The following is a 72089-nucleotide window of genomic DNA, read 5'->3' as shown; positions in this document are numbered from 1 at the left end:
GATTCCGTCCTACCTGACAGGTCACTCCTACCAGGTGGCGTGGCGAGAATCTGTCTCCGCACCACGTGCTCTCACTACTGGTGTCCCCCAGGGCTCTGTTCTAGGCCCTCTCCTATTCTCACTATACACCAAGTCACTTGGCTCTGTCATATCCTCACATGGTCTCTCCTATCATTGCTATGCAGACGACACACAATTAATCTTCTCCTTTCCCCCTTCTGATAACCAGGTGGCGAATCACATCTCTGCATGTCTGGCAGACATATCAGTGTGGATGACGGATCACCACCTCAAGCTGAACCTCGGCAAGACGGAGCTGCTCTTCCTCCCGGGGAAGGACTGCCCGTTCCATGATCTCGCCATCACGGTTGACAACTCCCTTGTGTCCTCCTCCCAGAGTGCTAAGAACCTTGGCGTGACCCTGGACAACACCCTGTCGTTCTCCACCAACATCAAGGCGGTGACCCGATCCTGTAGGTTCATGCTCTACAACATTTGCAGAGTACGACCCTGCCTCACACAGGAAGCGGCGCTGGTCCTTATCCAGGCACTTGTCATCTCCCGTCTGGATTACTGCAACTTGCTGTTGGCGGGGCTCCCTGCCTGTGCCATTAAACCCCTACAACTCATCCAGAACGCCGCAGCCCGTCTGGTGTTCAACCTTCCCAATTTCTCTCATGTCACCCCGCTCCTCCGCTCTCTCCACTGGCTTCCAGTTGAAGCTCGCATCCGCTACAAGACCATGGTGCTTGCCTACGGAGCTGTGAGGGGAACGGCACCTCCGTACCTTCAGGCTCTGATCAGGCCCTACACCCAAACAAGGGCACTGCGTTCATCCACCTCTGGCCTGCTCGCCTCCCTACCTCTGAGGAAGCACAGTTCCCGCTCAGCCCAGTCAAAACTGTTCGCTGCTCTGGCACCCCAATGGTGGAACAAGCTCCCTCATGACGCCAGGACAGCGGAGTCAATCACCACCTTCCGGAGACACCTGAAACCCCACCTCTTTAAGGAAAACCTGGGATAGGATAAAGTAATCCTTCTAACCCCCCCCCCCCCTTAAAAGATTTAGATGCACTATTGTAAAGTGGTTGTTCCACTGGATATCATAAGGTGAATGCACTTATTTGTAAGTCGCTCTGGATAAGAGCGTCTACTAAATGACTTAAATGTAAATGTAAATGTAGAAAATCAGCAGGGGATCAAATACTTTTTTCCCTCACTGTATGGGCCAACTCTTTTCTCTGTATATATCAATGATGTTGCTCTTGCTGCTGGTGAGTCTCTGATCCACCTCTAAGCAGACGACACCATTCTGTATATTTCTGGCCCTTCTTTGGACACTGTGTTAACTCCCCTCCAGACGAGCTTCAATGCCATACAACTCTCCTTCCGTGGCCTCCAACTGCTCTTAAATACAAGTAAAACTAAATGCATGCTCTTCAATCGATCGCTGCCTGCACCTGCCCGCCCGTCCAGTATCACTACTCTGGACAGTTCTGACTTAGAATATGTGGACAACTACAAATACCTAGGTGTCTGGTTAGACTGTAAACTCTCCTTCCAGACTCACATCAAACATCTCCAATCCAAAGTTAAATCTAGAATTGGCTTCCTATTTCGCAACAAAGCATCTTTCACTCATGCTGCCAAACATACCCTCGCAAAACTGACCATCCTACCGATCCTCGACTTCGACGATGTCATTTACAAAATAGCCTCCAATACCCTACTCAATAAACTGGATGCAGTCTATCACAGTGCCATCCGTTTTGTCACCAAAGCCCCATATACTACCCACCACTGCGACCTGTACGCTCTCGTTGGCTGGCCCTCGCTTCATACTTGTCGCCAAACCCACTGGCTCCAGGTCATCTACAAGACCCTGCTAGGTAAAGTTCCCCCTTATCTCAGCTCGCAGGTCACCATAGCAGCACCCACCTGTAGCACGCGCTCCAGCAGGTATATCTCTCTGGTCACCCCAAAGCCAATTCCTCCTTCGGCCGCTTCTCCTTCCAGTTCTCTGCTCCAATGACTGGAACGAACTACAAAACTCTCTGAAACTGGAAACACTTATCTCACTCACTAGCTTTAAGCACCAGCTGTCAGAGCAGCTCACAGATCACTGCACCTGTACATAGCCCATCTATAATTTAGCCCAAACAACTACCACTTCCCCTACTGTATTTATTTTATTTATTTATTTTGCTCCTTTGCACCCCATTATTTCTATTTCTACTTTGCACTTTCTTCCACTGTAAATCTACCCTTCCAGTGTTTTACTTGCTATATTGTATTTACTTCGCCACCATGGCCTTTTTTGCCATTACCTCCCTTATGTATGTTTGTTTTACTCCATGTGTAACTCTGTGTTGTTTGTATGTGTCAAACTGCTTGCTTTGTCTTGGCCAGGTCGCAATTGTAAATGAGAACTTGTTCTCAACTTGTCTACCTGGTTAAATAAAGGTGAAATAAATAAAATAAATATATATTTACCCCAAAAATATATGGGGGATTGGAAATGATGCAGACAATTACATTGATGGAAGCAACAATCTTTCCGCAATATTAAGCTGATCCACCCCTTAAAAAAAAGTCTAAGCTTTAGGGCCAAACTGTAGGCGCGCCACATGCCAGTCACCAAATGCTTTTTGGGAAAGGACAGAGAAAGTTAATGTAGATCCATGGAGGCAAAAAGGACAAAGTGCTGAGTTTAATTCAATAATACAAAAGCTGCAATTTGGAGAGTTGAAAATAAAGAGAGGGGAGGACCAGAAAATGAATGTTTGTTTGTGATGATTGAGGTACTATACAAATTAGACAGTCACAAGATCGGGACTTCAAATAGGCCTATGGCACGTCAAGGGAACTGTGGCCTACTGTTCAGATGGGTTAAATGGAAACTGAAATCTGGACGCAGACTGTAGATCTATTACCTCTCACATAGCCTCAAAATGAACTGCTGCAAAATGAAGCATTTCTTGCAGTAAAATTATACACTAAATGTAGGTCAAAATTGGACTTGAGAGCAGGAGTGGAGGAGTTCTTCCATCATCTTCAGAGAATGTGAATGCACAGTTGGATACCGTCTGTATAGAGGTGCTATATTTATCAGCATCATAAAAGCTGATAGTATTTCAACCACATAAAATATGTAATAAAATATGTAAGTCAAACTGAAATGTTATCAGAAACATGTTGGGGAATCTTATCAGAAACATGCTTTCTATTTCCTTATAATTGGTCAAAGTGATGGCGTTTGAACAAATTGAAAATTTAGCACAGAGTCTTTCCAGTTTTTTTAGTTATTGCATTTTCTCCCTGGGCCCTAAACATCTTGGCGCCATGAAAGAACCAGAGGTGACAGAGAAAGCTTTACAGATGTCAACTAAATTGAAGAATTCATTCTATCGATTTATGATATTCCGGTGAGCAAGGGTTTATTTAGTCTTCTAGGGCAACATATGACAGAAGAGAAGTATCTAATTATAGACAAGTTGACTAACAAGTAGCCTACCAAAATGTTGGAAATAATAAGCAGAAACATTTTGAAATAGTACAAAAATGTAGTTCGATGTACATGACTCTATGTAATACAGTGCAATTCCCAAATTCTGTTCTGGACTTGGGGACTGTGAAAGGACCCCTGGTGACATGTCTTGTGTGGTATGCATGGGTGTCTGAGCTCTGTGCTAGTCATTTGAACAGACATCTTGGTGCTTTCAACATTTACATTTTGCAGACGCTCTTATCCAGAGCGACTTATAGTAGTGAATGCATACATTTCTTTTTTTTTTTTTCCTGTGCTGGCTCCCGGTGGGAATCAAACCCACAACCCTGGCATTGCAAACACCTTGCTCTACCAACTGAGCTACAGGAAAGTCTTGTAAATATCTCTCACAAAGACAAGTAGTGATGCAGTTAATCTCTCTTCTACTTTGAGCCAGGAGAGATTGACGTTAGCGCTACGTGTACATTTAAGGGCCAGCAGTGCCGCTCTGTTCTGGGCCAACTGTAATTTGCCTATGTCCCTCTTTGTGGCACTACAAATCAAATCAAAGCTAATTATATTAAGCACATGTGCCAAATACAACAGGTTACCGTGAAATACTTACTTACAAGCCCTTAACCTGCTGGGTATAGGGGGCAGTATTTGCACGGCCGGATAAAAAACGTACCCGATATAATCTGGTTACTACTCCTGCCCAGTAACTAGAATATGCATATAATTATTGGCTTTGGATAGAAAACACCCTAAAGTTTCTAAAACTGTTTGAATGGTGTCTGTGAGTATAACAGAACTCATATGGCAGGCAAAAACCTGAGAAGATTCCTTACAGGAAGTGGCCTGTCTGACCATTCCTTGAGCTTCTTGACTGTTTATTGAAGACTGAGGATCTTTGCTGTAACGTGACACTTCCTACGGCTCCCATAGGCTCTCAGAAGGCGGGAAAAAGCTAAATGATGTAATTCCAGCCCCAGGCTGAAACACATTAGCGCTTTTGGCAAGTGCTCTATCAGAGGACAATTGGCTGAGGCGCGTGCCCGAGTCGACCCCATGTTTTTATTTTCTATCATTGTTGAACCTAAACACAGATTCCCGGTCGGAATATTATCGCTTTTTTACGAGAAAAATGGCTTAAAAATTGATTTTAATCAGCGGTTGACATGCTTCGAAGTACGGTAATGGAATATTTAGATTTTTTTTGTCACGAAATGCGTCGTGCTCGTCACCCTTATTTACCCTTTCGGATAGTGTCTTGAACGCACAAACAAAACGCCGCTATTTGGATATAACAATGGATTATTTGGGACCAAACCAACGTTTGTTATTGAAGTAGAAGTCCTGGGAGTGCATTCTGACGAAGAACAGCAAAGGTAATAACATTTTTCTTATAGTAAATCTGACTTTGGTGAGTGCTAAACTTGCTGGGTGTCTAAATATCTAGCCCTGTGATGCCGGGCTATCTACTTAGAATATTGCAAAATGTGCTTTCACCGAAAAGCTATTTTAAAATCGGACATGGCAAGTGCATATAGGAGTTCTGTATCTATAATTCTTAAAATAATTGTTATGTTTTTTGTGAACGTTTATCGTGAGTAATTTAGTAAATTCACCAGAAGTGTTCGGTGGGAATGCTAGTCACATGCTAGTCACCTGCTAATGTAAAAAGCTGGTTTTTGATATAAATATGAACTTGATCGAACAAAACATGCATGTATTGTATAACATAATGTCCTATGATTGTCATCTGATGAAGATCATCAAAGGTTAGTGCTGCATTTAGCTGTGGTTTGGGTTTATGTGACATTATATGCTAGCTTGAAAAATGGGTGTCTGATTATTTCTGGCTGGGTACTCTGCTGACATAATCTAATGTTTTGCTTTCGTTGTAAAGCCTTTTTGAAATCGGACAGTGTGGTTAGATTAACGAGAGTCTTGTCTTTAAAATGCTGTAAAATAGTCATATGTTTGAGAAATTGAAGTAATAGCATTTCTAAGGTATTTGAATATCGCGCCACGGGATTACACTGGCTGTTGAGTAGGCCCATAGAGGTTAAGAGGCTCCTCTGTCCTCCACTCGTTACCTGTATTAATGCCACTTGTTTGAACTTGTTATCAGTATAAAAGACACCTGTCCACAACCTCAAACAGTCACACTCCAAACTCCACTATGGCCAAGACTGTCAAAGGACACCAGACACAAAATTGTAGACCTGCACCAGGCTAGGAAGACTGAATCTGCAATAGGTAAGCAGCTTGGTTTGAAGAAATCAACTGTGGGAGCAATTATTAGGAAATGGAAGACATACAAGACCACTGATAATCTCCCTCGATCTGGGGCTCCATGCAAAATCTCACCCCGTGGGGTCAAAATGATGACAAGAACGGTGAGCAAAAATCCCAGAACCACACGGGGGGACCTAGTGAATGACCTGCAGAGAGCTGGGACCAAAGTAACAAGCCTACCATCAGTAACACACTACGCCGCCAGGGACTCAAATCCTGCATTGCCAGATGTGTCCCCCTGCTTAAGCCAGTACATGTCCAAGCCCGTCTGAAGTTTGCTAGAGAGCATTTGGATGATCCAGAAGAAGATTGGGAGAATGTCATATGGTCAGATGAAACCAAAATATAACTTTTTTGTAAAAACTCAACTCGTCGTGTTTGGAGGACAAAGAATGCTGAGTTGCATCCAAAGAACACCATACCTACTGTGAAGCATGGGGGTGGAAACATCATGCTTTGGGGCTGTTTTTCTGCAAAGGGACCAGGACGACTGATCCGTGTAAAGGAAAGAACCTCCTTCCATCAGCAATGGCATTGAAGATGAAACGTGGCTGGGTCTTTCAGCATGACAATGATCCTAAACACACCGCCTGGGCAACGAAGGAGTGGCTTCGTAAGAAGCATTTCAAGGTCCTGGAGTGGCCTTGCCAGTCTGCAGATCTCAAACCCATAGAAAATCTTTGGAAGGAATTGAAAGTCCGTGTTGCCCAGCGACAGCCCCAAAACATCACTGCTCTAGAGGAGATCTGCATGGAGGAATGGGCCAAAATACCAGCAACAGTGTGTGAAAACCTTGTGAAGACTTACAGAAAACGTTTGACCTCTGTCATTGCCAACAAAGGGTATATAACAAAGTATTGAGATACACTTTTGTTATTGACCAAATACTTATTTTCCACCATAATCGGCAAATAAATTCATAAAAAATCCTACAATGTTATTTTCAGGATTTTGTTTTTCTCATTTTGTCTGTCATAGTTCAAGTGTACCTATGATGAAAATTACAGGCCTCTCTCATCTTTTCAAGTGGGAGAACTTGCACAATTGGTGGCTGGCTAAATACTTTTTTGCCCCACTGTAAAAACTCACATTGCACTGTCAAAAAACGTCAGAATATTCATCTTCAATCGTTTGGCCGCTGGTTCCATTTCATACAATAAACATAAGATCTTTAATCCCAACCCTCAGCCACTCTCAGCCCATCCCACCTATCACCATAGACCACCCTTGTTTGGTTTCCATGTGCCATATATCTTTTAATTGTGCTGTGATGTTTTACAAAATGTTTAAACCTTTCTACTTGTATTTTATCCACAGATTGTGAGCTAAAGATGAAAACCTTTCCTATGAGTATTATTATATTATTTATTGACATTTTACATTTTAGGCATTTAGCAGACGCTCTTATCCAGAGTGACTTACAGCAGTGAATGCATACATTTCATACATTTTCTTTTCTACTGGCCCCCCGTGGTGTTGCAAACACCATGCTCTACCAACTGAGCCACAGGGAAGGCTGACCGACTATGGCTTTCCAAACCGCCCAACACTGCTATTTGTAAGTTTAATTTTAATTGCATGTTGTGATTTTTAACCATTCCTGAACCTGTGACCAGAAACAAGCTACACAGGGGCAATACCAGAATAAATGATCTATTGATTCTGTCTCTTCGCAGCAAAATCCACAGAGCTGAGATTGTTGTATGCCCCATATATATAGCAATCTATTGGTGGCAAGAATTGTATATAATAATTTAAATTGTAAAACTCTAAGTGTTGAATCAAGTGTAGTTTGAATCAATCATAACACTACTTCATCACAGAGGGAAGGGCCAGCAAATCAAAAGATTTATTGGACAAACCTTTCATCTTGAGTTGGATTGACATATTGACTAGCCAACCATTGATTGTAGCTTTGCTGGATCTTCCCTCTGTAAGTAGTGGTAGTGTTATGATTTTGAAGAGGATGAAAAATAGCTTCTGTACATAACTACATTTTGCAGTATTGCAGTCAATGGAAGTGCCATGTTCGATGGTTGGGAGCAGTATTTTCACGTCCGGATGAAAAGCGTGCCCAGAGTAAACTGCTTGATATTCAGGCGCAGAAGCTAGAATATGCATATTATTAGTAGATTTGGATAGAAAACACTCTGAAGTTTCTAAAACAGTTTGAATGATGTCTGTGAGTATAACATAACTCATATGGCAGGTGAAAACCTGAGATAAATCCAACCAGGAAGTGGAAATCTGAGGCTTGTAGTTTTTCAAGTGATTCCCTATCCAATATACAGTGTCTGTGGGGTCATATTGCACTTCCTAAGGCTTCCACTAGATGTCAACAGTCTTTAGAATGTTGTTTCAGGCTTCTAATGTGAATGGGGAGAGAATAAGAGCTGATGGAACTAGGTATCTGAAAAAAAGGTACGAGCTCAGTAATGCGCCCTACCTTGGGAGCGAGCTGGGTTCATCTTCATTCCAAAAGAGAAAGGAATTGTCCGATTGGAATATTATTGAAGATTTATGATAAAAACATCCTAAAGATTGATTCTATACATCGTTTGACATGTTTCTACAAACTGTAGTATAACTTTTTGGACTTTTCGTCTGGACTTAGTAAGCGCGCGCCTTGCATTTGCAATAGTGAACCTAACGCGCTAACAAAATGGGGGTATTTGGACATAAAGATGAACTTTATTGAACAAAACGAACATTTACTGTGTAACTGGGATGCCTGGGAGTGCATTCCGATGAAGATCATCAAAGGTAAGTGTATATTTATAATGCTATTTCTGACTTCTGTTGACTCCACAATATGGCGGGTATCTGTATAGCTTATTTTGGTTTCTGTGCGGTGTACTCAGATTATTGCAAAGTGTGCTTTCGCCGTGAAGCTTTTTTGAAATCTGACACAGCTGTTGCGTTAACCTCTCTGGGCTTGCGTCCCACCTACTCAACAGCCAGTGTAATCCCGTGGCGCGATATTCAAATACCTTAGAGCTATTACTTCAATTTCTCAAACATATGACTATTTTACACCATTTTAAAGACAAGACTCTCGTTAATCTAACCACACTGTCCGATTTCAAAAAGGCTTTACAACGAAAGCAAAACATTAGATTATGTCAGCAGAGTACCCAGTCAGAAATAATCAGACACCCATTTTTCAAGCTAGCATATAATGTCACATAAACCCAAACCACAGCTAAATGCAGCACTAACCTTTGATGATCTTCATCAGATGACAATCATAGGACATTATGTTATACAATACATGCATGTTTTGTTCAATCAAGTTCATATTTATATCAAAAACCAGCTTTTTACATTAGCATGTGACGTTCAGAACTAGCATACCCCCCCGCAAACTTCCGGCGAAATAACTAACAATTTACTAAATTACTCACGATAAACGTTCACTGGAGGCCTGGTCTGGTGGGCCGTAAGAAGGCCCACAATTGCAGGGTGGGCCTTCTTACGGCGGCAGCTCAGGTGCGGGACGTGGCCTCTGCTCCACCCTTGGCGTCGCCCTCTTAGGTGGCTCACCTGGCCGCGCCGAAGGTCTGGTGGGCGACCCTGACTGCTCCCGGCTGGCGGGCGGTGATGGTTGCGCCTGGCTGGCGGGCGACCCTGGTTGCGCCCGGTGAAGGCTGCGCCCGGTTGGCGGGTGGCGATGGCTGCGCCCTGCTGGCGGGTGGCGATGGCTGCGCCCGGCTGGCGGGCGACCCTGGTTGCGCCAGGCTGGAGGGCGGCGATGGCTGCGCCCGGCTGGCGGCGATGGCTGCGCCCGGCTGGCGGCGATGGCTGCGCCCGGCTGGCGGGCGGCGATGGCTTCGCCCGGCTGGCGGGCGGCGATGGCTGCGCCCGGCTGGCGGGCGGCGATGGCTGTGCCCGGCTGGCGGGCGTCCCTGGCGGCTCCGGTGGCACTGACCCAGGATTCACCAGGCTGGGGAGACATGAAGGAGGCCTGGCCCTGGGCGCAGGCACAGGACTCACCAGGCTGGCGGGCAGCTCTGGCGGCTCCGGACAGGCGGGCGGCTCTGGCGTCTCCGGACAGGCTGGCGGCTCCGGACAGGCGGGCGGCTCTGGTTGCTCCTGACTGGCGGGCGGCTCAGGTGGCTCCGGACTGGCGGGCGGCTCTGGCAGCTCCGGACTGGCGGGACCCACTGGAGGCCTAGTCCTGGGAGGTGGCACAGGACGGACCAGGATGGGGAGACCCACTGGAGACCTGGTCCGTGGAGCAGGCACAGGACTGACCAGGATGGGGAGACCCCCTGGAGGCCTAGACCTGGGAGGTGGCACAGGATGGACCAGGATGGGGAGACCCACTGGAGGTCTGGTCCGTGGAAGCGGCACATGAGAGACCAGGATGGGGAGACCCACTGGAGGCCTGGTCCGTGGAGCCGACACAGGCTTGACCATGATGGGGAGACCCACTGGAGGCCTGGTCTGAGGAGGAGGCACAGGCTTAACCAGGATGGGGAGACCCACTGGAGGCCTAGTCCGTGGAAGCGGCACAGGAGAGACCAGGATGGGGAGACCCACTGGAGGCCTGGTCCGTGGAGCCGACACAGGCTTGACCAGGATGGGGAGACCCACTGGAGGCCTGGTCCGTGGAGCAGGCACAGGCTTGACCAGGATGGGGAGACCCACTGGAGGCCTGGTCTGAGGAGGAGGCACAGGCTTAACCAGGATGGGGAGACCCACTGGAGGCCTAGTCCTGGGCGCAGGAACAGGATAGACCGGGTCCTGAAGACGCACTGGAGGTCTAGAGCGCACGGCCTGCACAACCCGTCCTGGCTCGATGCCCAACCTCCCCCAGCAGATGTTAGGAGCTGGGATGTAGCGCACCGGGCTCTCCACGCGTACTGAGGACACCGTGCGCTTTACCGCATAACCCGGTGTCTGACCAGTACTGCGCTGCCTCCTGTAAGCACGGGGAGCTGGCTCAGGTCTCCAACCTGACTCTGCCACACTCCCCGTGTGCCCCCCCCAAAACATTTTGGGGGGCTGCCTCTCGGGCTTCCTTGCCAGCCGTGTTCCCTCATACCATTGGTCCTTCTCTCCTGCTGCCTCCACTCTTCTGAGTGCCTCTACCTGTTCCCATGGGAGGCGATCCCTTCCGACCAGGTTCTCTTCCCAAGTGTAGGATCCCTTGCCATCCAGGATGTCCTCCCATGTCCAGTCCTTTCTTTCCCTGGTCCAGGATCCTTGCTCCTCCTGGCGCTGCTCCTTCCTCCGCTGCTTGGTCCGTTGTTGGTGGGTAATTCTGTAACGACTGTCTGTGGAAGTATCCCAAGGTGCAGCGGAGTTGGTGTTCATCTTGACTTTTAATACAACGAAGAGAACGCTATACAAAAACAAGAAAAACTGACAGCCAAAACAGTCCTGTCAGGTGCAAAACACTAACAGAAACAATTACCCACAAAACCCAAAGGAAAAACATGCTCCTTATGTGTGACTCCCAATCAGCAACAACGAGCTTCAGCTGTGCCTGATTGGGAGCCACACACGGCCCAAAACAAAGAAATACAAAACATAGAGAAATGAACATAGAACGCCCACCCAATGTAACACCCTGGCCTAACCAAAATAAAGAACAAAAAAAAACCTCTCTATGGCCAGGGCGTTACAGGCTATTATAAGAAGAAACTGTGTAACCATAGCATTCATAGCAGTTAAGAAATGCAGTGCCAAAAAAATGGAAGGTTGGTTGTCCTCCCACAATGTCATAATGAATGCCCAAAATGTCAAATAATGAATCACTAGATTTGATTTATTACTAGATTAAGTGTATATTGTGCAACGCTGATAAGGTCTGGGTGCTTTATGGAATACTGTATGACAAAATGGGTCTGTAATGAAAACGTTAGATTTTTTTTTGTCAAGCATATATATTTTTTATGGCACACGAGACACCTGTCTGATTTGCGCCTGTTTTAGTGGACTAATCCATTGAGGAGGCCACAGGGATGCCACAGTCCAAGAATATGGGGATTGTGGCTCAGACGCACAAGGCATGTCTCTCTCCAGAATGAGCTCTCTCCCGCCATTTCATGGGTATTCATTGTTTCATAACTTCATTGTGTGCATTTTTTGCTATGTCTATCAATACCCCATTACAAATATCACCAGTAATAGCCTACATTTACCGTTCATTCCCATCATTTCTAATCTGCAATGTTTATTTGGTTAGGTAATTTCTGATAATTCATTGAATATATTATTATTACAGTCATTTACCATTCTGAATGTTGGAGTGGACATGTCTTTTGCAGAACTCACAAGTTATGCTACACTAGTGAGAAACTTGTATTTGTTTATTTCATTCCATTTACGAGTTTTGTCAGTTTTTTTTGTTTTTTTTAAACTCTGGTCTCAATGTTGAGTAAGGCACCTGATTACCCATATAGAAGTAGGATTAGTCTACCTGTCCTTTGTGCAAATTTAGGCCTATAAATGTGCCCATTTGGGGATGTCTGATAGTATTTCTTAACTCACCACCACTAATGAACTGTGGAGCTTCTCAAAGTAATTTTTCTTAACCTCAAACAGCAAGGAAACAAAGTCTGTTTCAAGAAACAATTGAGAATAACAATAGTTCATCAAAGTATTTGAACAATATTTCTATATCTCTACCTTTCGATAACCACTCAGCAAGAAAGGGAAAAATGTAATGGTCTGATCCAATGGAAACATAAAATACTTGACACAGTTGATAGTTGATACAATGTTTAGAGTTAGTTGCAGACAGGTCATGTGTAGCCAATGTGATTTTATCAGGATATTGTTTTTATCTGTTGGCTTTATGTAGGCTATTTTTACATAGTTGGCAATTGCAATAAACGTTACTTTTAGATTTGTATCATTTTCATTTAGATTAAGATTGTAGATAAACCACAGACAATGATTTTGAGATACAAAGACTATTTTATATTAAAAGAAAATGTTCCACAATAATGTGCCTATGAAAATGATTACTGGTAAGCAGATTGGTAGAAATTGTAAAATAAATTGGTACATAGGTTGGGTGTATATATGGAAAAATATATATTTTAAAATTTATACAAATCCATGTGGCTCAGTTGGTAGAGCATGGTGTTTGCAACGCCAGCATGGGTGTGATTCCCACGGGGGGCCAGTACATAAAAGAAATGCATGAAATGTAAATGAAATGCATTTGGATAAGAGCGTCTGCTAAATGACTAAAATGTAAATGTAAATTAGATTGAAAGAAAAGACTACTCAATGGTTGACTAAGATTTTTTGGGGTCGGGTAGAGTGAAATTTAGGGAGGACCCCCAGACCCCCTGCCAGGTGTTGCCCCCCCCCCCCCCCCCTCCTCTCCACTTCTAAACAAAAGTTGCGCTCTTGGTGACAGGTATCAAGAAATGAGGCGCCATTTAACCTTGCAACAGTTTTGGCAGAATTTTACCTTTATATTTGTTGACTTCTGAAATCAGGAAGTCTCCCTGTTGTGTAAGATCATGTAACTAATGTTTCATGTCCATGATTTTATGTGCATTACACTTTCTAAAAACTGCCCTTCGAATCTGCTGGAGGTTAAGTCCATATATGACAGGGTTAAAGACAGGTGGTATAATAAGGAATTGTACAGCCATTGCATTACGCATATTTAGCGTACTATTTACATTATTCCAACCTTGCAGAGTGTCAAACAGAGTCACTGTGATGAAAATAAATATTGTTATTAAATGTGGCACACACGTCTGTGTGAACTTAATCCTTCCCTTAGCTGACTTTACACAAGTCCTTACAATCTGACAGTAAGAAAATACAATGAATAGTATCTGTAAAACATGAACCAATATTACAAATTTGTTCAAATTCTGATTGATGGTATTGGGTAAACATGCATGTTTCAGTATAGACGGAATGTCACAGAAGATCTTATCAATGCGAGATCCACACAAAGGAATTCTGACGGCTAAACTAACTGCTATGAGTCCTATAAATAAAGGATAACACCAAGAAAATAAGAGTAACTTTCTAACAGTTAAAGATGTCACAATGGTATGGTATAGTAGTGGTCTGCATATTGCCACATACCTGTCGTAAGCCATCACTGTTAGAGTAGACATTTCACACATGATGGATGTGTATATTACATAGGCTTGAGTCAAACATCCACCATAAGATATCACCTGAACATCTGACTGAAGGTCCAGTAACAACTTGGGGTAGAAACCAGTGGTTCCATACAATCCATTGACACATAGACTACACAGAAAGATATACATGGGCTCATGGAGGCCTTTCTCCTGAATGATTGTTATGATCAGAGTCAGATTCACAGTGATGATGAGAAGGTATATGATAAGAGACAAGATAAAATAGACCGATTTGTTGTTAAATGTCTCTTGTAAGCCAAAGAGATAAAAGAACTTGACTTGGGTTGAGTTCTCCATAACTTTTGTTAATTATCTTCCTCTGGTCAATGCAGCAATTCTTATTCCTTACAAGGCTTGAGTGTGTATGGATGTGAATAAATTCAAGTGTGAATCATTTGATTCTGTTTCGGCTCAGACTAAACACAATAGTTTTAACAAAACAAATTCACATCCTCCCTCAAACTCTTTTTTATAAAAAAGATCCCGATATTACCTGTACATTATCAGACTTCGGAGGTGTGAAAGAAATGAAAAAACTTGTGTCCATGAAATGTCTTCTTGTTTGACAGAGGAGACTACTCCAATAACTTGCATTGCTAGCCTCTAAATATACCATAGTGTAAACTCACATGGGATTGCAGTTTCAGTGTCAACATGTAACCACTCCATAGAGATTGATCTATATTGAGTTTATGACAAGCAACTAATTGGATTATATTTACTTTATTTATGTTTTAACCCAGCAAACAGGGGATGTCCAAAGGACATTCGGCAACGTTCCCATTAGGTCCCTTTAAGGCAGCGTTTCCCAAACTGTCCTGGGGACCCCAAGTGGTGCACGTGCATTTTTTTGCCCTAGTACTACATAGCTGATTCAAATAATCAAATCTTAATGATTAGTTGATTATTTGAATCAGCTGTGTAGTGCTAGGGCAAAAACCAAAACGTGCACCCTTTTTGGGTCCCCAGGTCAAAGTTTGGGAAATGTTGTCTTTAAGGGTTTCAGCGAGACGTCATCCCACTGATGACTTTGTTCAATAGTCAGAACTTTGTAGGAACATTAAAACATGACAAGAGGGCTTTCAGTACAGGTACCAGTTTGGACACAGTATAATGTTATTATAAGGTATACTGATCAAAAATGTAAACATAAAATGCAACAATTTAAAAGATTTTACTGAATTACATTTCATATAAAGAAGTCAGTCAATTGAAATAAATAAATTAGGCCATAATCTATGGATTTCACATGACTGGGAATAGACCCTTTAAAAAATGGTAAGGGTGGGGATCAGAAATCCAGTCAGTATCTGGTGATCACCATTTGCCTCATACAGCGCAACACATCTCATTGGCATAGAGTTGATCATGCTGTTGATTGTGGATTGTTGTCCCAGTCCTCTTCAATGGCTGTGCGAAGTTGCTGGATATTGGCGGGAACTGGAACATCCTGTTGTACACGTCGATTCAGATTATCCCAAACACGCTCAATGGGTGACATGTCTGGTGAGTATGCAGACCATGGAAGAACTGGGACATTTTCAGCTTCCAGAAATTGTGTACAGATCCCTGAGACATGGGGCTGTGTATTATCATGCTAAGACTTGAGATGATGGCAGCTGATGAGCGGCACGACAATGGGCCTCAGGATCTCATCATGGTGTGTCTGTGCATTCAAATTGCAATCGACAAAATGCAATTGTGTTCTTTGTCCATAGCTTATGCCTGCCCATACCATAACCCCACCACCCTGTTCACAACGTTGACATCAGCAAACCCACTCGCCCACACCACACCATACACGTAGTCTGCAGATGTGAGGTCGGTTGGACTTACATCAAAATTCTCTATAACAATGTTGGAGGCTGCTTATGGTAGAGAAATTAACGTTAAATTCTTTGGCAACAGCTCTGTTGGACATTCCTGCAGTCAGCATGCCAATTGCACCCTCCCTCAAAACTTGAGACATCTGTGGTATTTTGTTGTGTGACAAAACTGTACATTTTAGAGTGGCCTTTTATTATCCTCAACACAAGATGCACATGTATAATTATCATGCTTTTTAATCAGCTTCTTGATACACCACACCTGTCAGATGGATGGATTATCTTGGCAAATGAGAAATGCACACTAACAGGGATGTAACCAAATTTGTCGACCAAATTTGAGAAAATCTACTTTTTGTGGGTATGGAACATTTCCGGGATCTTTCATTTCCGCTCATGAAACATGGGACCAATAATTTACATGTTGCTTTTATATTTTTGTTCATTGTATTTTGATGTCCGTTAGGGAACATTATGAAAAGGTTCCTATTTGTGTCGAACATTTTCCATGAGACATTCAATGTCCAAAGGGAGACATTTAATTATAGTCAAGGGGATGTCACATGATGGTAGTTTTTAGGCCATTCTAAAATCGACATAAACATGGTGGCATAGCAGAAATATTGGAAAGCTATGAATGAAGAGGTTGTGAGTTCAAATCCCATATGAGGACATGTTTCTAATAATTACTGTATAAATGAACATGCACAATGTAATCATGTACACTATGTCAAATACCTAAGTTGAAAACATTATATGGTAAAAGCACTGGTGGGTGTCCTTAACATTGTCAAAAGACAAAGAGCTGTGAATGGATTAGTGGTTCACAAATCACAGACTTGACTTGTTTGGCAACAGTAGCAAGGGGTGATGTGTAATGAGAAACTAGGGTATGCATGCCCTGGCTATAATTTCTTTTTGGGGGGGGTGAGAACATTTCTTTGCTACCATGTAGTGAAGTCCCTGGGAAAAACTGGGAACTAGACAAAAGATCCAGGGGACCATGACACAATGTCCCAAGAATGTCCTAAAAATGCAGTGGCGAACGGTGACTATTGAACCTAGTCCTTCAGATGGAACAAAGATCTAGCCTACGTTTTATCAAACCCCCAAATTTAGAAAAATAACAGACATCATAGCATCACTTAATGCGCTGAAATCTGAAGGGGATGGCCAGCAGAGATAGGTGGGATGAGACGAGGGAAACTGAAGGTTGGAATCTGGAACTGAAGATGAGTGAGAGTGAAGTTGTTGAGTGAGGGGTAAAACTACAGTAAAAAAAAAATAACAAATACAAAAACCAAAAAATAAATATTAAAATGACTTTAAAAAGGAAGGTTGTTACATCCAATGCCTGGTCTGGTTGCTGTGGGTCGATCTGGATGGACACATCTGCTAGATGACTAAAATGTACCTGCACTCCCAGAGGCGATGACAGAAGGTGGGCATCCCAAATGGCACTCTATTCCCTATATAGTGCACCACCTTTGACTAGAGGGCTCTGGTGAACATAGGGAATAGGGTACCATTTGGTGTGCATTCAAGACCAGTCGTGCCTCTCCTTCAGCCCCTCAGAGCACTACAGGTTAATAGCTGCATTAATTGGTTCCCAGGGAACGAGGTGATAGAGTGGACTAATGACCTGGTACCTAATGACTCAATAAACATGTTTTTTTATGCTCTTGTTATTGTGTTATTAGCTTCTGCTTTCCCCATGGTAAGGTATGCATGGAGTAAAAAAAATACTGGTGTTTCGGACATAATCTTAAGTGACAGAACTCCTAAACTTTTTACGGCTTTTTACAGGATGGATGGAGTACATGACCAATGTGTGTTAAACATACAATACATCATCATTACCCTTACTGTATTATTTTATTCTGTGGGTCAAACATATCTCTCAGTGGCACTTGAAAAACAAGAATGATGTCTGGTTGTCCCACCACCTTAAAGGGCCTATTTTCCATTAGGGATGGACGTAATGGTGGCAGGTGGGCAATAAGGTGGGCTTAACTTCGTCTATAACATCATAACACAATACACTTTGCCTATAACGTTCTGACACAATTGCAAATGAATGGTTAAAGTCAGTGTTATGATGCTTTTTGCGAAAGAGTACACCATATTTCACAAATTAAAATACACACCCTGTTGGTTGTCATGATGCTGTAATACTGTAGTGGATAACATATACAGTAGCAAAGTAACTGTCATACGACAATTGCTGAATTCAATGGTTCCATGTGTACATGCAAAAGATCTGTAGGTAACAGCACACAGTGGAAACTGTATGGTCATCTGAAACCAAATTAGTCATGAGAGCAGGAAACAAATCAGTGCTACCATACAAGTCATTCACAAACAAGCTGCACAGAAACAGATACATGGGTTAGTGAAGGCTTCTCTCCATATATATTACCACAATAAGCACTGTGTTCACAAAAGCTATGGAGACGTATAACACAGTTATTATAATGAAATACTAGTACTTTCAGTGTCAACTGTCATTATATCCAGCTAGTATAAATTACGTGAATTGTGTAGAGTTCATCATTTTCCTAATAGTACCTATGGAGGTATATAAAAATAATATTTGTCTTATAGAGCATGTAAGTCTAGATCACCTTGTATCTTTCTCCAGACTGCTGTGCTATAGACATATGCCTACACCTGTATGTTCTGTGTCAGTGGGCTACTCCACACTAAACTACTGTCACATCACTGACCTTCTATACCCTTTAAAGGAAGAAAAAATCCCAGTATAAAGCAGTGAGTTTACTTGAACTCCAATGACACCAATAATAGTCAGCAAGATGGCACCGACAGAGAGGAACGCCTCGCTTCTCGTCCTTTTTATGTATTATTTCTTACATTGCTAGCCCAGAAAAGTGTTATTACATACAGCCGGGAATAACTATTGGATATCAGAGTGACGTCAACTTACCAGCACTATGACCAGGAATACGACTTTCCCGAAGCGGATGCTTTGTTCGAACCACCCAAGGCATTCAAACTGATTAAAGAGGATAACCCAAAACAACGTCGCCACAGGAGAGGTAGACGGAGCGGGCTTCTGGTGAGACTTTAGAGGCACGCACCCCACCCACCGCTTCCAAGTATTTTACTCGCTAATGTCCTGTCTCTAGAAAACAAGGTAGACGAAATTAGGGCTAGGGTTGCTTTCCAGAGAGACATCCGGGATTGTAACATACTCTGTTTCACGGTAACATGGCTCTCTGGGGACATGCTGTAGGAGTCGGTACAGCCACGGGGATTCTTTGTGCATCGCACCGACAGTTATAAACATCTCTCCTGGAAGAAGAAGGGTGGGAGTGTATGTTTCATGATTAACGACTCATGGTGAAATTGTAACAAGACACAAGACGTACGTGGCAGGGTCTACAGACAATCACGGACTACAAAAAGAAAATCAAACACGTCACGGACGTCTTGCGTCCAGACAAACTAACACCTTCTTGCCCACTTTGAGGATAACACAGTGCCACCGACGCGGCCCGCTACTAATGGCTGTGGCCTCTCCTTCTCCTTGGTCGTCGTGAGTAAGACATTTAAAAGTGTTAACCCTCGCAATGCTGCCGGCCCAGACGGCATCCCTAGCCGCTTCCTCAGAGCATGCGCAGACCAGCTTGCTGGTGTGTTTACGGACATATTCAATTACAGGCTCAAAATGGCCAGAAAAAATTGTGAGAAATTGCCAAGAAACTGAAGATCTTGTACAACGCTGTGTACCACTCCCTTCACAGAACAGCGCAAACTGACTCTAACCAGAATAGAAAGAGGAGTGGGTGGTCCCAGTGCACAACTGAGCAAGAGGACAAGTACATTAGTGTCTAGTTCTAGAAACAGACGCCTCACAAGTCCTCAACTGTCAGCTTCATTAAATAGTACTCGCAAAACACCAGTGAAGAGTCGACTCTGGGATGCTGGCCTTCAAATATGTTATTATCTATGCATAGTCACTTTAATAACTCTACCTACATGTTACCTCAATACCGGGGCTCCGCACTTTGACTCTGTACCAGTACCCCCTGTACATAGCCCCGCTATTGTCATTTACTTTTTTTTACCTTTCCTTGGCAAGTCAGTTAAGAACAAATTATTTTTTACAATGACAGCCTAGGAACAGTGGGTTAACTGCCTTGTTCTGGGGCAGAACGACAGATTTTTACCTTGTCAGCTCAGGGATTTCGATCCAGCAACCTTTCAGTTACTGGCCCAACGCTCCAACCACTAGGCAACCTTCTGCCCCACTTCTTATCTCTTACTTTTTTTAGTATTTTCTTAAAACTGCATTGTTGGTTAAGGGCTTGTAAGTAAGCATTTCACTGTAAGGTCTACAAGGTCTACCTGTTGTATTCGGCGCATGTGACAAATAAAATTTGATTTGAATGTCGCTCCTACCATTTAATTATCTCTTCTGACTGTTCAACCACTTCTGACTGAACCCTACATCACAGCCACTGACAAAGAACATGCCTGCAATCCTTACAATCCTTACATATCATTCCCAAGATTGGCATAGCAATCAGACGTCCTCCTCTTGTCGTGTCCTGTGTATATATATATATTTACATATTTTTTTCGCATATCTTTTTACATATTTTTTTCTAAAAACTCAACCTCAAAACACTCTCCGGTAACCCGCCTCACCAATTTAAAAAAAAAACATTATTTACCTCAAATCTGAAATCCACAACAGAAGCTAGCCAGAGGTTAGCCAGAGGTTAGCCAGTTCACTGGCTAACGTTGGAGTTCAGCTAGCCACGGTTAGCGGTCATCAGCTATCCATTAGCTCGAAAAGCTATCGCCAGTTTTGTACAGCGCGACTCAGACCAGAGCATACCGGACCTTTTCTCTCTCCATATCCCCGGATTTCTACCGCAGGCTCTGGACATCTACACCTGGATCTTGCAGCTAGCTAGCTGCTACCTGAGTGACTATTGGCAAACGTCGGTCCCGGAGCTAACATCAATTATTCCGGAGATAGCCAGCTGAAGAGTTCCATCAGCCACTGCTGGGCTACAATCACCTATCCGGACACTTTTTACTGCCGATGCGGAGCCCCATCGGGCCTTCACGACTGGACTACCAACGTTATCTGCCTGAGGGAGTTATCCAACTGGCCCCTCAGTCGCGACGTAACCCGAACGCCCATCTGCGGCCCGCTAACTGTTAGCTGTCTTATCGGCTGCTATCTGAATAGGTCTATCGGACTATTTTCTTGGGCCACTATAACTATTTTGCCAATTGAACTGGTCCCCCCTACCACACGGAACCCCACTAATCTACAGACGGAAACGCACGAGGTGGCTAAAAACAGACCTCCCCCATCTTCTACCAGCTTGCTACCTATGGCTCGGCTAGCTGTATAATTCTCGCTGGACCCCTTGATCACTCGGCTAAGCATGCCTCTCCTTAATGTCAATATGCCTTGTCCATTGCTGTTCTGGTTAGTGTTTATTGGCTTATTTCACTGTAGAGCCTCTAGCCCTGCTCATTATACCTTATCCAACCTTTCAGTTCCTCCACCCACACATGCTATGACATCTTCTGGTTTCAATGATGTTTCTAGACACAATATTTCTCTCATCATCACTCAATGCCTAGGTTTACCTCCACTGTATTCACATCCTACCATACCTTTGTCTGTACATTATACCTTGAAGCTATTTTATCGCCCTCAGAAACCTGCTCCTTTTACTCTCTATTCTGGACTTCACAGACGACCAATCCTCATAGCTTTTAGCCGTACTCTTACCCTCCTCCTCCTCTGTTCCTCTGATGATGTAGAGGTGAATCCAGGCCCTGCAGTGCCTAGCTCCACTCCTATTCCCCAGGCGCTCTCTTTTGATGACTTCTGTAACCGTAATAGCCTTGGTTTCATGCACGTTAACATTAGAAGCCTCCTCACTAAGTTTGTTTTATTCACTGCTTTAGCACACTCTGTCAACCCGGATGTCCTAGCCGTGTCTGAATCCTGGCTTAGGAAGTCCACCAAAAACTCTGAAATCTTCATCCCAAACGACAACATTTTCCGACAAGATAGAACGGCCAAAGGGGGCGGTGTTGCAATCTACTGCAGAGATAGCCTGCAGAGTTCTGTCCTACTATCCAGGTCTGTACCCAAACAATTTGAACTTCTACTTTTAAAAATCCAACTCTCTAAAAACACGTCTCTCACCGTTGCCACCTGCTATAGACCACCCTCGGCCCCCAGCTGTGCTCTGGACACCATATGTGAACTGATTGCCCCCCATTTATCTTCAGAGCTCGTGCTGCTAGGTGACCTAAACTGGGACATGCTTAACACCCCAGCCATCCTACAATCCAAGCTTGATGCCCTCAATCTCACACAAATTATTAATGAACCCACCAGGTACCACCCCAAAGCCGTAAACACGGGCACCCTCATAGATATGATCCTAACCAACTTGCCCTCTAAATACACCACTGCTGTTTTCAACCAAGATCTCAGCGATCACTGCCTCATTGCCTGCATCCGTAATGGGTCAGCGGTCAAACGACCTCCACTCATCACTGTCAAACGCACCCTGAAACATTTCAGCAAGCAAGCCTTTCTAATCGACCTGGAAGGATATTGACCTCATCCCGTCAGTAGAGGATGCCTGGTTATTTTTTTTAAATGCCTTCCTCTCCATCTTAAATAAGCATGCCCCATTCAAGAAATTTAGAACCAGGAACAGATATAGCCCTTGGTTCTCTCCAGACCTGACTGCCCTTAACTAACACAAAAACATCCTGTGGCGTTCTGCATTAGCATCGAACAGCCCCCGTGATATGCAACTTTTCAGGGAAGTTAGAAACCAATATACACAGGCAGTTAGAAAAGCCAAGGCTAGCTTTTTCAAGCAGAAATTAGCTTCCTGCAACACATACTGTAAAGTCCATGGATACTGTAAAGTCCATGGAGAATAAGAACACCTCCTCCCAGCTGCCCACTGCACTGAGGATAGGAAACTCTATCACCACCAATAAACCCACTATAATTGAGAATTTCAATAAGCATTTTTCTACGGCTGGCCATGCTTTCCACCTGGCTACCCCTACCGCAGTCAACAGCACTGCACCCCCTACAGCTACTTGCCCAAGCCTTCTCCATTTCTCCTTCTCCCAAATCCATTCAGCTGATGTTCTAAAAGAGCTGCAAAATCGGGATCCCTACAAATCAGCCGGGCTAGAAAATCTGGACCCTTTCTTTCTAAAATTATCTGCCGAAATTGTTGCAACCCCTATTACTAGCCTGTTCAACCTCTCTTTTGTGTCGTCTGAGATTCCCAAAGACTGGAAAGCAGCTGCTGTCATCCCCCTCTTCAAAGGAGGGGACACTCTTGACCAAAACTGCTACAGACCTATATCTATCCTACCCTGCCTTTCTTAGGTCTTCGAAAGCCAAGTCAACAAACAGATTACCGACCATTTCGAATCCCACCACACCTTCTCCGCTATGCAATCTGGTTTCAGAGCTGGTCATGGTGCACCTCAGCCACGCTCAAAGTCCTAAACAATATCGTAACCGCCATCAATAAGAAACAATACTGTGCTGCCGTATTCATTGACCTGGACAAAGCTTTTGACTCTATCAATCACCACATCCTCATCGGCAGACTCAATAGCCTTGGTTTCTCAAATGATTGCCTCGCCTTGTTCACCAACTACTTCTCTGATAGAGTTCAGTGTGCCAAATCGGGGGGCCTGTTGTCCGGACCTCTGGCAGTCTCTATGGGGGTGCCACAGGGTTCAATTCTTGGGCCAACTCTTTTCTCTGTATACATCAATGATGTCGCTCTTGCTGCTGGTGAGTCTCTGATCCACCTCTACGCAGACAACACCATTCTGTATACTTCTGGCCCTTCTTTGGACACTGTGTTAACAACCCTCCAGATGAGCTTCAATGCCATACAACTCTCCTTCCGTGGCCTCCAACTGCTCTTAAATACAAGTAAAACTAAATGCATGTTCTTCAACCGATCGCTGCCTGCACCTGCCCGCCTGTCCAGCATCACTACTCTGGACGGTTCTGACTTAGAATATGTGGACAACTACAAATACCTAGGTTTCTGGTTAGACTGTAAACTCTCCTTCAGACTCACATCAAACATCTCCAAACCGAAGTTAAATCTAGAATTGGCTACCTATTTCGCAAACAAAGCATCCTTCACTCATGCTGCCAAACATACCCTCGTAAAACTGGCCATCCTACCGATCCTCGACTTCGGCGATGTCATTTACAAAATAGCCTCCAATACTCTACTCAATAAACTGGATGCAGTCTATCACAGTGCCATCCGTTTTGTCACCAAAGCCCCATATACTACCCACCACTGCAACCTGTACGCTCTCGTTGGCTGGCCCTAGCTTCATACTCGTTGCCAAACCCACTGGCTCCAGGTCATCTACAAGACCCTGCTAGGTAAAGTTCCCCCCTTATCTCCGCTCACTGGTCACCATAGCAGCACCCACCTGTAGCACACGCTCCAGCAGGTATATCTCTCTGGTCACCCCCAAAGCCAATTCCTCCTTTGGCCGTCTCTCCTTCCAGTTCTCTGCTGCCAATCACTGGAATGAACTACAAAAATCTCTGAAACTGGAAACACTTATCTCCCTCACTAGCTTTAAGCACCAGCTGTCAGAGCAGCTCACAGATCACTGCTCCTGTACATAGCCCATCTATAATTTACCCAAACAACTACCTCTTCCCCTACTGTATCTATTTATTTATTTATTTTGCTCCTTCGCACCCCATTATTTCTATTTCTACTTTGCACTTTCTTCTACTACAAATCTACCATTCCAGTGTTTTACTTGCTATATTGTATTTACTTTGCCACCATGGCCTTTTTGCCTTTACCTCCCTTATCTCACCTCATTTGCTCACATTGTATATAGACTTATTTTTCTACTGTATTATTGACTGTATGTTTGTTTTACTCCATGTGTAACTCTATGTTGTTGTATGTTGTCGAACTGCTTTGCTTTATTTTGGCCAGGTTGCAATTGTAAATGAGAACTTGTTCTCAACTTGCCTACCTGGTTAAATAAAGGTGAAATAAAATAAAAAATAAACATCATAGCACAGCAGGAGAGGGTTTGTTGCTCTAGCACATTCAGAGATCGATTTATAGCTAGTAATCTTTCAAAATTCAGATTTTAAACAAACAATAAATATTTATGTTTGTTAAAGAAGGACAATATTAATATAAGATGAAAGGTGAGTTCCTATTGGGTTCAGGAAGCCAAGTTAATGCTCTGTGTGACGTTCACAGCAGTGGGGGCAGACGTTTTGATCAAGAAAGACCTTAAAAAGTATGCACATTTTCTCTGACAGTGAACATACAACCATGTATTTTACAGTTATAAGGTGAAATCTTATAGTTTGTCATTTTATAATTTGATTATACTATTTTTAGAAAGCATATGTAATTTCAAGCCTTATTCATACAGTTTTGTTCAAAAGGAAATACGTCACATAAAACATTTCATATTTTCATCATATTTGTACTGTGTACTTGAGCTGTGTCCTCAAAAGTGACTATACCTGAGCAATTTATACCTATTTTTCCCAGAAATATGTGATTGTAACCTTAATCTAACCTATTAACCTATTGGATTATGCGGCATTACTATTTATTGTTTATGACCCTCTCATGATAAAAAATGACGTAGATTACATTTTAGATTGCACCCCTTTTTGCCCTCAGAACAGCATCAATTAGTTGTGTCATGGACTCCTTTGGGTGGTGGTCATGAACTTTTGTCAGCTGGTGATTGTCAACAAATAACTGCCAGTCCCACAGTAATTGACCTTTAATTAACATAAACACATTTAGCATCTCCTGGCTTCCACATGTCATGTGTCTATTTTCAAAGGATAAAGCTAAGAAAATGAACAACTTCATAGTTAAGAACACTATAACAACATGGAAGAAAATGAAACGTATGCAAGAACCAATATCACTCCCTAAAAACACAACCCTATGCAACAATTATTGAATAGCTTGTCAGAATTCACAGATAAATTGGTCCACATGGAAAACTAAAGGCATAGAAAAAACGTAAATTACTTCGTAGTAGGAAATAAAGCATTAAAATAAAATTGTGGATTGACCAATGTAAGTATTTTTAAATACATGCAACTTAAAAGTTTTATATCACAAAATGTTGATTTATACATTTTTTGGACATCTGTGCAATCTTGACGGAATCCTTTTCGAGACAAAAAAAGATATCTCTTTAAACTATTGGAACCAAGACTTAAAAATATCTGATATTGGCATAAGATGGAGGGAATGTTGAACATAACTAATGAAATTACAGTTACCTAAAATGTATGCTTAATTCAGTATAAACACATGTTTAGAATTATGCAAGAGACACAATTTACAAATTCTACAGCACAACGGCAGAGTCATGTCTTAAGTGTAAAACTATCATTGACTCAATAATCCATGCTTTCTGGGAATGTTATAAAGTCCAAAAGCTATGGGCGGAGGTAGAAAGTTGACAGTCAGAAGTATTACAATGTAAATTAACTTTTAATCCTTCTGTCTGCATATTTCAAGACATGGCATATGAGATTTTATTTTATTTAACCTTTATTTAACTAGGCAAGTCAGTTAAGAACAAATTCTTATTTACAATGATGGCCTACCCCAGCCAAACCCGAACCCGGACAACGCTGGGCCAATTGTGCGCTGCCCTATGGGACTCCCAATCACGGCTGGTTGTGATACAGCCTGGAATCGAACCAGGGTCTGCCTTAGATGCTGCGCCACTCGGGAGCCCAATGGATTTGACGATACTTTTCTTGTCAATCATCTTGAAAATGTGTATACTTAAAAACTGGAAATCTACCAATGCTCAGTCATTAACACAATAGAAAGCGTGAATGCTTTATTATCTAAATATGGAAAGTGTGTGGGCGAAGGAGAAAAACGAAATGGTGCAGTTTGAGGCCATGTGGCGGAGACAGATGTGGGCGCTGGAGATGGGGTTGTGAGCATATGGGTCTGGGCAGGTGTGATGTAGTGGACATTTGTGTGATGTTGGTGTTTGTATGTGTATGTTTTGTAGTGTTTAAAAAATGTAATTAAATATTTGAAAAACAAAACGAACGCTACTTACTTAAAGTTTTTAGGCTTGCTGCATACGGAGATATCAGAGAAGTTATGTATTTCTACTTTGCTGCAGTACCTGTATTATATTTTGTCATAATTCTTTCCAATCCTTTGCTTATTGGAGTTATCTGCATTGAAAGACGCCATCTTGAACCCATGTATCTGTTTCTGTGTGCTTTGTTTCATGTTCATGTTCATGTTCATGGCCATGTTTCAGTCAGGCCAATCACATCAAGATTATGATCAGTGATTAGTTCATTGACTATGACTGCCTTGGAAGTGAGGGATCTAACATTAAGTAGCCCTATTTTGAAATGTGAGGTATCACAATCTCTTTCAATAATGGCAGGGATGGAGGTCTTTATACTAGTGAGATTGCTAAGGCGAACACCGCCATCTTTAATTTTGCCCAACCTAGGTCGAGGCACAGACACGGTCTCAATGGGGATAGCTGAGCTGACTACACTGACTGTGCTAGTGGCAGACTCCACTAAGCTGGCAGGCTGGCAAACAGCCTGCTGCCTGGCCTGCACCCTATCTCATTGTGGAGCTAGAGGAGTTAGAGCCCTATCTATGTTGTAGATAAGATGAGAGCACCCCTCCAGCTAGGATGGAGTCCGTCACTCCTCAACAGGCCAGGCTTGGTCCTGTTTGTGGGTGAGTCCCAGAAAGAGGGCCAATTATCTACAAATTCTACAAATTCTATCTTTTGGGAGGGGCAGAAAACAGTTTTCAACCAGCGATTGAGTTGTGAGACTCTGCTGTAGAGCTCATCACTCCCCCTAACTGGGAGGGGGCCAGAGACAATTACTCGATGCCGACACATCTTTCTAGCTGATTTACACGCTGAAGCTATGTTGCGCTTGGTGACCTCTGACTGTTTCATCCTAACATCGTTGGTGCCGACGTGGATAACAATATCTCTATACTCTCTACACTCGCCAGCTTTAACTTTAGCCAGAGCCGTCTTTAGATTAGCCTTATATTATCAACGTTTTATCTTGAAAAGACCCTAAGGATGGATTGTAAACAACATTTGACATGTTTCTAAGTAAGGTAATGGAACTATTTGACTTTTCGTGTCTGGATTTACGCTCGCGCGTTATGCCTTTGGATAGTAATCTGAACGCACGAACAAAACGGAGGTATTTGAACATAAATATGGAGTATTTCGAACAAAAATAACATTTCTTGTGGAAGTAGCAGTCCTGGGATTGCATTCCAACAAAGATCAGCAAAGGTAAGAGAATATTTATAATACTAATTCTGAGTTTAGTTGACCCCAGAACTTGGCGGGTATCTGTATAGCTTGCTTTGATGGCGAGCTATGCACTCAGAATATTGAAAAATGTGCTTTCTCCGTAAAGCTATTTTAAAATCTGACACAGCGGTTGCATTAAGGAGAAGTATATCTATAATTCTTTCAATAACTGTTGTAAATTTTATCAACGTTTATGATGAGTATTTTTGTAAATTGATGTGCACATTCACCGGTAGTTTTGGTGGGAATACATTTTCTGAACATCACGTGCCAATGTAAAATGGGGTTTTTGGATATAAATATGAACTTTATCAAGCAAAACATACATGTATTGTGTAACATGAAGTCCTATGAGTGTCACGTCCTGACCAGCAGAGGGTGTAGTTGTGTAGTATTTTGGTCAGGACGTGGCAGAAGATGTCTGTGTATGTTTGTTCTGGGTGTTGTGTTTCTATGTTGGTCTGTGTGGCTCCCGATCAGGGACAGCTGGTTATTGTTGTGCCTTATTGGGAGTCATATATTTAGGAGTATGTTTGTCACTTGGGTTTGTGGGTGGTTGTGTTAACACTGCTATGATTTTGTAAGTAGCCTGTCTGGAGTCGTTCGTGTTTATTGTTTTGGTGTTCACGGTTTAATAAATATCATGATGAACACGCAACCCGCTGCGTATTGGTCAACTTTCTCAGACGATGATTTCTCTGTTTCGTCTGATGACGACCACTATGACAATGAGTGCCATCTGATGAAGATCAAAGGTTAGTGAATATTTTAGCTGTATTTTAGTTTTTTGTGATGCATGTCCTTGCTTGGAAAATGGCTGTGTGGTTTTTCTTTTGAAGTTTGTCCTTACATAATCTAATTTTATGCTTTCGCCGTAAAGCCTTTTTGAAATCGGACAATGTGGTTAGATTATAACCAGTGTGGTTAGATTATAACAAATATAGGACTATGTTATATCGTTTTATAGATACACCTCTGCTGAATCGAACCACGTTGTCCGATTTTCAAAAAGGCTTCACAGCAAAAGCAAAGCATTAGATTATGTTAGAGGAGTATATCGTAAAAGTAGCCACATAGCCATTTTCCGACCAACCACATGCATCACAAATAACCAAAAAACAGCTAAATGCAGCACTAACCTTTGACAATCTTCATCAGATGACACTCCTAGGACATCATGTTACACAATAAATGCATTCTTTTGTTCGATAAAGTTCATATTTATATATAAAAACAGCATTTTACGTCGGCGCGTGACGTTGACTAACTATTTTCCCTCAAATGCATCCGGTGAAACAGCGCTACAATTTACTAAATTACTCTTCGAAAACATTTTTAAAATGTAATATTGTCATTCTAACATTTATAGATGAATATCTCTTGAAAGCACCTGTAATGCCAGATTTAAAAATAACTTTACTGGGTAATCACACTTTGCGATAAAAGGGGATGCGATACTCAGAAAAATAGGCTACCGTTACAGGTCAGCGCCATCTTGGAACAATCGCATATCAAATCTACTCTTGTATACTATTGTCAATAATCCCTTACCTTTGATTATCTTCCTCAGAAAGCACTTCCAGGAATCCCAGGTCCACAACAAATGTATTTTCGTTCGAAAAAGTTAATCCTTTACGTCCCAATAGCTTGTTCTTGTTAGCGCGTTCTGAAGGCTGCTCCAAAACTTCCGTCGGCTGCGGGACACCTCTTTCAATAAAATTCTTTTTTTTTTTATTTAGGTTCGTTCAAACATGTCAAACGTTGTATAACATAAATCTTTAGGGCCTTTTTCAACCAGAGCTCCAATAAGATTCAAGGGGGACGATTGCATTGTCTTTCAAAACGTTTCGAAAGGAGAGGGTAGCCAGGGGCGCCGACGTCATAATGGTGATGGCCCTCCTCATGTGACCACTTTCCACAGCGTCTCATTCAGTCAGTTTTCACAGTAGGAGACTCAAACCACTTTGTAAAGACTGGGGACATCTAGTGGAAGCAATAGGAAGTGCTCAATGAACCATTGCTCACGGTGTGATTAATAGGCAAAGTGATGAAGTTGAGTCCGCAATTCAGAATTCCACATCCTGTTACGATCGGTCTCGGGGTTTTGACTGCCATATGAGTTCTGTTATACTCACAGACACCATTCAAACAGTTTTAGAAACCTTAGGGTGTTTTCTATCCACAAGTATTAATTATATGCATATCCTAGCTTCTGAGTTTGAGTAGGAGGCCGTTTAAAATGGGCACGATTTTTTTTCAAAAATCGCTGTAGCGCCCCCTATCCTAGGCGACCGTCAAGAGGTTAAAATAATGTGACTTTAATAATGTTTACATATCTTACATTACATATATCACATGTATATACTGTATTGAGACCCAGTGCAGTCCACGAGGAGGAGACGCACTGCAGTACTTAATGCAGCTGGTGTCCACACCAAATACTGATTGTTACTTTTGATTTTGACTCCCCCTTTGTTCAGGGACACATTCCATTTCTGTTAGTCACATGTCTGTGGAACCTGTTCAGTTTGTCTCAGTTGTTGAATCTTGTTATGTTCATACAAATATTTACACATGTTAAGTTTGCTGAAAATAAATGCAGTTGACAGTGAGAGGAAGTTTCTTTTTTTGCTGAGTTAATGTACATTCTATTCATCCCTTTACGTGTGTGTATAAGGTAGTTGTTGTGAATTTGTTAGATTATTGTTAGATATTACTGCATAGTCGGAACTAGAATCACAAGCATTTTGCTAGACTCGCATTAACATCTGCTAACCATGTGTATGTGATGTCTCTCTGGGAGGCAACTCGTGCCTTAATTTTGTACACCTTGTTATCTACAGATTGGACATTGAGTAATATGCTCGGAAGCAGTGGATGGTGTGCTCGCCTTCTGAGTCTGACCAGTAGGCCGCTCCGTCTGCCTCTCCTGCGGTGACCGTGTTGTTTTGTATCGGCCTCTGGGATAAGATTGCATGTCCTGCGTGGAGGTCCAAACAAAGGATCCTCTTCGGGAAAGACATATTCCTGGTCGTAATGATGGTAAATTGACATTGCTTTTATATCCAATAGTTATTCCCGGCTGTATGTAATAACACTTGAGATTTTCTGGGCTAGCAAGGTAAGAAATAGTACATAAAAAAACAAATAACTGCATAGTTCTAAGGACCTGAAGCGAGGCGATGTAATGGTCGCCGTATATAGTAGATCAAGGCGCAGCGGGTTGGGTGCTCATTTGAACTTTTATTGAACACTTTACAAAACAAAACAAGAAAACGAACGCAAGCACAGTATTGCAGCCGAACACAGCAGAGCAAAAACAACTTCCCACAAAGGACAGGTGAAAACAGGGCTGCCTAAATATGACTCCCAATCAGCAACAACGATGTATAGCTGTTCCTGATTGAGAGCCATACCAGGCCAACACAAAGAAATACACAACATAGACAGAGCATAGAAATACAAAACAGGACATAACCAAAAACCCCGGAATACTCTAAACAAACACCCCTCTACATAAACACATATCCCAACAAACCCCGAACCAAATAAAACACATACAGCTCCTGCCTAGTCCAGACCAAACTACATTAACAAATAACCCCTTTACTGGTCAGGATGTGACAGGCGACCATCTCTGTCGGCGCCATCATCTCATACATTCATTTAAAATGTATACAAACTTTCCTTTCAAATGGTATAAAGAATATGCATATCCATGCTTCAGGTCCTGAACTACAGGCAGTTAGATTTGGATATGTCATTTTAGGCGCAAATTGAAAAAAAGGGTCAGATTCTTAAGAGATTAAAACTTCTTCGGGATTGGAGTCCCTTCCACGGGACGGTTGAGCACAGAATCATCTATAATGTCATTGTAAGCTGTAGTGCTAAGATTTCCCTACACTGGAACTAAGGGGCTTAGCCCAAACCATAAAACACAGCCATAGACCATTATTCCTCCTCCACCAAACTTTACAGTTGGCACTATCCATTCGGGCAGGTAGCGTGCACCAGGCATCCGTCAAACCAAGATTTGTCCGTTGGACTGCCAGATGTTGAAGTGTGATTCATCACTCCAGAGAACGCATTTCCACTGCTCCAGAGTCCAATGGAGGCGAGCTTTACACCACTCCAGCCAACGCTTGGCATTGTGCATGGTGATCTTACGCTTGTGTGTGGCTGCTTGGCAATGGAAACCCATTTCATGAAGCTCCCAACGAACAGTTATTGTGCTGACGTTGCTTCCAGAGGCAGTTTGGAACTTGGTATTGAGTGTTGCAACCAAGGGCGGATGATTTTTACGTGCTTCAGCACTCGGCGTTCCCGTTCTGTGAGCTTGTGTGTCCTACCACTTTGCGGCTGAGCCGATGTTGCTCCTAGACATTACCACTTCACAATATCAGCATGTACAGTTGAACGGGACAGCTATAGCAAGGCTGAAATTTGACGAACTGACTTGTTGGAAAGGTGGCATCCTATGACGGTGACACGTTGAAAGTCACTGAGCTCTTCAGTAAAACAATTATACTGCCAATGGAGTGTGTGTGAATGGCTGTGTGCTCGATTTTATACACCTTTAGCTGAATCAGCTCATTCTACATCTGCATTGCTTCCTGTTTGGGGTTTTAGGCTGGGTTTCTGTACAGCACTTTGTGACATCAGCTGATGTAAGAAGGGCTTTAGAAATACATTTGATTTGATTCTTTGTAGTGACTGGATGTATTGATACACCATCCAAGTGTAATTAATAACTTCACCATGATCAAAGGGATATTCAATTTCTGCTTTTTTTTACCCATTTAAATAAAAAAAAGTTCATTACTTTGAATTCCTTACCTAAATTGACAGTTTTGCCTTAGGCTGCTGAATCTAAGTATCTAACAAATGAAGAAATGTAAAACTGTCTGGATCGATTGACAACAGTGAATAACCTAATGTAAATGTGTAAAAGGTAAGCCCATCTGGCACCATAGCATTCACCCTAATGGAAAATAGGCCCCGTACGGTACATGCAAGCTTGGGGATTGACTGACATTGTGAGAGAAATCTAGGGAAATACTGTAGCATGAAAGCAAACTATATCCTGTCTGAGATCTGGATTCATGTCATGTTTTCTGAGGGGCTAGCTTTGGTATGTGACATCCCCTTGACCATCATGAAACGCCTCCTTGTTGTCATTGAATGTCTCATGGATAACGTCCGACACAAATAGGAATCTTTTCATAATGTTCCCTAATAGACCTCAAAATACCTCATCACGACATACTGCAACCAAACCGGTATCTGTACTGAACTCCCTCTTATGGTCCCGAGGTTAATGTCATGTTTTAATGTTCCTACAATGTTCTCAGAACATCAGTGGGATAACATCTCGCTGAAACCCTTAAAGCATAATTTCCCAAACTTGGACCCAAGGGGTGCACGTTTTGGTTTTTGCCCTAGCACTACACAGCTGATTCAAATAATGAACTAATCATCAAGCTTTGATTTTTTTAATCAGCTATCTAGTAGTAGGAGAAAAAAAGTTAACGTGCACCCCTTGGGGTCCCCAGGACCGAGTTTGGGAAACGCTACCTTAAAGGGACCTAATGGGAACGTCGCCAAATGTCCTTAGGACGTTGCCTGTTTGCTGGGTACATTTTTTTATTTAATTTATTTAACCTTTATTTAACCTGGCAAGTCGGTTAATAAGAACAAATTCTTATTTACAATGACAGCCTGGCCAAACCCGGACGACGCTGGGCCAATTGTGCTCCACCCTATGGGACTCCCAATCACGGCCAGATGTGATACAGCCTGGAATCAAACCAGGGACAGTAGTGACACCTCTTGCACTAAGATGCAGTGCCTTAGACCGCTGCACCACTCGGGAGCCCGAGAGTAAATAGAATCTAATGAGTTGCTTCCATCTCTATGGAGTGGTTACATGTTGACACTGAAATTACAACCCCATGTGATCATACACTATGATATATATTTAGAGCCTAGTAGAACAAGTTATTGGAGCAGTATTCCTCTGTCAAGCAAGAAGACATTTTATGGACACAACTTTCTTTATTTCTTTCACAACTCAAATCTGATAATGTACAGATATTATCGGGGACTTTATTTTTATTTTCAAGAATAAGAGTTTGATGGAGGATGTGAATTAGTTTAGTCCAAGCCTACACAGAATCAAATGATTCACACTTGAATTCAATCACATCCATTCACAAGCCTTGTTAGGACTAAGAATTTCTGCATTGAACTATGGAAGAAAATTAACAAAAGCTATGGAGAACACAACCCAAGTCAAGTTCTTTTATCTCTTTGGCTTACAAGAGACATTTAACAACAAATCGGTCTATTTTATCTTGTCTCTTATCACATATCTTCTCATCATCACTGTGAATCTGACTATGATCATAACAATCATTCAGGAGAAAGGTCTCCATGAGCCCATGTATATCTTTCTGTGTAGTCTATGTGTCAATGGATTGTATGGAACTGCTGGTTTCTACCCCAAGTTGTTACTGGACCTTCAGTCAGATGTTCAGGTGATATCTTATGGTGGATGTTTCATTCAAACCTATGTAATATACACATCTGTCATGTGTGAAATGTCTACTCTAACAGTGATGTCTTACGACAGGTATGTGGCAATATGCAGACCACTACTATACCATACCATTGTGACATCTTTAACTGTTAGAAAGTTACTCTTATTTTCTTGGTGTTATTCTTTATTTACAGGACTCATAGCACTTAGTTTAGCCGTCAGAATTCCTTTGTGTGGATCTCGCATTGATAAAATCTTCTGTGACATTCCGTCTATACTGAAACATGCATGTTTATCCATTACCGTTAATCAGATTTGGAGCAAATGTCTAGTATTGGTTCATGTTTTACAGTTACTTTTCATTGTATTTTCTTACTGGCAGATTGTAAGGACTTGTGTAAAGTCAGCTAAGGGAAGGATTAAGTTCACACAGACATGTGTGCCACATTTAATAACAATTGTTATTTTCATCACAGTGACCCTGTTTGACAATTTTCAAGGGTGGAATAATGTAAATATTACAATAAATATGCGTAATGCAATGGCTGTACAATTCCTTGTTATACCACCTGTCTTTAACCCTGTCATATATGGACTTAACCTCCAGCAGATTCGAAGAGCAGTTTTTAGAAAGTGTAATGCACATAAAATCATTGATATGAGATGTTAGTTACATGATTTTACACAACAGGGAGACTACCTGATGTCAGAAGTCAACAAAATAAAGGTAAAGTCTGCTAAAACATTTGCAAGGATAAATGGCATGCCTCATTTCCTGACACCCATCTCACTCTTCTGGGAAATTGATTTAGAAATTGTAATTGTAGCACACTTCCTTACCAGGAAAATGGTTGTATGCGTCCCAAATGGTGTCCTATTCCCTATGTTGTGCACTACTTTTGACCAGAGCCAAAGTAGTGCACTAGAAAGGGAATAGAGAGCAATTAATAGAACAAATCTGTGACTCCTTATGTAGTTAAGACATTTCTAAAGAAGAATAACAATATGCAAAGCTATTGTTTAAATTTATACTGCTCAAAAAATAAAGGGAACACTAAAATAACACATCCTAGATCTGAATGAATGAAATAATCTTATTAAATACTTTTTCCTTTACATAGTTGAATGTGCTGACAACAAAATCACACACAAATAATCAATGGAAATCCAATTTATCAACCCATGGAGGTCTGGATTTGGAGTCACACTCAAAATTAAAGTGGAAAACCACTCTACATGCTGATCCAACTTTGATGTAATGTCCTTAAATCAAGTCAAAATGAGGCTCAGCAGTGTGTGTGGCCTCCCTCATGGAGTCTGTTTCTGACCGTTTGAGCAGACACATGCACATTTGTGGCCTGCTGGAGGTCATTTTGCAGGGCTCTGGCAGTGCTTCTCCTGCTCCTCCTTGCACAAAGGCGGAGGTAGCGGTCCTGCTGCTGGGTTGTTGCCCTCCTACGGCCTCCTCCACGTCTCCTGATGTACTGGCCTGTCTCCTGGTAGCGCCTCCATGCTCTGGACACTACGCTGACAGACACAGCAAACCTTCTTGCCACAGCTCGCATTGATGTGCCATCCTGGATGAGCTGCACTACCTGAGCCACTTGTGTGGGTTGTAGACTCCGTCTCATGCTACCACTATAGTGAAAGCACCGCCAGCATTCAAAAGTGACCAAAACATCAGCCAGGAAGCACAAGAACTGAGAAGTGGTCTGTGGTCACCACCTGCCGAACCACTCCTTTATTGGGGGTGTCTTGCTAATTGCCTATAATTTCCACCTGTTGTCTATTCCATTTGCACAACAGCATGTGAAATGTATTGTCAATCAGTGTTGCTTCCTAAGTGGACAGTTTGATTTCACAGAAGTGTGATTGACTTGGAGTTACATTGTGTTGTTTAAGTGTTCCCTTTTATTTTTTTGAGCAGTGTATATTTTCCCAACTGGGTGCTTTATTCTTAATACTCTCAGAAAATAAATAATGCTTCAGGTTACAATACTGTAAAAATCGTATTTTTTTAGGTTATTGAGTTGTGATAATGCATCTATGTGCTTACAGCCAGGCCTCTTCTTCAGTGTATCTCTCAAAATAAATGGATATTCACAACAACTTTGAAAGGCAATTAATTATTTTATTGGTGCAATAACAAGAATACGCATGTATCTAGAAAGTATGGTTGCATGTAGGCAGTAGTGGAAAAAGTACCCAACTGTCATACTTGAGTAAAAGTAGATACCTTAATAGAAAGTTGCTCAAGTAAAAGTGAAAGTCACCCAGTAAAATAGTAATTGAGTAAAAGTCTAAATATACTTAAGTATCAAAAGTAAATGTAATTGCTAAAATATACTTAAGTATCAAAAGTAGAAGTAAAAGTATACATCATTTTAAATTCCTTATATTAAGCAAAGCACACGGCTCCATTTTCTTGTTATTACACTGTATGGATAGCCAGGGGCACACTTCAACACTCAGACATTATTTACAAAAGATTTATTTGTGTTTAGTGAGTTGAGACGAGAGGCAATAGGGGTTACCACGTGTTGTAAGGGGTGTTTAACTGGTGGCAGAGAAGTCAGACGCAGGAGAGAAATAACTGTGTTTCCAACGGCGCATTTTATTTACAAAAACCCACCGGAAAACATAATAATAAAAATCAATGGGTAACATAACCCGACGCACACCAGTACAGACATACACTTACAATAAACAATCACCGACAAGGACATGAGGGGAAACAGAGGCTTAAATACACAACATGTCATTGATGGGATTGGAACCAGGTGTGATGGAAGACAAGACAAAACCAATGGAAAAGGAAAAATGAATCAGCGATGGCTAGAAGGTCGGTGACGTCGACTGCCCGAACAGGGAGAGGGAACAAAGTCGTGACACGTGTTCTCTTGATAAGTGCGTGAATTTCAAAATGTTCCTGTCCTGCTAACCATTCAAAATGTAACGAGTACTTTTGGTTGTCAGGGAAAATGTATGGAGTAAAAAGTACAATATTTAAATTAGGAATGTAGTGAAGTAAAAGTAAAACTTGTCAAAAATATGTATAGTAAAGTGATTAGCTGTTCAGGAGTCTTATGGCTTGGGGGAAGAAGCTGTTAAGAAGCCTTTTGGACCTAGACTTGGCGCTCCGGTAAGGCTTACCATGCGGTAGCAGAGAGAACAGTCTATGACTAGGGTGGCTGGAGTCTTTGACAATTTTTGGGCCTTCTTCTAACATAGAGGTCCTGGATGGCAGGAAGCTTGGAAGCCCAGTACAGTGATGTACTGGGCCGTACGCACTACAGTCTGTAGTGCCTTGCGGTCGGAGGCCGAGCAGTTGTCATACCAGGCAGTGATGCAACCAGTCAGGATACTCTCGATGGTGCAGCTGTAGAACTTTTTGAGGATCTGAGGACCCATGCCAAATCTTTCAGTCTCCTGAGGGGGAACAGGTTTTGTCGTGCCCTCTTCATGACTGTCTTGGTGTGCTTGGACCATGAAGGTTTGTTGGTGATGTGGACACCAAGGAACTTGAAGCTCTCAACCTGCTCCACTACAGCCCCGTCGATGAGAATGGGGGCATGCTCGGGTCTTCCTTTTCCTGTAGTCCACAATCATCTCCTTTGTCTTGATCATGTTGAGGGAGAGGTTCTTGTCCTGGTACCACACGGCCAGGTCTCTGACCTCCTCGCTATTGGTTGGCTCATCATTGTTGGTGATCAGGCCTACCACTGTTGTGTCATCAGCAAACTTTATGATGGTGTTGGAGTCGTGCTTGGCCATGCAGTCATGAGTGAACAGGGAGTACAGGAGTGGACTGATCACGCACCCCTGAGGGGCCCCCGTGTTTAGGATCAGCGTGGCGGATGTGTTGTTACCTACCCTTACCCCCTGGTGGCGTCCCTTCAGGATGTCCAGGATCCAGTTGCAGAGGGAGAGAGCACTATGGTGTTGAACGCTGAGAGCACTATGGTGTTGAACGCTGAGCTGTAGTCAATGAATAGCATTCTCACATAGGTGTTCCTTTAGTCCAGGTGGGAAAGGGCAGTGTGGAGTGCAATAGAGATTGCATCATCTGTGGATCTGTTGGGGCGGTATGCAAATTGGAGTGGGTCTAGTGTTTCTGGGATAATGGTGTTGACGTCGGCCATGACCAGCCTTTCAAAGCATTTCATGGCTACAGACCTGAGTCTTACATGTTGGTAGTCTTTTAGGCAGGTTACCTTAGTGTTCTTAGCCACAGGGACTATGGTGGTCTGCTTGAAACATGTTGGTATTACAGACTCAAAACTATCAAAATAAAGAAAGTCGCACACTCCATGTATAATCTCCCAGCAATTTAATGGGTATTTACCAATGTTTCGGCATCACTGTGCCGTTACCCATTAAATTGCTGGGAGATTATACATGGAGTGTGCGACTTTCTTTATTTTGATAGTTGATAGTTTATTGGCCGTTTGCCAGCACCTCCACACAAACTATTATTCTGGGTGTGCGCCAGCTCATGTTTTTTTTTATCTTGTATTACAGACTCAGACAGGCAGTGAAGACACTTGCCACTTTGACCCCATGGCTTGGTTTTTGCTCTGACATGCACTGTCATCTGTGGAACCTTATATAGACAGGTGTGTGCCTTTCCAAATCATGTCCAATCAATTGAATTTACCACAGGTGGACTCCAATCAAGTTGTAGAAACATCTCAAGGACGATCAATGGAAACAGGATGTAACTAAGCTCAATTTCGAGTCTCATAGCAAAGGGTCTGAGTACTTATGTAAATAAGGTATCTGTTTTTAATTTTGAATACATTTGCAAAAGATTATTGAAGCCTGTTTTCGCTTTGTCATTATGGGTTATTGTGTGTAGATTGATGAGGAAAATAAATAATTTAATCAATTATAGAATAAGGCTGTAATGTAACAATTTGTGGAAAAAGGGAAGGGGTCTGAATTCTTTCCGAATGCACTGTATACATTGCCTTCAGAAAGTATTCAGACGCCTTCCCTTTTTCCACATGTTGTTACGTTACAGCCTTACTCTAAAATGGATTCAATATTTTTATTTCCTCATGACTTATTTAAAATGTTTTTGTGTTACAGCCTGAATTCAACATTTTTCACCCATGTACACACAATACCCAATAATGACAAAGCGAAAACATGTTTTTAGAAATTATTGCTAACTTACTGAAAAATAAATCCGGAAATATCAAATATACATAAGTATTCACACCCCTTAGTCAATACACGTTATACAACGGGTGTGTCACGACTTCCACTGAAGGTGGCTCCTCTCCCTGTTTGGGCGGCGCTCGGCGGTTGTCGTCGCCGGTCTACAAGCTGCCACCAATCTTTTTTGTTTTGTCATGTCTGTTTTGATTGTTCACCTGTGTCTTGTTTAGGTTGTTTAGTTGGTGTATTTATTCTCGCCCTACCCATTTTGTTTCGTGTGAGTTTGTTTGCGTTTTCCTGTCTTTGGTTTTGGGTGGCGTATATTTTGTTCATTTTTTTAACAGGTGTTTTTCCTAGACTATGTTCTAGATGATTTTTGTGGACTGCCATTTAGTCTGTGCCTGTAGTGTTTGATGAACTGTTAATAAATACGCCTTCTCCGTATTTAATCCTCTCCTGTGCCTGACTTCTACACCCACCTCTCGTAGAGAGTTTTGACAGAAACCCGCACCTAAAGATATGGAGTCAGCAGGAGCGGAAGCGCCCTCCCCGTCCATGGAGCAGCGTGTCCACCGTCTGGGGACGGCTATGGATCAAGTATTGGCGAGAATGGCGAGATGGGAGAGGAGCGGTCTCCCTACCCCGTCTTCGGCCACTCTTCAGCCTGCATCACCACCCTCTTCAACAGCGTCCAGCCCCAGCGGGATTCGACTCACGCTCCCAAGGGAGTACGATGGGACGGCTGCCGGGTGCAAGGGGTTTCTGCTCCAGTTGGAGCTTTACCTGGCGACCATTCACCCGACTCCTTCGGGAGAGGAGAGTGTCAACGCCCTCGTCTCCTGCCTTTCGGGGAAAGCCCTGGAGTGGGCCAACGCGGTCTGGGATGGCCCAGACTCGCCGAGGGACAATTACCCAGAGTTCACCCGCCGCTTCCGGACTGTGTTCGACCACCCACCTGAAGGTAGAGCGGCGGGTGAACGTCTGGGCCTCCTCCTGCACCAGTTGTGGTCGGAGAGGACACACTGCTGACCGGTGCTGGAGGAGCTCGTCTGGGAGTCGAGAGGGCAGGCAGAGCACTGCTCGTACACCTCAGGTGAGTCCACACCAGACTCACCCAGAGCTCCCTGTTGGCCATATGTATGTGTTGGTTTCTTTTCCTGAATTTTCCCCTCACTCCCAGCATAAGGCACTAGTAGATTCAGGCGCAGCGGGGAGCTTTATTGATCGCGGGTTCGCGAATAGGTTAGGGATTCCCTTGGTTCAGTTGGACCGACCCTTCCCCGTGCACGCCTTAGATAGTCGACCACTTGGGTCAGGGCTGGTCAGGGAGGCCACGGTTCCACTGGACATGGTGACACGAGGGGGGCATGAGGAGCAGATTAGTCTCTTCCTCATTGACTCTCCTGCGTTTCCGGTGGTGCTGGGGATTCCCTGGTTGGCTGATCACAATCCCAAAATTTCGTGGAGACAGGCGGCTCTTGAGGGGTGGTCAGAGGAGTGCTCAGGTAGGTGTTTAGGTGTTTCCATCGGTGCAACGACGGTGGAGAGTCCGGACCAAGTCTCCACCGTGCGCATTCCCCCCGAATATGCCGATTTGGCAATTGCTTTCTGTAAAAAGAGGGTGACCCAATTACCACCTCATCGATGAGGGGATTGTGCGATAAACCTCCAGGTTAACGCTGCACTTCCTAGGAGTCACTGGTATCCCTTATCACAGGAGGAGACAGTGGCTATAGAGACATATGTCACTGAATCTCTGAGACAGGGATACATTCGGACATCCACGTCACCCGTCTCCTCGAGTTTCTTTTTTGTGAAGAAGGAGGGAGGTCTGCGTCCGTGCATTAACTATTGAGGTCTAAATTCCATCGCAGTGGGATTCAGTTACCCGCTACCCCTCATCGCCACGGTGGTGGAGTCATTTCACGGAGCACACTTCTTCACAAAACTAGATCTCAGGAGCGCGTATAACTTGGTACGTATCCGAGAGGGAGATGAGTGGAAGACAGCATTTAGTACCACATCTGGCCATTATGAGTACCTCATCAAGCCGTGTGGGTTGAAGAATGCTCCAGACGTTTTCCAATCCTTTGTACACGAGATTCCCAGGGACCTGCACGGGCAGGGTGTGGTGGTCTACATCGATGACATTCTGATTTATTCCGGGCATGTGGGCCGCGCATGTGTCTCTGGTGCGCAAGGTACTTGGGCGACTGTTGGAGCATGACCTCTACGTCAAGGCCGAGAAATGTGTGTTCTCCAAACAAGCCATCTCCTTTCTGGGGTATCGCATTTCCACATCTGGGGTGGTGATGGAGTGTGCCCGCATTGCGGCCGTGCGTAATTGGCCGTCTCCGACCACGGTAAAGGAGGTGCAGCGGTTTTTAGGGTTTGCCAATTATTACCGGAAGTTTATCCGGGGTTTTGGGCAGGTGGTTGCTCCCATTACCTCACTGCTGAAGGGGGGGGCGGTGCGTTTGAGGTGGTCGGCGGAGGCAGACAGAGCTTTTGGTCGTCTGAAGGCTCTGTTTACCATGCTCCCGTCTTGGCGCATCCGGACCCCTCTTTGCCATTCATAGTGAAGGTGGACGCGTCTGAGGCTGGGGTTGGAGCTGTGCTCTCATAGCACTCGGGCAGACCCCCCAAGCTTCGCCCCTGCGCTTTCTTTTCAAGGAAGCTCAGTCCGGCGGAGCGAAACTATGATGTGGGGGACCGGGAGTTGTTGGCTGTGGTAAAAGCCCTGAAGGTGTGGAGACATTGGCTTGAGGGAGCGCAACACTCTTTTCTCATCTGGACTGACCACCGTAATCTGGAGTACATCCGGGCGGCAAGGAGACTGAATCCCCGTCAGGCAAGGTGGGCGATCTTTTTCACCAGATTTTGTTTCACCATCTCATATAGACCAGGTTCCCAAAACGCTAAGGCTGACACACTGTCCCGTCTCTATGATACCGAGGAGCGGTCCATCGATCCCACTCCCATACTTCCAGCCTCTTGTCTGGTGGCACCGGTGGTATGGGAGGTGGACGTGGACATCGAGCGGGTGTCACGGTCAGATCCCCCTCCACCAGAGTGTCCAGCTGGTCGAAGGTACGTCCATCTTGGTGTTCGCGATAGATTGATCAGGTGGGCTCACACGCTACCCTCCTCTGGTCTTCGGGTATTGATAGGACGGTACGGGGTCTTAGAGGGAAGTACTGGTGGCCCACGTTGGCAAGGGACGTGAGGGTTTATGTCTCCTCCTGTTCGGTGGGCGCCCAGTGTAAGGCTCCTAGACACCTGCCTAGAAGGAAGTTACATCCCCTTTCCATTCCACAGCGGCCTTGGTCCCACCTGTCGGTGGATTTCCTCACCGATCTTCCTCCATCACAGGGGAACACTACGAATTCTGGTTGATGTGGATCGGTTTTCTAAGTCCTGCCGTCTCCTCCCTTTGCCCGGTCTTTCTACGGCCCTACAGACCGCAGAGACCCTGTTTACACACGTCTTCTGGCACTATGGGGTGCCTGAGGACATAGTTTCTGATCGGGGTCCCCAGTTCACGTCCCGGGTGTGGAGGGCGTTTATGGAGCGTCTGGGGTCTCGATCAGCCTGACCTCGGGTTTTCACCCCGAGAATAATGGGCAGGTGGAGAGAGTTAATCAGGATGTAGGCAGGTTTTTGCGGTCATATTGCCAGGACCGGCCAGGAGAGTGGGCGAGGTTCGTCCCATGGGCCGAGATGGCTCAGAATTCGCTCTGCCACTCTTCCACGAACATGTCGCCGTTTCAGTGAGTGTTGGGTTATCAGTCGGTCCTGGTACCATGGCATCAGAGCCAGACCGAGGCTCCTGCGGTGGAGGAATGGGTGCATCGCTCAAAGGAGACCTGGAGAGCCGTCCAGGAATCCCTTAAGCATGTCCCAGTTTAGGTCACCTAGCAGCACAAGCTCTGAAGATAGATGGGGGCAATCAATTCACTTATGGGTCCAGGGCACAGCTGGGGGCTGAGGGTGATCTATAGCAAGCGGCAACGGTGAGAGACTTGTTTCTGAAAAGGTGGATTTTTAAAAGTAGAAGCTCGAATTGTTGGGTACAGACCTGGATAGTAAGACAGAACTCTGCAGGCTATCTCTGCAGTAGATTGCAACACCGCCCCCTTTGGCAGTTCTATCTTGTCGGAAGATGTTATAGTTAGGGATGGAAATTTCAGAGTTTTTGGTGGTCTTCCTAAGCCAGGATTCAACCACGGCTAGGACATCCGGGTTGGCAGAGTGTGATAAAGCAGTGAATAAAACATACTTAGGGAGGAGGCTTCTAATGTTAAGATGCATGAAACCAAGGCTTTTACGGTTACAGAAGTCGACAAATGAGAGCACCTGGGGAATGGGAGTGGAGCTAGGCACTGCAGGGCCTGGATTAACCTCTACATTACCAGAAGAACAGAGGAGGAGTAGGATAAGGGTACGGCTAAAGGCTATCAGAACTGGTCGTCTAGTATGTTCGGAACAGAGAGTAAAAGGAGCAGGTTTCTGGGCGCAATAGTTTAGATTCAAGGCATAATGTACAGACAAAGGTATGGTAGGATGTGAATACATTGGAGGTAAACCTAGGCACTGAGTAATGATGAGAGATATTGTCTCTAGAGACGTTTAAACCAGGTGATGTCACCGCATATGTGGTGACAATATCCTATACCGTGTGTGTTTGTATGTGTATCTTATGTTATCATTTAGCTTGTTAGTAAATAAATCATCAAATCAATTTTTGTGTTGTAGGGAACGATCAGTGAGACCCGGGTTTGTGCAGATTTATGGAGTCTACAACGTTCAGAATGAGACTGATATGAGGAAATTATTCATTAATGACTGTTATGATATATACATTTTCTTGACTTCATTTGGGAAACAGTAACTCATTAAACAAACTTTTCAAGTGGTTCCCCAAATTCCTAATGAGTTAATTGTTACATGATTAATTTAATCGAATAATAATTAAACGTAGTAGGTAATTATTTGATAAATAGCAATAATCACATTAATGATAATCACGTCACGACAACACTGACAACACTTTCAATCTGTCCGGTACAGTTGAAACTGGGATTAATCCGTGAAGAGCACACTTCTCCAGTGTGCAGGTGGCCATCGGTTACGACGCTGAACTGCAGTCAGGTCAAGACCTAGATGAGAACGACGAACACGCAGATGAGCTTACCTTGAGACTGTTTCTGACGTTTTGTGCATACATTTGTTGGTTGCGCAAACGCTTCATCAGCTGTCCGGGTTTCAGATTATTCCACATGTGAAGAAACCGGAAGTGGAGATCCTGGGCTTGCGTGGTCTGCGGTTGTGAAGTCATTTGGACGTACTACCAAATTCTCTAAAACGACATTGAAAGAGAAATTAACATAAAATTATCTGGCAACAGCTCTTGTGAACATTCCTGCTTTCAGCATGCCAATTGCACGCTCCCTTAAAACTTGAGACATCTGTGGCATTGTGTTGTGTGGCAAAACTGCACATTTTAAAGTGGCCTTTTATTGTCCCCAGCACAAGGTGCACCTGTGTAATGATCATGCTGTTTAATCCGCTTCTGTCACAACGTCCACAGAAGGTGGCGCCACTCCCCGGTCGGGCGGCGCTTGGCGGTCGTCGTCGCCGGCCTACTAGCTGCCACCGATCCATGTTTCATGTGTTTGTTAGTTATGTCTGTTTTGTGCGCACCTGTTTCGTGTTTGTAATTAGTGGGAGGGTATTTAGTTTGTCAGTTTCTTGTTTGGGGTTGTGCAGGATTGTTTCGTGTCTGCTGTTGTAGGTTGGGGAATTTATTCCTGACATTTTTATATCTTAACGTTTAGGTGTTAGGGTTGCTGGGCTGCGTCCCAAATTATTTTAGAAGACTATGTTAGTCTTCTTTCATTGGAATTTTCCATGCATTTTCGGCTTGATATTTTGGACTGTTTTTTCCCTTTATTAAAATACTATGTGTTTCACGTACCTGAGTCTCCTGCGCCTGACTTCACCCCTTCCTGCAGAACTATCTTATGACAGCTTCTTGATATGCTACACCTGCCAGGTGGATGGATTATCTTGGCAAATGAGAAATGCTCACTAACAGGGATGTGAACAAATGTGTGCATAACATTTGAGAGAAATAAGCTTTTTGTGCATGTGGAACATTTCTGGGATCTATTATTTCAACTCATGAAAGATGAGTTTAAACCCAATATACAGCAGTGTGTTTACTTAGTCTTCCTGGGTCCCCCACGGGACGGTTGAGCTAACATAGGCTAATGTGATTAGCATGAGGTTGTAAGTAGCAAGAATATTTCCCAGGACAAAGACATATCTGATACTGGCAAAAAGCTTAAATTCTTGTTAATCTAACTACACTGTCCAATTTATAGTAGCTATTACAGTGAAATAATACCATGGAATTGTTTGAGGAGAGTGCACAGTTATGAACTTGAAAAGTTATTAATAAACCAATTAGGCACATTTGGGCAGTCTTGATACAACATTTTGAATAGAAATTCAATGGTTCATTGGATCAGTCTAAACTTTGCACATACACTGCTGCCATCTAGTGGCCAAAATCAAAATTGCGCCTGGGCTGGAATAACAAATTATGGCCTTTGCCTTGCATTTCAAAGATGATAGTACAATTTTTTTTTTAAACAGTTGTTTTCTTCTTTGTATTTTCTTTTACCAGATCGAATGTGTTATATTCGCCTACATTCATTTCACTTTTCCACAAACTTCAAAGTGTTTCCTTTCAAATGGTTTCAAAAAGATGCATATCCTTGCTTCAATGCCTGAGCTACAGGCAGTTAGATTTGGGTATGTTATTTTAGGTGAAAATTTAAAAAAAGGGGCGGATCCTTAAGTGATGTGACAGTGACCCTAGTTTAGTGTGGAATAGCCCACTGACACAGAACATACAGTAGGGCTATGTCTAAACCACGGCAGTCTGGAGAAAGATACCAGGTGATCTAGACTTACATTATGTTTTAGATGTAAATCCTGTATATGTATACAGTACCAGTCAAAAGTTTGACTGACACAGAACATACACAGGCTATGTCTAAACCACGGCAGTCTGGAGAAAGATACCAGGTGATCTAGACTTACATTATGTTTTAGATGTAAATCCTGTATATGTATACAGTACCAGTCAAAAGTTTGGACACACCTACGCATTCAATGGCTTTTCTGTATTTTTTACTATTTTCTACATTGTAGAATAATAGTGAAGACATCAAAATTATGAAATCGTATGGAATCATGAGGTAACCAAAAAAGTGTTACAGAAATCAAAATATATTTTACATTTGAGATTCTTCAAAGTAGCCACCCTTTGCCTTGATGACAGCTTTGCACACTCTTGGCATTCTCTCAATCAGCTTCAGCTGGAATGCTTTCCCACATATGCTGAGCGCTTTTTGGCTGCTTTTTCTTCCCTCTGTGGTCTAACTCATCCCAACCATCTCAATTGGGTTGAGGTCGGTTGATTGTGGAGGCCAAGTCATCTGATACAGCACTCCATCACTCTCCTTCTTGGTCCAATAGCCCTTACACAGCCTGGAGTTGTGTTTGGTCATTGTCCTGTTGAAAAACAAATGACAGTCCCAGTAAGTGCAAACCAGATGGGATGGCGTATTGCTGCAGAATGCTGTGGTAGCCATGCTGGTTAAGTGTGCCTTGAATTCTAAATAAATCACAGACAGTGTCACCATAAAAGCACCATCACACCTCCTCCTCCATGCTTCACGGTGGGAACTACACATGCAGAGATCATCCATTCACCTACTCTGCTTCGCACAAAGAAACGGCAGTTGGAACCAAAAATCTCAAATTTGGACTCATCAGGCCAAAGGACAGATTTCCACCAGTCTTATGTCCATTGCTCGTGTTTCTTGGCCCAAGCAAGTTTCTTCTTCTTAATTGTGTCCTTTTAGTAGTGGTTTCTTTGCAGCGATGCGACCATGGAGGCCTGATTAATGCAGTCTCCTCTGAACAGTTGATGTTGAGAGGTGTCTGTTACTTGAACTCTGTGAAGCATTTATTTGGGCTGCAATTTCTGAGGCTGGTAACTCTAATGAAGGTATTCTCTGCAGCAGAGGTAACTTTGGGTCTTCCTTTCCAGTGGCGGTCCTGATGGGAACCAGTTTCATCATAGCGCTTGATGGTTTTTGCAACTGCACTTGAAGAAACTTTCAAAGTTCTTGAAATTGACTGACCTTCATGTCTTAAAGTAATGATGGACTGTCATTTCTCTTTGCTTATTTGAGCTGTTCTTGCCATAATATGAACTTGGTCTTTTACCAAATAAGGCTATCTTCTGTATACCACCCCTACCTTGTCACAACACAACTGATTGGCTCAAACGCATTAAGAAGGAATGAAATTCCACAGATTAACTTTTAACAAGGCACAGCTGTTAATTGAAATGCATTCCAGGTGATTACCTCATGAAGCTGGTTGAGAGAATGCCAAGAGTGTGCAAAGCTATCATCAAGGGTTGCTACTATAATTAATCTAAAAAAATGGTGGGTTACTACATGATTCCAAATGTGTTATTTAATAGTTTTAATGCCTTCACTATTATTCTACTCTGTAGAAAATAGTAAAAATAAAGAAAAACCCCTGAATGAGTAGGTGTGCCCAAACTTTTGACTGACACTATATATATATTTATTTATTTATTTTTACATTGGTTATAATTTTTTGTACGCTTTATTCAGACAGTAAGAAAATCAGAGGGGGAGAAACAGTGACAAAGGTGGAAACATGGATTGAACCCTGGTCTCTTGTGGGGAGACGTTACCACAACACGGCTCTGCACGACTAGCATCCTGGTGGCTGGTGTTAATAAGTGTAACAGTAGAGTAAAGACTGTAAACTGAGCCAGTGTGTCAATTGTATTTTTTATTTAAAATATGAATTTTATTGAACTACACCAGGGATGAATGACGTTTGCTCTATGTTCTGCTCAATGTCCATTACAGCCACAGGTAACAATGTTTTTGGAGTGATGGATTGGTTGGCATATACACTTGGAGTCCAGTGCAATTAGGAAATAAAGTGTATGTGTACAGTGTCTTCAGAAAGTATTCATACCCCTTGACTTATTTCACATTTTGTTGTTACAGCCTTAATTCAAATTGATTAAATGTTTTGTTTTTGTTTTCTCACCCATTTACACACAATACCCCATAATGACAAAGTGAAAACGTGTTTTTAGACATTTTAGCAAATTTATTGAAAATGAAACTCAGAAATATCTAATTTACATACAGTGGGGGAAAAAAGTATTTGATCCCCTGTTGATTTTGTACGTTTGCCCACTTACAAAGAAACGATCAGTCTATAATTTTAATAGTAGGTCTATTTAAACAATGAGAGACAGAATAACAACAAAAAAATCCCGAAAAACGCATGTCAAAAATGTTATAAAATGATTTGCATTTTAATGAGGGAAATTAGTATTTGACCCCTCTGCAAAACATGACTTAGTACTTCATGGCAAAACCCTTGTTGGCAATCACAGAGGTCAGACGTTTCTTGTAGTTGGCCACCAGGTTTGCGCACATCTCAGGAGTTATTTTGTCCCATTCCTCTTTGCAGATCTTCTCCAAGTCATTAAGGTTTCGAGGCTGACGTTTGGCAACTCGAACCTTCAGCTCCCTCCACATATTTTCTATGGGATTAAGGTTTGGAGACTGGCTAGGCCACTCCAGGACCTTAATGTGCTTCTTCTTGAGCCACTCCTTTGTGGCCTTGGCCGTGTGTTTTGGGTCATTGTCATGCTGGAATACCCATCCACGACCCATTTTCAATGCCCTGACTGAGGGAAGGAGGTTCTCAGCCAAGATTTGACAGTACATGGCCCCGTCCATCGTCCCTTTGATGTGGTGAAGTTGTCCTGTCCCCTTAGCAGAAAAACACCCCAAAGCATAATATTTCCACCTCCATGTTTGACGGTGGAGATGGTGTTCTTGGGGTCATAGGCAGCATTCCTCCTCCTCCAAACACGGCGAGTTGAGTTGATGTCAAAGAGCTCCATTTTGGTCTCATCTGACCACAACACTTTCACCAGTTGTCCTCTGAGTCATTCAGATGTTCATTGGCAAACTTCAGACGGGCATGTATATGTATTCTTGAGCAAGGGGACCTTGCGGGCGCTGCAGGATTTCAGTCCTTCACGACGTAGTGTGTTACCAATTGTTTTCTTGGTGACTATGGTCCCAGCTGCAATGAGATCATTGACAAGATCCTCCTGTGTAGTTCTGGGCTGATTCCTCACCGTTCTCATGATCATTGCAACTCCACGAGGTGAGATGGAGCCCCAGGTCGAGCGATATTGACAGTTATTTTGTGTTTCTTCCATTTGCGAATAATCGCACCAAATGTTGTCACCTTCTCACCAAGCTGCTTTGCGATGGTCTTGTAGCCCATTCCAGCCTTGTGTAGGTCTACAATCTTGTCCCTGACATCCTTGGAGAGCTCTTTGGTCTTGGCCATGGTGGAGATTTTCGAATCTAATTCATTGCTTCTGTGGACAGGTGTCTTTTTTACAGGTAACAAGCTGCGGTTAGGAGCACTCCCTTTAAGAGTGTGCTCCTAATCTCAGCTCGTTACCTGTATAAAAGACACATGGGAGCCAGAAATATTTCTGATTGCATGGGGGTCAAATACTTATTTCCCTCATTAAAATGCAAATCAATTTATACCATTTCTGACATGCGTTTTTCTGGATTTTTTTGTTGTTATTCTGTCTCTCACTGTTCAAATAAACCTACCATTAAAATGATAGAATGATCCTTTCTTTGTCAGTGGACAAACGTACAAAATCAGCATGGGATCAAATACTTTTTTCCCCCACTGTAAGTATTCACACCACTGAGTCAATACATTTTAGAATTACTTTTGGCAGCGATTGCAGCTGTGAGACTTTCTGGGTATGTTGCTGTCGTGTCTTTGCTATTTCGGATAAAGTGATATGACATGCCATTCTATAAAATCATGTCTCTGTAATGAATATTACCTGATTGAACTAATCATGTAAATGTAATTAACTAGAAAGTCGGGGCACCACGAAATAATGTTTATAGAGCTGTTATCTTCCAAATAAACTCTTAAAGACCTGGTAATCTTTTACATCAATAGCCGTCAATTCTTAAGCGTCATCTTATTCAGTGTCATCTGAAGCCGTAGAATTCTTGGTTATCTTCACGAACCCTGGCTAACAAGTTGAATCAGCAATACAAAATTTGGTTTAATTATTTATTTACTAAATACATAAGTAATCACACAGAATTACATACGCACAGGATGTAATTCTGAAACCTACATTGATAACTAATTATGTCATACATGAAAACGTCCCTAGCGGACAGAACCGATATGACGGCTGGTTACACAAAGAAAGGGGTTGGGTTTGAATGAAAGCGCGGGAAGACTGAGGAACAAAAGGATAAGGGTCTCTGATCGGACCTTGCGAAGCTATGCTATTGTAAATACAGAATCTTATGCATTCTAAATAACCGCCCATTTGGAAAAGGAAAATGCAAGAAATATTTACTCTGAGCGGTGCTTCAATAGGTTGGTTGTATATGGAAGGCCATGTTGCCCAACAGATATCTCGCTTGTCCTTTGAAGAATATGTCTTGTGGTAGAACGGCTCCGTTGTAGTACCGTCGTCGTGTGGTAGAACATACTATGCCCGTCCTTTCCTATCCCACGTTTTCAGCTGCTGCTGCTGCTAACTCAACGGCTAGGAGGTATCACTTCTTTAGTGAATAAGAGTTCAAAGTTCATACCAAGTTGCCATACTTTGAGCTCACGCTGAAGTTGGCGTAGTTCTGTAGTTTGATATTAGCCCTTTTAACGTCTGGACTGGAGTCCTCACGTCCTCGGAACACAAATGTTACATTTTTGTAAAGTGGTGGAGAGAAGTGTTTCATAGTTCACAACCAATGTCTGTTCACTTGGGCGGGGCCACTGAGTGAACAGAGTTTACCTCATGGAAACAATTCTCTCATTTAGAAGCTAAAATTACATTTAATCTTTTCACAAATAGTTTGATATTTAAACATTTAAATTGCACAACAATTCCATGTGAATCTGACAACTAAAATGTGTAGACTTTCCAATATACAGTTTGTCATCCTATCATCAGTAATAATGTCTCAGATGACAACTGATCTGATATCATATTCTTTAAGTACCAACGCATATTTTCAACTGGTTGGATTACCGAAATATGGTTCTGGTCCCCACCCTTTTGATGTTTTCAGACTCTATGTTAACAAAGGCTTTCCAAGAGTCACATCTGTGGAGTAGAGAGAGAGGAAAGGGGGAAAGGTATTTATGGGGGTCATAAACCTCCCCCGACAGAGCAACGTCATGACATTGCTAAGAGCTTTGCACACTTGGATTGTACAATATTTGCACATTATTCTTTTCAAATTCTTCAAGCTCTGTCAAATTGGTTGTTGATCATTGCTTGACAACCATTTACAACCACGCTAGCAGGTGTACAAAGCTCTTAGAGACTTACCCTGAAACACTCACAGCTGCAACCCCTAAACATAAGCTAAACATGAGTGTGACCTTTTCTGTCATGATTGTTCGATTTTTGTGATGTGACTTCTGTGTTTTGTTACTTATAGATGCAATAATGAATGGGGGTGAGGATGGTAAAAATCATACATGTAAAACGTTTTTCTCATTTGTGAAATATTGTCATACCTTTTATTCAATTGCTGATCTACATTGGCTAACAGTCCCTCAAAGAACTTTCTTAAAAATTCTCCTCCTCATTTACACAGCCCTGAATGGCATTGGACCCGCCTACCTGTCAGACCTACTCTCCCCTATGAACCTCTACGCACCCTAAATTCATGCCACGTCAAATTGCTCTATGCCCCCAGGATCTGGCTCCGCACAATGGAGGACCATTTATTTTGCATTCAGACTGAAGCTAGCAAGGAAGCCCCTCAACAGTACCCAGATACATGCCAGTGGTTGGGAACAAGACTAAGGGACGGATTACAATACCCAGATGAAGACTGGTCCTAGTATAACAAATATTCTCAATGGAGAATCTCCATTGATGGTGTATTTTAGTCCAGGTGTAGACTTAATCTGGGTCCAGGCAACCGTCCCTTTGTCAGAGGCTTTGATTTGTTTCACTAAACTATTTATTAATTGTACATGGTGCACAATACATAGCACCCAAACTCCTGCTTAACGATTAATGAGAGATCTGATAGCGTTGCCTGTCCATCTCATTGGTGATGTCACATACTGCTTCTACAATGTAGACTACGAGGCTAGAGGATCACCACAAACACATTGTTTTAACAGGATCATAGGCCGCTAACACAGCCTGTTCAATAACACAACGTTAAGGATGTGTATTCTTCTGATGTGCTGCACTATCCTAACAAACTACTCTCTTTATTTAAGAATGTACCTCTGACCATGTGTACTCTAACAGCTTTGCTTACGTCCCCCTCCTTGCTGTATTTCTACAGAAAGCCTTTGAACCCCCTGAACGGCCTGTGTTACAAAATGGTATCTGTTTCTCTATATGGTTTCCTTGACTCTGATATCTTTAATTTTCCCCAGGTATTGGTGATCATTTGCATATCACACCATGGCAGGCTTTTTTTTAAAGAATCAAGTATAAGAATCAAGTGAGCTTAGTTTAAGCAGTTCATCATACATCTTGGATTTAGCATACTTTACATGTAATCAATTTATTTTGCATTTTAATGTAATAAATAATACGAGTACAGGATACAAAGTATAATATTGTTTGATGTTATCAGGAGAATGAAAAGCCATCTATATTGGTAAGTATAGATGTGGGTAAATCTATCACTGTAATAAGAACAGGTCAAAGAATTATCTATTTAGGTTGTCTGTGATTTCATTGTTTTAACTTATATGTAAACTACATTACTATAGAGGATTGTCTACATTTCTTCTTCAAACATTCTTCAAACATTGACAGCACATCTTCCCAGGACTATGGAGAACTCTACTTACTTCAAGGACTTTAGGCTTGCTGCATACGGGGATATCAGGGAATTTAAGTATTTCTACTTTGCTGCAGTAACTGTATTATATTTTGTCATAATTCTTGCCAATGCTTTGCTTATTGGAGTTATCTGCATTGAAAGAAGCCTTCATGAACCCATGTATCTGTTTCTATGCGCTTTGTTTGTTAATCAGTTGTATGGGAGCACTGGTTTGTTTCCTGCTCTCATGTTTTACTTACTCTCTGACACACATGATATTTCCCTTCTTTATTGTTATCTCCAGATTTATGTGTTGTACACATACGCTATAACAGAATTTTGTAATTTAGCTGTTATGTCCTATGACCGGTACATTTCTATTTGTTATCCTCTGTGGTATAACAGTATTATGACACCTAAAATCATTTGTGGCTTAATTCTGCTGTCATGGTTGTATTCTTTTTTCATCAACGCCATCATTATCTCCCTGAGTTTGCGACTGCAATTTTGTAGTAACGTTCTAGACAGAGTGTATTGTGACAACTATTCAGTAGTCAAGCTTGCCTGTTCAAATACTATGCTGAATAACATATCGGGTCTTGTTGGCACTTTGGTTTCTTTATCTTGTACTATATTTCCTACCATATACTCATATGTAAGAATTCTACAAATATGTTTAAAGTCTTCAAAAGAGAAGAAACAGAAAGCGTTTAACACTTGTACACCACATATAGCCTCTTTGCTGAACTTCTCCTTTGGATGTTTATTTGTGATTCTACAAGGCAGATATGATACTGCACATCTTCCACCTATACTTCGCACTTTTTTATTAGTTTATTTTCTAATATGTCCACCACTTTTTAATCCTATTATGTATGGTGTTAGGATGGTTAAAATCAGGCAGGCTTGTAAAAAGGTACTAGGCCTTAAAACATAACAGGATTGTCATTTTTTGGTAATATTGAATTATGTGTTTTGTTACCTATAGTTGTTGTAATTGACTGTAAAAATACATGGAATTTTGGCCTAATTTCTCTGTAGCCCTCTGTTTAAGAAATGTTTAAGAAATCACATCAAGTTATTTATGTATTGTCACTGAGAATGTGTTGGCATTTTAGGGATCTGATCTTTATAATTCACCAATTAAATATGGTGTTCTTGAAAGCTCTGTTCTAATCTGCTGGCAGACAATTTGATTGGCTAATAAGTTGCTACTTGCTTGTCATAAACTCAGAATACAGTGCCTATAGTGAATGTTTACACACCCTTGCACAGTTTTCTGAAATGAATAAAAAACTGAAAAAAATAAGTATTGATTGCAAAGGTCTTCAAACCCCTTGTAAGTTCAGGAGCAAGAAAAAGTCTGACTTATTTCCATTGTGGTCCCTATAGTCCATGGAACAAAAACATTACAACATTACATAGATATAGACACATTACATAGATACAGACATTAAATGTCTTTCTATTGTTCCATCATTAGCCAGCTTTTGACATTTTTAAATGAAGTTATGGTCGGTATGGCTTTGAGTTGCTGTGGTAGTTTGTTCCACTCAACAGCATCGGTACAAAAAAAATGGGTTCTAACCAGATAAACTCTTACATTTAAAACAGGCAATATCAGAGTCTCTAGCTCTGGTGTTATATTGGTGGACAACTCTAACAAAAGTGAAATAACTGGATAGATTCCTGGGGACTAAGTCGGTAATAATTCCATGATGTAACATTACCCTTTTCTCTACATATGACTACAAGGGTGGAGTTTACAGTATGTACAATTCTCACAAGCTTGTTTTGGCTGGTCTGTTGCATATTCTTTAGATATTTGGGTATGCTGGTGAACCATGCTGCGCACGCACAATCAAAAAATCACTGAACTAGAACACCTGCCAGAGTCTTTAGGGTGTCACTGTCAAGATATTTTGAGGTCCAAGCTAAGAATAAATGTTTTTGGTTAATAATCTTTGTTAAAAAACCTTCAGAGCCATAGTCTCACCGGTCAGGTAAATGTAACATTTACACCCAGGGTAGCTGACTGATATTTTTGGTGTAACCTCTGAGTAGCCCACTATGATACTAAAACAAGGGAACCTTGCAAGCTTTACTTTGGATCCAAATAAGATGGATTCTGTTTTTCCACAATGCAGAGAAAGTTTGTTATCTGAAAGCAATTTACGGATAATTCTGCACTAAGGATCTCTAACACTGAGGCTTTGTTCTTATGGGGAACTAGTAGAGCAGAGTCATCTGCGTACAAAAAGGATTTGCATTTTTTGAACAAAGTCCTTATGTTTGCAGAATAGTGATTCTCATGATTTACAAACAACTTCCCCTGTCTGTGTCAGACCCTCAGTTGAATAGTGAATTTCAAACATTGATTTAACCTCCGAGCCAGCAATGAGCATTATGAGCATGTCTGGGATACATTTTTAGACAGCCATAGATTAGGGGAGGTTAAAAGATTATTCCAAGCCACTGAATATCCCTTTGCATATGGAAAATTCAAGTCTGAAATTTGAAACTGGAAATGACAAACTTCAGAAGCCTTTTTAAGTTATCCTGCAATAGGGGGATAAGATGAAGATCTTACACTTGTATCACCCATATAGTGTGTGAAGAACTCCCTGCTCCCCTCAGTCACGAGCTGGGGTGTGATGTCATGCTGGTGAGAGAGTCTTTACATGCAACTCTCTCCATCTGAACATTGGAGTCAGCGGTCACCTACAGGTACAGATATCCCATACTAACACTATACAGTGCTCTTTCCTTATTTTGTAGTTCTGTGTGTTTTAATGCCAGCGTAAGTAATCCTCTATATGTCATCACATCTGACCATATTATGTCTTGGTTCTATATCACCACAGCTACCAAGTTATAACTTGTAGTTTCACCATATGCTAGCTCTCCTTCCTAACTTATCCCTGTTAGCCTATGCTAGTTCCCTGGTAATGTAGCCTTGCTACTCGCCATATATACTGTCTATTACCATGTAATTATATCAGTAATGGGTTACAATGTGTAGTTCCCGTTTCCTTATTGTTTAGGAGTATTTTGTGTAGGCTTCTATTGCCATCACTCTGACTGGTCTCTTTTCTCTCATGGTAAGCCATGGTTGAAATGTTATTTTGCAATATCCATTAAAGCCATGTACAGGTCCGTTGTCCATATAATCTTGCTTATATTCCTTTGTTACCATGTTTGGTTACACCCTGCATGTTATCAGCTCCTGTAAATTCATATTCTACCGTGTTTAATGTGACTGTAGGCCCTTCAGGCAGTTTACCATTTATGCCATTTACTTTCTATAGAGAAACATGGCACCCAGTAAATGTGACAACAGGTTGTTCTTCGCTAGCTCTGCCCTTTCTGGTGTCGTCATGGTAGTCAGCCATTCAGAGTCATTACAGTGTAGCTTATTATTACCACCAATATAGGCATATTTTTTATACAGGTTTAAGCGTATTATGTATATATCCCAGACTATTACTATGTATGCATATTGCTATACATATTGCTTATAATGTTTACCATTCTATTTGTGTACATATATTCCATATTATGCATATTCTTGTTTATGCATATTTGTGTTATTAGTGACTATTGTACATTCCTAATTGTATTGTATTTTCCTTTCTCTCTTGTAAAAGCCACACATCCTTCACTACTGTATATTCATTATTCTTCTAGCTACTATTAGAATTAAAGTGTTCCCAGTAAATCAACGGCTTCCATCGTCTTTCTGACCGAAGACACGGGGGCTAGGGTCGTACTCCCAGGGCATAATGCACAGAGTATCCTACACACTGCAAAGATCTGGCCATCCTGCCTAACTGAGCTGCAGGAGAGAATGGAAACTGCTTAGGGATATCACTATGAGACTTAAGATTATTTTTAAACAGCCACAGAATGCATTGGCTGAGCTGAGAGAACTGAGAAAATATATCTACAAATTCTTCTGTAGGTACTATTAGGAAAATGGAATACTTAAAGTACTTGTATTTCATTATAATAACTGTGTTATATGTCTACATATTTTTTGCGAACATAGTGCTTATTGTGGTTATACTGTATGTATGGAGAGAAGCCTTCACTAACCCATGTATCTGTTTCTGTGCAGTTTGTTTGTGAATGACATGTATGGTAGCACTGCTTTATTTCCTGCTCTCATTTGGTTTCAGATGAATTCCAGGTATGTAGCTGCCTAGTTGTGCCTATTCAGCAGCCTGATGGTCTGGGGGTAGAAGCTATTGGCCAGTCTGACAGTTTTTGACATGATGCTCCTATATTTCCCGCGTCTGAGTGATAGAAGCGGGGAGAACAGGCCGTGGCTCGGGTGGCTGAGGTCCTTGATGATTTTCTTGGCCTTCCTGCGACACCTGGTGTTGTAGGTGTCCTGGAGTAGAGGTCGACTGATTAATCGTAATGGCCGATTAATTAGTGCCGATTTCAAGTTTTCATAACAATCGGTAATCGCCATTTCTGGACGCCGATTATATTGCAATCCACGAGGAGACTGCGTGACAGGCTGACCACCTGTTACGCGAATGCAGGCAGCAAGGAGCCATGGTAAGTTGCTAGCTAGCATTAAACTTATATTATAAATAACAATCAATCTTAACATAATCACTTGTTAACTACACATGGTTGATGATATTACTAATTTAACTAGCTTGTCCTGCATTGCATATAATCAATGCGGTGCCTGAAATTGTGTCACTCTTGCGTTCAGTGTAAGCAGAGTCAGGGTATATGCAGCAGTTTGGGTCGCCTGGCTCGTTTAGAACTGTGAAGACCATTTCTTCCTAACAAAGACCGTAATTAATTTGCCAGAATTGTACATAGTTATGACATAACATTGAAGGTTGTGCAATGTAAGAGCAATATTCAGACTTATGGTTGCCACCCGTTCGATAAAATACGGAATGGTTCCGAAATTCACTGAAAGAATAAACGTTTTGTTCTCGAAATGATAGTTTCCGGATTTGACCATATTAATGACCTAAGGCTCGTATTTCTGTGTGTTTATTATATTATAATTAAGTCAATGATTTGATATTTGATAGAGCAGTCTGACTGAGCGGTGGTAGGCAGCAGCAGGCTCGTAAGCGTTCATTCAAGCCGCACTTTCCTCCGTTTGCCAGCAGCTTTTCGCAATGCTTGAAGCACAGCGCTGTTTATGACTTAAAGCCTATCAACTCCCAAGATTAGGCTGGCAATACTATAGTGCCTATAAGAACATCCAATAGTCAAAGTTCTATGAAATACAAATGGTATCGAGAGAAATAGTCCTATAATAACTACAACCTAAATCTTCTTAACTGGGAATATATGGTAGACTCATGTTAAAAGGAACCACCAGCTTTCATATGTTCTCATGTTCTGAGCAAGGAACTTAAACGTTAGCTTTTTACATATTGCACTTTCTTCTCCAAAACTGTGTTTTTGCATTATTTAAACCAAATTGAACATGTTTCATTATTTATTTGAGACTAAATTGATTTTATTTATGTATTATATTAAGTTAAAATAAAAGTGTTCATTGTTCATTCAGTATTGTTGTAATTGTCATTTACTACAAATATATATATAAAAATCGTCCGATTAATCAGTATCAGCTTTTTTTGGTCCTCCAATAATCGGTATCGGTGTTGAAAAATCATATTCGGTCGACCTCTATCCTGGAGGGCAGGCAGTGTGCACCCAATGGTGCATTCGGCTGAGTGTGCCACCCTCTGTAGAGGCTTGCGGTTAGCGACGGTGGAGTTACCAGGCTGTGATGCAGCCCGACTGTACGCTATCGATGGTGCTCCTGTAGAACACTGCAGGCCATCGGAGACAGGCCTAATTTCTTCAGCCTCCTGAGGTTGAAGAGTCGCTGTTGTGCCTTCTTCCCCACGGTGTCCATGTGGGCTGACCATTTTCAGCATGGTTCCTCCTGAAGTCCACAATCAGCGCCTTTGTTTTGATGACGTTGAGGGAGAGGTTATTTACCTGGCATCATGCTGTCAGAGTGCCTACCTCCTCTCTGTAGTCCATCTTGTTGTTGGTAATCAGGCCCACTGCTATCGTCTCGTCAGTGAACTTGATGATGGAGTTGAAACTGTCTAAGGCCACGCAGTCGTGGGTTTACAGAGAGTACAGGAAGGGACTGAGGACGCACCCTTGTGGGGCCCACGTTTTGAGGATCAATGTGGAGGAGGTAATATTGCATATCTTCACCACCTGAGGACGGCCCGTCAAGAAGTCCAGGACCCAGTTGCATAGGGAGGAGTTCAGTCCCAGGGCCTTGTGCTTTGTGGTGAGCTTAGAGGACACCATAGCATTGCAGGCCAAGCTGTAGTCAATGAACATCATCCTCACATATGCCTTCCTTTTGTCCAGGTGGGTGAGGGCAGTGAATTGGAGGTGAATTGGAGAGGGTCGAGTGTGTCTGAAGGGTAGGGAGGGGGTGGTCTTTGACTAGCTTTGAAGCATGTTATGATTATGGAAGTGAGAGCTACAGGTAGGTAGTCATTCAGTTCAGTTACTTTCCCTTTTTTGGGCACGGGGATGATAGTGGACATTTTGAAGCAGGTGGGGAAAACGGCCTGAACTAGATAGAGATTAGAAATATCAGAAAACAAAACAGCTAGCATGGTTTAACTTACATACATCCTCCGTGGAGACTGTAACCACGCAGCCCTCATTGTCCTTAGGGGATCTCCTTGGCAGCTCAGAGTCATTATGCTCGAAGGTGAGGCAAAAGTGTTTAGCTCGTCCGGTAAGGCGGCGTTGGTGTCCACGACGTGACTGACTTTCTTTTTGTATTTCGTGATCGTTAGAAGCCACTGCAACATGCACCTCGTGTCCGACAAACTGAATTACTCCTCCATTTTGTGCCTATACTTGTGTCTAACCATCTTGATCAATTTGTGTAGGTTGTATTTGTACTGTTTAACCATACAATTGTCCCCAGTCACCTTGCCCTGTTTATAAGCAGCATCTCTCACCTTCAGTTTCCCGACATGGCTGTAATCAATCCACAGTTTTTGATTCGGGTAAGTTTTGAAAGACACTACATCATCTATGCATTTTTTTATGAATCCGGTGACTGAGTTGGCGTATAAATTGATATTATCCCTATAGGCGCCCCGGAACATATTCCAGTCCACGTGATCAAAACAGTCCAGGTGCATGGATTCTAATTAGTCAGACCAGCGTTGTACAGACCAGACCACCGGAACTTTCCTCTTGAGTCTTTGTTTGTAGGCAAAAAGGAGCATAAGGAAGTCGTGGTCAGATTTGACGAAAGGAGGATAGGAGAGGACCTCATACTCTTGCCGAAAAGGCGTGTAGCAGTGGTCAAGAGTGGAATTTCCGCAAGTTGGTCAGTCAATGTGTTGATAGTCATTTGAGAGAATGGAGCTCAAAATACTTTTGTTAAAGTCCCCTGCGATAATGAACGCTGCCTCCGGCTACACGGTCTCCAGTTTGTTCAGGGTCCAATGAAGAAATTTGAGTATATTTGGTGTTGTTTTGGGGCGGGATGTACACAGCCGTGGCGATAATGCCTAAAGGGTGACATTTGATGACCAAGTATTGCAAGTCGGGAGCATGGAATTGAGTTTTGGTCTGCCTGGTGACATCACAAGGAATTACATTAGTTAATCTATAAGAAAGAGTTCCAAACCTCTCTGCCAATAACAACTAGTTTTCAGCTTGATCCTCCCCACTCAGACCACTCCCAGACAGTCCTATCAAAATTCTTTCTTGAGAAACGGTTATTTGCTAAGAAGCTATTTTTGTTTCTTTTTTACCATTTTAATTGAAAGCAATCACAGTAAGGTACTTCATTGTTACCGAGAAATGCTTTGATATTGAAACAAAAAAGGCTCCATTGGACCTTTAAGACTCCCTATCGGCTGGTGTTCCCTTTTAATGGTATGGTTATATATTCACTGAGTGTACAAAACATTAGGAACACCTGCTCTTTCCATGACAGACTGAGCAGGTGAATCCAGGTGAAAGGTACAGTATGATCCCATATTGATGTCACCTGTTAAATCCACTTCAATCAGTTTAGATGAAGGGGAGGATAGGTTAAAGAAATATTTTTAATGCTTGGAACAATTGAGACAAGGATTGTGTATGTGTGCCAATCAGAGGGTGAATGGCCAAGACAAAAGGTTTAAATGCCTTTGAACGAGGTATGGTAGTAGGTGTCAGGCACATTAGTTTTGAGTGTGTCAAGAACTGCAGCGCTGCTAGGTTTTTCACGCTTAACTGTTTCCCCTGTGTATCAAGAATGGTCCACCACCCAATGGACATCCAACCAACATGACACAACAGTGGGAAGCATTGGAGTCAACATGGGCCAGCATCCCTGTGGAACGCTTTCGACACCTTGTTGAGTCCATGCCTCGACGAATTTAGGCTGTTCTGAGGACAAAAGTTGATGCAACTCAATATTAGGACGGTGCTCCTAATATTGTGTACACTCAGTGAATAAATTATATATATTTTTTTAAGTGTTTATCATTTATTTTATGCACTTTGAGATAATTATTGTATAATGAAAAGTGCTTTACGAATGTAATTTATTATTAGTAGTAGCAGTATTAGTATTATTACTGTGAGATGATATATTACAGGGTCACTGTGAGATGATATGTTTGACCCAAATAATCAAGTAAGGGTCATGATGAAGTAATTATTTATCACATTGGTCAATGTATTCTATCCATCCTGTAAAAAGCTGCAAATAGCATGTTTTTTGGGGGGGGGGGGGGGGGGGTTCTTTGGGCCCTTCTATCATCCCCTCTGGGATGGTGGGCCATGAAAATATACTGTTGGCCTAAGGAAGCCCACAGTGACACTAAAGAGCCTCACTTTTACCTGAGCAGGAAAAGCTCTGGGCCTAGGTTTTACACTATAGATACGATTTAGGGTCCAGAGCTATTTCGGTTTTCCCTGGTTAATTTAATCATATGGTCAGGAAAAACTTTGTAGCCTGGGTACCAGTCTGTTTGTGCCAACATTCCAATGATGTTATAAACAGATCTGGGGCCAGGCTACCAACGATGACCTCTCCTCAGACTGTTGTTTTGATTAGAGGAACCAGATTAAGACTGGTCCTTGAATAAAACAATTATTGGTGAAGAATCTCCATTGAAACTGTGTTTAATTGCAGGAGTAGACTCTGGGTCTGGGAAACCGTCCCTTTGTCAGAGGCTTTGGATTGGTTTCACTGAACTATTTATTTATGGTACATGGTGCACAATACACACAAACTCCTGTTAAAATGTTAATGATAGATCTGATAACGTTGCCTGTCCAGCTCATTGGTGATGTCACATACTTCTTCTACATTGTAGAGTGCAAGGCTAGAGGGTCCCCACACATACATTGTTTTAACAGGATCATAAACCACTAACACAGCCTGTTCAATAACATAACATTAAGGATGTGTACTCTTATGATGTGCTGCATCACCAACAACGATGAGACAGCCTATAGGGAGGAGGTCAGAGACCTGGCCGTGTGGTGCCAGGACAACAACCTCTCCCTCAATGTGATTAAGACAAAAGAGATGATTGTGGACTACAGGAAAAGGAGGACCGAGCACGCCCCCATTCTCATCCACGGGGCTGCAGTGGAGCATGTTGAGAACTTCAAGTTCCTTGGTGTCCACATTACCAGCAAACTATCATGGTCCAAACACTAAGACAGTCGTGAAGAGGGCACAACAAAGCCTATTCCCCTCAGGAGACTGAAAATATTTGGCATTGGTCCTCAGATCCTCAGAAGGTTCTACAGCTGCACCATCGAGAGCATCCTGACTGGTTGCATCACTGCCTGGTATGGCAATTGCTCGGCCTCTGACCGCAAGGCACTACAGAGTGTAGTGCGTACGGCCCAGTACATCACTGGGGCCAAGCTTCCCACCAATCCAGGACCTCTATACCAGGCGGTGTCAGAGGAAAGCCCTAAAATTTGTCAAAGACTCCAGCAACACTTGGCCTTTGCTGAACTTCCCCTTTGGCAGTTTATTTTTTATTCTACAATGCAGATATGATACTGCACATCTTCCAACTATACTTCTGACTATTTTATTTGTTTATTTTTAATGTGTCCACTACTTTTCAATCCTATTATGTAAGGCATTAGGAGGGTTAAAATCAGGCAGGCTTGTAAAAAGGTATTAGGCTTTTAAACAAAACCTGATTGTTTTTATATGGGATTATGCTATTATAAAAAAAATTGAATCAAGTTTATCATGTATTGTTATTAAGAATGTTTTATTTCATATTCAGCATCTGATCATCATAATTTACCAATTAAATATGGCATCCCCCAAGGCTCTGTTCTAGGACCATTTTGCTTTGGTTCTGTTTTCGGTATTGGGGTGAAAAATGATATTCTGCTGGCAGACATTTGTATTGGTTAATACATAAATAGATTGAGTAAATATAATTAAATTAGTTGCTCGTTATGAACTCCATATAAATCAATTTCTATGGATTATTTCTATGGGTTACATGTTGATACTGAAACTACAATCCCATGTGAGCAAACACTATGATACTGTATATTTAGAGGCTAACAAGACAAGTTATTCGAGCAGTCTCCCTCTGTCAAGCAAGAAGACATTTCGTAGACACAAGTTCATTATATCTTTCACACTTCAGAAGTCTGATAATATACAGATATTACATTTTTAAGAGTAAGAGTTTGAAGGAGGGTGTGAATATATTTTGTTAAAATTATGGTATTTAGTCTGAGCCTACACAGAATTAATTAATAAATTACACTCACGTTCATTCACATCCATATGTAACCGATGTGAAATGGCTAGTTAGTTAGCGGTGGTGCGCGCTAATAGCGTTTCAATCGGTGACGTCACTCGCTCTGAGACTTGAAGTAGGGTTTCCCCTTGCGTCGCAAGGGCCGCGGCTTTTGTGGCGCAATGGGTAACGATGCTTCGTGGGGTGTCAGTTGTTGATGTGTGCAAGGGTCCCTGGTTCGAGCCCGGGTTGGGGCGAAGAGAGGGACGGAACCTACACTGTTACACATACACACTCAAGACTTGTAAGGACTAAGAATTGCTGCATTGACCAGAGAAAGAAAATTAACAAAGGCTATGGAGAACTAAACCCAAGTCAAGTTATTTTATTTCCTTGGCTGACAAAAGACCTTCAACAACGTATTTGCCTATTTTATCTCATCACAAACTTTCTCATCAGCACTGTGAATCTGACTCTGATCATAACAAACATTCAGGAGAAAGGTCTCCATGAGCCCATGTATATCTTTCTGTGTAGTCTATGTGTCAATGGATTGTATGGAACCGCTGGTTTCTACCCCAAGATCTTACTGGACCTTCAGTCAGATGTTCAGGTGATATCGTATGATGGATGTTTCACTCAAACCTATGTAATATACACATCTGTCATGTGTGAACTTTCTACTCTAACAGTGATGTCTTACGACAGGTATGTGGCAGTATGCAGACCACTACTATATCATACCATTGTGACATCTTTAACTGTTAGAAAGTACCTCTTATTTTCTTGGTGTTATCCTTTATTTATATCACTCATAGTACATAATTTGGCCGTCAGACTTCCTTTATGTGGATTGCACATTGATAAAATCTTTTTTGACAAGCACTTTTCATTGCCTTTTCTTACTGTCAGATTGTAAGGACTTGTGTAAAGTCAGCTGAGGGAAGGATGAAGTCCACACAGACATGTGTGCCATTGACAATGGTTATTTTCATCACAGTGACTCTGTTTGACATTTTCAATGGTGGAATAATGTACATTTTACGCTAAATATGTGTAATGCGATTGCCGTACAATTCCTTATTATACTACCTGTCTTAAACCTTGTCATATATGGACTTAACCTCAAACAGATTTGAAGGGCAGTTTTTAGAAAGTGTAATACACATAACATCTTTGTTATGAGGTTAGTTACATGATCATACCCAACAGTGAGACCTGACTTCAGAAGTCAACAAAAATAAAAGTAAAATCTGCCAAAATTGCCACACTTGATTCTTCACAAAGAGGGCATGCCTCAAGGAAGGCACAAGGCACAAATCTGTACGATCAATAGTGGAAGTCTTGAATTCTGTTGTGCTGTTGTCTGTTAGCAGAATGTTACCACACTATGTATGATGATGTCATACTACTTAGTGTAGCTTTATTCATATAGTATATACCCAAAATACAAAATGTACTGTAGGCAGATACAAAAATTAAAGCCATGTTGCAAGGTCAAATGGTATTGATATACAGTACCAGTCAAAGGTTTGATGTCACGACTTCCAACTAAGTCGTTTCCTCTCCTTGTTCGGGCGGTGTTCGGCGGTCGGCGTCACCGGTCTTCTAGCCATCATCGATCCACTTTTCATTTTCCATTTGTTTTCTTTTGTTTTCTTACACACCTGGTTTCCATTTCCATCATTAATTGTTGTGTATTTAACCCTCTATTCCCCCCCATGTCCTTGTGTGGAATTGTTTGTTTGTAAGTGCTTGTACGCTATGTTACTGGTGCGCGTCGGGTTTTGTACCCCTGTAGGTTTCTTTTTGTATTGCCGTGGGTTTTGGAATTAAAACTGCTCCGGCTATTACCTATCTCTGCTCTCTTGCGTCTGACTTCTCTGCTACCAGTTCTACAACCCTTACATTTGGACACACCTACTCATTAAAGGGGTTATCTTTATTTTTACTATTTTCTACATTGTAGAATAATAGTGAAGACATTAAAACTATGAAATAACACCTGTGGAATCATGTAGTAACCAAAAAATTATAAGAATCAAAATATATGTTTATATTTGAGATTCTTCAAAGTAGCCACCCTTTGCTTTGATGACAGCTTTGAACACTCTTGGCATTCTCTCAACCAGCTTCATGAGGTTGTCACCTGGAATGTATTTTAATTAACAGGTGTGCATTGTTAAAAGTTCAATTTCAAACCTTCTTAATGCGTTTGAGCCAATCAGTTGTGGGGGTGGTATACAGAAGATATCCCTATTTGGTAAAAGACCAAGTCCATATTATGGCAAGAACAGCTTAAATAAGTTAAAACCTCTTGGACATACCCTGGGATAGGGGGCGCCACAGCGCATTTTGAAAAAAATGAGTTCCCATTTTCAACGGCCTACTAATCAAACTCAGAAGCTAGGACATGCATATACTTATTTTATATGGATAGAAAACACCCTAAAGTTTCTGAAACTGTTTGAATGGTGTCTGTGAGTATAACAGAACTCGTATGGCAGTCAAAACCCCGAGACCGATTGAACCAGGAAGTGGGATTCTGAATTGTGGACTCGACTTCACAGCCTTCCCTATAATTTACAACGTGACAAAATGATAATTGAGCACTTTCCAGTGCTTCCACTAGATGTCCCCAGTCTTTACAAAGTGTTTTGAGGGTTCTGCGGTCGAAACTCAGTGAAGGAGACGATGTGGCAATTGGTCACTGTAGTAGGGCCATCAGCATTGTGACGTCGGCGGCCGTGTCTGCCCCCACCTTTGGAAACCTTTTGAAACACAATGAAATCGTCCCACTCGAATCTGATTGGCTCTCTTGTTGAAACAGGCCCTGAAGATTAATGTTATACAACGTTTGACATGTTTGAACGAACCTAACTGATAGAAAACAGTCATTTTTCGTTAGCCAGCTGCCGCCCACGGATCAACATTTGATTACAGCCTTAGGACGCGCTAACAACAGCAAGCTAATGGAACATAAAGGATGGACTTTTTCGACCGAAAATACATTTGTCATGGACCTGAGATTCGTGGATGTGCTTTCTGATGAAGACAACTAAAGGTGAGGGATTATTGGCAATATTATACAAGATCAGATGTGATGTGCAATTGTTCAAACATGGCGATGAGCTAGGCTTTCGAGCTCATTTTCTGGGTATCGCATCCCCTTTGATCTCAAAGTGTGATTACCCTGTAAAGTTAATTTAAAATCTGTTATGACGGGTGTTTTCAAGAGATATTCATCTATAAATCTTAGATTGACAATATAAAAAAAAAAAATTGTTTTCGAATAGTAATTTATAAAATTGTAGCACTGTTTCCCGGGACGCATTTTATGGGAAAATAGTTAGTCAACGTCAGGTGCCGATGTAAAATGCTGTTTTTATATAGAAATATGACCTTTATTGAACAAAAGATTGCATGCTGTGTGTAACATGATGTCCTAGGTGTGTCATCTGATGAAGTTTGTAAAAGGTTAGTGCTGCATTTAGCTGTTTTTTGGTTATATGTGATGGGTATGCTTGCTCGGAAAATTCATATGATGCGACTTTTACCATGTACTCCTCTAACATAATCTAATATTGTGCTTTTCCTGTAAAACCTTTTTGAAATCGGACAACGAGGGTCGATTCAAGAGAGGTGTATCTATAAAACGATATGAGACAGCCCTATATTTGAAAAAAAAAATTATTGAATTTCGTTATGCTAATGTCGCTAGGAGTTTTCGCTGGAAAATGATCCCGCTAACGGGATGATATGCGCAAGAGGTTTAAGACAAGAGACAGTCCATCATTACTTTTTTTAACTAGGCATGTCAGTTAAGATTTTTTTGTTATTTACTGCCTACCGGGGAACAGTGGGGAACAGTGACTTGTTCAGGGGCAGAACAACCGATTTTTACCTTGTCAGCTCAGGGATTTGATCTTTCGGTTACTGGCCCACCGCTCTAACCACTGGGCTACCTGCCGCCGTAAGACCTGAAGGTCAGAAAATCTGGAAAATGTCAAGAACTTTTAAAGTTTCTTCAAGTGCAGTCGCAAAAACCATTGAGCACTATGATGAAACTGGCTCTCATGAGGACCGCCACAGGAAAGGAAGACCCAGAGTTACTTCTGCTGCAGAGGATACGTTCATTAGAGTTAACTGCATCTCAGATTGCAGCCCAAATAAATGCATCAGAGTTCAAGTAACAGACACATCTCAACATCAACTGTTCAGAGGAGACTGCGAGAATCAGGCCTTCATGGTCAAATTGCTGCAAAGAAACTACTACTACATCAGATGACCTGGCCTCCACAATCACTTTACCTCAACCCAATTGAGATGAGTTTGACCGCAGTGTGAAGGAAAAGCAGCCAACAAGTGCTTAGCATATGTGGGAACTCCTTCAAGACTTTTGGTAAAAGCATTCCAGGTGAAGCTGGTTGAGAGAATGCCAAGAGTGTGCAAAGCTGTCTAAAGGGTGGCTACTTTGAAAAATCTAAAATCTATTTTGATTTGTTTAACACTTTTTTGTTAAAGTATGTAGGTGTGTCCAAACTTTTGACTGGTACTGTATATCACTCTCTTCTGGTAAAGTTATTTGCAAATATATCAAGAATAGATTCATTTGTAGCACAGTTCTTGAGCACAAAAATGCTTGGAAACGTCCCAAATTGCACCCCATTTCTTATTTAGTGCAGTATTTCTGACCAGAGCCAAAGTAGTGCACTATAAAGGGAAAAGGGTGCAATTAATAGTGCAATTTTGTCACTCCTTATGGAGGTATTTACTTTCCAATGAAAAACAACAATATACAACACTACTCTTCAATATACTGTACACACTACATGATCAAAAGTATGTATGACACCCGTTTGTCGAACATCTCATTCAAAATCATGGACATTAATATGGAGATGCATCCCCCTTGCTGCTATAACAGCCTCCACCCATCTGGGAAGACTTTCCACTAGATGTTGGAACATTACTGTGGGGACTTGCTTCCATTCAGCCACGAGCATTAGCGTGGTCGGTCACTGATGTTGGGCGATTAGGCCTGGCTTGCAGTCGGCCTTCCAATTCATCACAAAGTTGTTTGATGGGGTTGAGGTCAGTGCTCTGTGCAGGCCAGTCACGTTCTTCCACACTGATCTCGACAAACAATTTTAGTATGGACATCGTATTGTGCATGGGGGTGTTGTTCTCCCGAGTGGCGCAGTGGTCTAAGACACTGCATCTCAGTGCAAGAGGCGTCACTGCAGTACCTGGTTCGAATCCAGGCTCCATCTCATCCAGCTGTGATTGGGAGTCCCATGGGGTGGCGCACAATTGGCCCAGCATCTTCCAGGTTTGGCCGGGGTAGGCCGCCATTGTAAATAAGAATTTGTTCTTAACTGACTTGCCTTGTTAAATAAAAGTTAAATAAATAAAAAAATTACACAATAATTAGGAATTAGGAAAGGGCCTTCCCCCAAAAAATAATCTAGGTTGTCATTGATGCTGTAGCATTAAGATTTCCCTTCACTGGAAGTAAGGCACCTAGCCTGAACCATGAAAGACAGCCGTAGACCATTATTCCTCCTCCACCAAGCTTTACAGTTGGCACTATACATTCGGGCAGGTAGCGTTCTTCTGGCATCCACCAAACCCAGATTCGTCCGTCGGACTGCCAGATGGTGAAGCATGATTCATCACTCCAGGGTACGCGTTTCCACTGCTCCACTGAGTCCAATGGCGGCAAGCTTCACACTACTCAAGCCATTGCGCAGTGTGATCTTAAGCTTGTGTCCGGCTGCTCAGCCATGGAAACCCATTGAATGAAGCTCCCAACTAACAGCTCTTGTGCTGACATTGCTTCCAGAGGCAGTTAGGAACTCGGTCGTGTGTGTTGCAACTGAGGACATTCTTATGCGCTACGGACTGCAGTACTCGGCAGTCCCATTCTGTGAGCTTTAGTGACCTACCACTTTGCGGCTCAGCCGTTGTTGTTCCTAGACGTTTCCACTTCACAATAACAGCATTTACAGCTGACCGGGGCAGCTCCAGCAGGGCAGAAATTTGACGGACTGACTTGTTGGAAAGGTGGCATCCTATGACGGTGCCACGTTGAAAGTCACTGAGCTCTTCAGTAAGGCCATTCTACTGCCAATGTTTGTCTATGGGGATTGCATGGCTGTGTGCTCGATTTTATACACCTGTCAGCAACGGGTGTGGTTGAAATAGCCGAATACACTAATATGAAGGGGTGTCCACATACTTTTGTATATTTAGTGTATTTTCCCCCACTGGGTGCTTTATTCTAAATATTCTGAAAATAAATGATGTAAATAATGCTTGTGGTTATAGTACTATAAAATAATTTACATTTTGGGGGTTGTAGAGTTATAACGCATCTATGTTCTTAACAAGGCCTCTTCCTCAGTGTATTTCTCAAAATAAATGGATCATCACAACTGCTTTTGAAGGCAATTCATTGTTTAATTGATGCAATAACAAGAATATGTATGCAACAAGAAAGTATGGTTGAATGTAGCCTACACATTTTTTGTGATATAAATTGCATAAACAAGATACAAGAATACTGAACAGAAATATCTTATCCAGAATTGATTGTCTATAATAACAATCTGACAATGTGCAATTATGTATTTGTACTGTCTTATAGGCTGTGTATAGCTTCAGGCAGTAACAGTAACAGAAACAGAGCAACTTCCAAATATGAGGGACTAACCTCAAAATAGACGGAGTCAAATGATTTACACTTGTGATTGGATAAACCTTGCATTTTGAGTTGGATTGACATATTGACTAGCCAACTGTCACGTACGTTGTACGAAGGAGACCAAGGCGCAGCGTGTGTATCGTTCCACATCTTTTATTAATATATGAAACTATGCCAGACATACAATAACCTATAAACAAAAACAACAAACTGTGACGACAGTGTTGCAACATGCAATAACTCTAAATAATCTCCCACAAACACCAGTGGGAAAACAACTACTTAAATATGATCCTCAATTAGAGACAACGATGACCAGCTGCCTCTAATTGGGAATCAAACAAAACCCCAACATAGAAAAAAGAAACTAGAACCAAACATAGAAATAAATAAATTAGATAACCCCCCCCCTCCCCAGTCACGCCCTGACCTACTCTACCATAGAAAATCAGAGCTCTCTGATTGTAGCTTTTGTAGCTTTTGTAGCTTTTCTGTTCCTTCCCTCTGTGATGAAGTAGTGGTAGTGTTATGATTTTTCTATTAGGTTAGGAGGACCAAAAATATCCTACTATACAGATCTACATTTTGCTGAACTATTTTATTTCAGTGCCAGGGGTAGCTTTGTTTGTTTTGCAGCAATAGAGTAGCACATAGAAGTGCACGAAAAAGGTTGCCATTTCTCTGCATTGAGTTTCTTGTTAAAGTTCAACATTTTGTAGTAACTCACCTGTATTCAGCCACCCCTGGGGG

At 42.2% G+C, this 72089-nt stretch overlaps 3 protein-coding genes and 1 pseudogene across 3 annotated transcripts; 3 read left to right on the top strand and 1 right to left on the bottom strand.

Annotated features, from left to right (window-relative positions):
* Positions 1–13278: 13278 nt before the first annotated feature.
* Positions 13279–14270, bottom strand: LOC115162816 (olfactory receptor 1D2-like). The gene has a single exon (XM_029714236.1). It carries the CDS (start codon positions 14212–14214, stop codon positions 13279–13281), a length of 936 nt encoding a protein of 311 aa, XP_029570096.1. The 5' UTR covers positions 14215–14270.
* A 20288-nt stretch (positions 14271–34558) lies between these two features.
* Positions 34559–52741, top strand: LOC115162815 (olfactory receptor 8A1-like). Its single transcript, XM_029714234.1, has 4 exons — positions 34559–34846; positions 35081–35093; positions 35175–35333; positions 52674–52741. Exons 1-4 carry the CDS (start codon positions 34559–34561, stop codon positions 52739–52741), a joined length of 528 nt encoding a protein of 175 aa, XP_029570094.1.
* Positions 52742–53880: 1139 nt separating this feature from the next.
* LOC115162814 (olfactory receptor 11A1-like) lies at positions 53881–54814 on the top strand. The gene has a single exon (XM_029714233.1). The coding sequence runs from the start codon at positions 53881–53883 to the stop codon at positions 54805–54807; it is 927 nt and encodes a 308-aa protein (XP_029570093.1). The 3' UTR covers positions 54808–54814.
* Positions 54815–60353: 5539 nt separating this feature from the next.
* On the top strand, positions 60354–65772 carry LOC115162813 (olfactory receptor 6N1-like; annotated as a pseudogene).
* The last annotated feature ends 6317 nt before the right edge of the window (positions 65773–72089 follow it).

This window comes from Salmo trutta, chromosome 26, assembly GCF_901001165.1.
Source record: "Salmo trutta chromosome 26, fSalTru1.1, whole genome shotgun sequence".
Lineage (NCBI taxonomy): Eukaryota > Metazoa > Chordata > Actinopteri > Salmoniformes > Salmonidae > Salmo > Salmo trutta.
The sequence above is the reverse complement of the archived record's forward strand: the minus strand, read 5'-3'. Positions and strand labels throughout refer to the sequence as shown.

Coding starts and splice junctions, on each gene's coding strand:
- LOC115162816 (XM_029714236.1), bottom strand. CDS start 14,214: ATGGAGAACTCAACCCAAGTCAAGTTCTTTTATCTCTTTGGCTTACAA.
- LOC115162814 (XM_029714233.1), top strand. CDS start 53,881: ATGGAGAACTCTACTTACTTCAAGGACTTTAGGCTTGCTGCATACGGG.
- LOC115162815 (XM_029714234.1), top strand. CDS start 34,559: ATGATCATAACAATCATTCAGGAGAAAGGTCTCCATGAGCCCATGTAT. Junction 35,334..52,673: donor AAGAGCAGTTTTTAGAAAGT/GTAATGCACATA, acceptor TCATTTACACAG/CCCTGAATGGCATTGGACCC.